This window comes from Pipistrellus kuhlii, unplaced genomic scaffold (genome assembly GCF_014108245.1).
Source record: "Pipistrellus kuhlii isolate mPipKuh1 unplaced genomic scaffold, mPipKuh1.p scaffold_m20_p_3, whole genome shotgun sequence".
In the NCBI taxonomy this organism is placed as follows: Eukaryota; Metazoa; Chordata; class Mammalia; order Chiroptera; family Vespertilionidae; genus Pipistrellus; species Pipistrellus kuhlii.
In genome coordinates, this window is record NW_023425529.1 from 136,199,035 (window position 1) to 136,271,123 (window position 72,089).

Genomic DNA, 72,089 nt, shown 5'->3' on the forward strand with positions numbered 1-72,089 from the left:
GTACAAATCAACTAGATTCAATGCCTCCATGAAACACAGTAGGTTATAAACCATCTCTTTTCATATTTACCTGTGTTTTTGAGATTACTAATATGGAGCTTCAGACAGAGTACAAACTACCTATGTATACATTTTATAAATAACAGAAAATTAGCTAGGTCTCAGGATTTTAATGCCTTTGGTTCACCTATTTTATATAATCCAAGCACATAAAGTGGTGGGACTCATCTCCATAGAGACATATATTATAGGGGATCAATAAACAGTCTTTTCTTCTCCTCAATTTGGCAAATACCTTGAGCACTGCTAACTCTTCTTATTGAGAAGGCTAAAAAGGACTAATTCCATTGTAACTCTGATATTTGGGACTAATGATCTGAATCCAAACCAGCAAACTCAGTGTACATTCCTGATAACCTATAATTAAGTCCCTCTCTCCTTCCCAGATACTGGTCTTGCAGAACCTGTTACTGTGAACAGTGCACTTCTCCGGAAGGAGTGTTATTAACGTTAACACCAGGCCAGACCATCAGATATGGCCTGAAGATCCCCAATACCTGGGGGCCTTCTTGCAAGACTCGCTAAAAGGACCGGAAGCATAATCCATGTTTGTGGGACGAAGACCACAGGGAGAGAGATATAAAGGAAAGCCCCATGTGTGTTCCTTCACTCAGATTTGGAACCCTGAATCCTCTGGTGTATTAAAAAGTGTCCCTCCTTTTTCTTAGAAGTGTCTTTGGTTTTCTTTGGTCTTCTGCAACAGCATAGCCTACTCCTCTTCAAATTAGCAAAGTCTTATGTCCATAACTAAATCACTTTTTCTTCAATTAACTTACTGTAAGTTTTTATCAAATACATAAACTCTCATTAGTCTTATTTGTAATTTCCATAGTTTATAATGATTTCTAAGTTTGGATAACTCTAAGAAGATCATTTGTGGATAAGATTTCATTGATGTTATAGACGAATCTTTAATCTGGCCATACCAGAAATCACCCTGTTAATCCTGAAAGATGTGAAACACAGAAATGATTATCTGAACTATAAAACAATCAACAAAACCAGGTATTTTCATTTTTATTTGTGAATGTTGGCTAATGTGGCTTGAATTACTCTAATTATTTAACAAAATCCTCATGTAGTAATCACAGTGTCAGGAAAATTCTGTGTGCTTTAAAAATACATAAAATCAATGCCAAACTTACCTTTTTTAAAGAATGATGTTGAAACCACCTTTCACTTGCAAGATGAGTGACAACAACAACAACAAACGCTTTCTTCAACTGTTTTGTTGTGTCATGAACAGAACAGAAAAGAAATTAGCATTGATGGCATTGATTCTCATTTGTACTAGAATCCCCTCTCGTGGTCTTCCTACATATTCATAGCATTGTAACAATTGATGATTTTTAAATTTCTCTAGAAATCAATCTAAATTATAAAGCTTGAATATCAGAATACCTAGTTGTCATCAATCTGACTTTACCCACAGGAACAAAGTGTTTTCATTACATTTCTATCTAGCGTTGATCTTGTTTCATGGTGAGAATCAAAATCCAAACATTCACACATTCCAAGTGGTTCACACTTCTGGGGAGATGTCCCTGGAGAGCCATTTGCTCTATTTTTAAGTCCCTGCAACTCCCATAAGCTTCAGAGAAGCAATGCTATACAGAAGGAACTGAAAAATAAGGGAGGTGACTCCTTAAAATAAAGATAAAGACTCATATGCCACCACTCTGCAGTGAGGAAGCCATCTCTTTCACATTCGCTATGCTGAGATGACAGCACATCAAGATTGCACCTAGCAGAATCTACCTACTCTAAATATGAAGGATACCAGAGCAGAAGATGGCAATAGTATCAAGAACTGAAGTGCATCTAGTCCCTACACTCTTCTGTGTTCTGCTTCAAGAAATGAGATTCATGTTTGAGGGGATAAAACTGGGAGAACTAAGATATGATTTCCATAATCAAAGAGGGATGGCAGTGAATCATGTCTAAACTCTCTGCTGAAAAAGTTTAGAAAGTTTCAATGTCAGAAACAAAGGACAAAACAAAGGCTAAAAAAATAAGCAGAACTGAAAAGCAACACCATCCAAACTAATATTTAGAGACCTGATTTAGGAAGGAAGGAAGGAAGGAAGGAAGGAAGGAAGGAAGGAAGGAAGGAAGGAAGGAAGGAAAGAAGGGAGGGGATGGAAGGAGAGGGGAGGGGAGGGAAGGGAGAAGGGGAGGGGAGGGGAACAAGAAAGGAAGGAAGGAAGGAAGGAAGGAAGGAAGGAAGGAAGGAAGGAAGGAAGGAAGGAAGGAAGGAAGGAAGGAAAGAAGGAAAAGTAACCTGTTAGAGGGAAATGCTTTTCTCTTCCTTGCTTCTTAAGCTTTTTTTCTGTGAGTAAAGAAATTAGTCTCTCCAGCTTTTCCCAGCTCTCTCATTCCAGACTTGGGTACAAGTGCATGTGTGTTTAGTAAACTTGGAGAAGAATTTGGGGACCTATCCTTGTGGGATGACTTGCCTCAGTATAGGGCTACTAACATGGAGTGTGGGGACCAAGTCTGCTCTGTTCTAGGTTAAAAATCAGCAAGCTCACTATAATAACAGACCTAAAGTTCCTCCATTTAACTTGAACTCTACCAGTGGAAAGGGGACATTTTTATTCTATATTGTTCTTTGTTCTGTTTTCAGTGCTTGTAATCCGTGTGGGGAAGAAGATTGCCTACTTATCAGAGATCATCCTGGAGATGCCTTAGCTTAGACACTCATTGTGCAAATAAAATATGACTCAGAAGCCATTCTTCCACACATGGGGCTACTTCCAAAAAAAACTCAGTTCTTTAGCTTGTTCAACATCTCTATTCTTCAACTTTCCTACTCCTTTATCACCAGTGAGTCTATGAATCTACAGCCATTTCTTTCTCTAGCTCCTCTACCCTCTTGCCTTACGTTTTCCTGCCCCTATCAAAACCTACTTCCATTTGCTTTATTCACAACATGCAAATGACTGATAACAGTTTATAGTGTGCTAGTTCATCAGAATCCATCCTTTCAGATCCCTCTGAGATATAACAGACCCAGAGGGCCTTAAAAACAAACATAATATCCTTGTAGGAATTACAGTGGTACCTGGGCAACCAGCAATAACTATTACACCTGAAAAAAGTTATGGATTTTATCCAATGTGTCTTTGTGATAGGAAAAATTTTGATGACTCAAAGTGGATTTTTACTAAAAAATAAATAAATAAATAAATAAATAATTGAGGAGAGAAACTAAATCAAAAATATCATCTTTTTCCTAGCCAACTTGTAGTCATTTTTAACACTGCTTTGAATGTTATCCTGTTGTTAAGATCTGATTTTATTTTCTTACATATGGCAAGGTTCGTCCCCATGGATGCCTCTCACAAAGGACACAGGGTTCTTCACCAATTTTCCACATGGTCTTTGCTTGTCTGCCTTCTATCTGACCCATTAGCTTGTGAGCTCCTCAATGATGAAAGCAGTGTTTGGTTGTGTTTGCATTTGTAGTCTGACACCCAGAAAGTTTCCATAAATGTTTGGGGAGTTGAATAGAATTTCACCAAGTGGTTAGAGCACAATGGAAAAGAGAAGGAGCTTCACGTGTCTTGGGGGGAAAAATTAATCTCTTTTGGGGGAAACCAGAGGTATCAGAGAAACTCTAGGAAGCAGAAAAAAAAAAAAAAAGGAGTAAAAAGAGAAGAAAAGTTAAAGAACACATGAGAAATAACTTCAGAGGCAGTCACATTTAGAAGAGTCAAAGGTGTTGAGCTACTCAGAACAGTGGGAATCCCCACCCTGATCCCTGACAGAATGGAGAATGGCGGGCCAACAGAACAGGCAGGCCAATCTGACCTGGGGGCAAACAGCGACAGCCATAGAGGCCCATCCTCCACTACCTAGGAAACTTGACTGTAAAATACTGCTCATTCTCTATGCTGACAGGCTACAGTATACATGAAATTTGAGGTCATTATGCTATTAATAAATGAAATAAGCCAGTTATAAAAATAAGAAAAAAGGCAAATACTGTATGATTCTACTTATCTGACATTTCTACATGAGTAATCAAATTCATAGAAACAAAAAGTAGAATGGTGGTTGCCAGAGAGCTGGGGGTGAGAAAAAAATGGGGAGTTGTTTCATGGATATAGAGTTTCAGTTCTACAAGACGAAAAAGTTCTAGAGATTGGTTGCACAACAGATGAATATACTTAACACTACTGAATTATATACTTAGACATAGTGACATAGTTAAGATGGTAAATTTTATGGTATGCACTTTTCTTTTTTTCTTTTTTTTAATATATTTTTATTGATTTTTTACAGAGAGGAAGGGAGAGAGATAGAGAGCTAGAAACGTCGATGAGAGAGAAACACCGACCAGCTGCCTCTTGCACAGCCCCTCCTAGGGAGGTGCCCAAAACCAAGGTACATGCCCCTGACCGGAATCGAACCTGAGACCTTTCAGTCCTCAGACCAACACTCTACCACTGAGCCAAACCAGTTTCGGCTGGTATGCACTTTTCATCACACAAAAAATAAAAATATTTTTTAATTTTAATTTTGTTATAAACCAACAATATTACAAATGATTTTTATTCACTTGGTTTCAAGATACAAAGAAGAAAGAAACCTTTCTATTATAGCCCACGTCAGATATTGGAATCAATTGACCATCTTAAATCTTCACAAAAGTAAAAAACATTTCTTTAAAAAACAAAAAGTCAAAAGTTCAATCTATAAACCAATATGCTTTCAGTTTATTTCACAGTTAAATCTTGAGTTTTGTTTTAAAAATACAAGTCAAAACTCTCTGATATCAAAAGTATTCAATATTTGCCCATTCATCCCAAAACTAGATAAGTTTGCATTCTTCTACATTTCTCTCAGATTTTGGGCTTAGATTATTTTTTGTCTTTTGCCCCCTTTCAAAAGTGCCTGAAACCTATTTTCTTATACCTATTCTATGAGGAAACACAAATGCACATTTGTTTGATTGGAAATATTTAGGGGTGAGCAGAAAAATTTGCATTTCTGCTGACGATTTCTATACTAAATTTGACCCATTGGGATTAGAAATCTCTGAGATATTAAACCTTGGAAAGAAGAATTTATAATGGAAAAGCTGAAAAAACTTAATTATAGCCAGTAGCACCACTTAAAAACTTTAAGCATACTCAAATGTGCTGTGTTATCATAAGATCTTAAAGAACAAAACAGAAAATGATGGAATTTAGGCTTCAGACATTATAGATATCACCAAAGAAGCAACTTCACCTCTGGGTCATTTGGGTTGGTCAATGTAACCACAGAGGAACATCTGCCATGCTATTCAGGGAGCTAAGAGAGATACCACACTCATTTAGACTCCTGAAGTCATTAAATCTGAAAATCACTTTAGTTAACTCCTCACACTTATCTCAGGACACCTGTCTTGTGTGTATTTGGGTCTAGGTTGGAGAGAATCAATTGAGTTTACCTTTTTTTTTTTTTTTTTTTCCAAGTAGAAGACATACATTGAAAGGTCTTTGTGTTTATTTGCAAGAAATACAATCCTCTTACAATATATCCCAGAGTTGCCCATAAAATAGATCATTTCATAATGAAATCTTTCTCATTTCTGGCTTTTCCCCTCTTTCGGAAGCAAAGCCATTCCCAGTGCCCCACTCTCAACACCCCTTCTGAGCTAAGAAATCTGATGGTCTACTCACAGGAGAGCATACAAGAACGTCTCTGGGCAGCTCACTTTCCTTCCTCTGCATGCCCAACCTGACAGGAGGCCTCTGCAAGAAGCATCCATTCCCACCTGAGTGTCCTTTCATGCTGGGTACTAGTTCTTACACCTGGCAATAAGAAAATAACATTGAAATTGCAATAATTCCCATATAAGAATAACCAGACAAATCCTAGTATCTAAGAGGTGATATCATTCTCTCAGCTTATCTAATTTCTGGAATCCAGTTCCTTCATTGCCTTTCCTGCAAGTCCTTTCTCACCTTGATGGACCTCATGACTATTGTAGCATTAGCTTCCTTTTGTATCCAAGATCACAGACTTCCCAAGTCAGCTTGATTTCCTCGCCTTCAAACACATGGTGTAATTCTACTTCTTGATCTGCCTTGCTGTTTTCCAAATGTAGTACAAACTCTCAAAAGCATTCAGAACTTAGTTTTCTGGAACCTGAATTTCTCCCTGACCACTTTGGACACACCCAAATATCTATTATTCCTAACTAGAGGCCCAGTGCACAAAATTCATGCACTCAGCGGAGGGGGGGGGGTCCCTCAGCCCAGTTTGCACCCTCTTGCAGTCTAAGAGCCTTCAGAGAATGTCTAAAGCCAGCAATCAGACATCCTTAATCCTTAGTGCTGCCCTGGAGGTGGAAGAGGCTCTGGCCACCACGGCTGTGCTCGCCAGCTGTGAACCCAGCTTCTGGCTGAGCGGCACCCGCCCCCCCCCCCTCCCCTGTGAGAGCACACTGACCACCAGGGAGCAGCTCCTGCATTGAGCATCTGCCCCCTGGTAGTCAGTGTGCATCATAGTGACCGGCCATACAGTAGATTTGCATATTAGCCTTTTATTATATAGGATTCCCTGCCTGACCCAACCTTTTCCTTCTCTCACCCACTCCATGGAGCAGCCCATCCTCTCTTGGATTTACTGGAATTTGGGAGGCTGAAGTTGCAGATAAGCCTTCCATGCTCCTAGTTTCAATTCAGAACCTCAAAATTGCGAAAGTAATAAGTTAAAAGTCCAGATTAAAGTATTTTCTTCATCACTCAGATGAATTTCCAGAGTCAGCTGGTATGAAATGATTAAAGTTGTAACCAGGAGCAATCTCCAGGCCATTTCTTGCTTGCCTGGGAAACCTTTTTAATGTTACAATTTCAGATTACTCTGTCCCTTAAGGCATCTTTCTTATACCTATTAGCTCATAAAGAACAGCACCAACAGAAATATCTACTTAGAATACAACTGGAAAATATAGGACATTTTAGAAAAGATGACTTCTGTCATGGGTGTCAAATACCATGTGCCTTCCATATTCTAGGTACTGGGATGTACAGTGTGTAAGCAGACAGGAGCCCTGCCCTCTAGGAGTCCATCCCCTCTTGCATGTCTGATGTTTTTATTCTTTAACTTTCTTTACTGGCCATAAGTGGGCCAGCTATGAAATTAGTTTGTGCTTGTAGCTACTAAGGCACTAATCTCTTCATTTACTTACATACAGTCTCTCCTTATACCAAGACTTTCAGGGGTTTTTTCTTTCTTTTCTTTTCTTTTTTTTTTTCAACTTTTAACATGCTTTTCCAAAATGAATTGCTTGCTTTAAGACAGTTTTGTTATCACGAAAGACCCGTTAGTGAGAGCACACTGTGAGACCCCCTGTGAGAGCACACTGGCCACCAGGGAGCAGCTCCTGCATTGAGCGTCCTCCTCACAGCTGTCAGTATGTGTTCAGCTAGCCAAAGATACTCTGTTGGCAGTGAATTCTATCTATAACTCTGAATATAAAATAGTTTAATGGGGTTTCAAATAGGTTTGCAAGGTCACCTTTCTTGAGGTGGGGGAAAGCATTGGTTTCCCTGTAAACCTAATCAAACAAACCATAACAAAAACATTTTGTGAATAGAAAACACAGTGACTCTCACTTTGCATTCTTTAGATGATCTGAATCAAATCTCACACAAGCAACCTTTCCTTAGTCTTTGAGTCTTCTTACCCTTCCCCACTCTTACCTTACCCAACCTCAGTCAGTACAAGTTACAGAAAGATACTTATTTTAGTGGTGGCCTAAAGAGTCTAGCAAAGGTAAGTGTGCTTAAAAAATACATATAATTGTTTTTAACTTAGAATAGAAGATATTTTTTATTTATTTTTTTAATATATTTTGACTTTTTATTTATTATTTATTTATTTATTTATTTATTTATTTTACAGAGAGGAAGGAAGAGGGAGAGAGAGCTAGAAACATAGATCAGCTGCCTCCTGCACACTCCCTACTAGGGATGTGCCCTCAACCAAGGTACATGCCCTTGACTGGAATCAAACCTGGGACCCTTGAGTCTGCTGGCCGACATTCTATCCACTGAGCTAAACTCGTCAGGGCTAGAAGAGATTTTTTAATTGCTTTCTCTAAGGATTGTTACATTGTTCTGTCTCTAATACAAAATATTTTACCAAAAAAAAATTTCTAAAGAATTAACTCTTTAAAAACAGAGAAAAAGTATTTCTTTCTCATGCTTTCAGGGTTCCAGGCAATAGCACATTCAGGCTAATGAAGATGGGGTTCATGTTTATTAAAAGCACTATACATTGCAGTGCACTCTACCATTATTGTTTTATTTGTAACATAATATAGCCCTACTAGGAAGTATTATTATCCTCCTTTTATAGATGAGGAAACTGAGGGTAAAAAAAAAATTCAGAATGTAATAAAATTAGTTTAAATTAGACCCCAATCATTAACATTTTCCTCTCCTCTTCTCTTTCCCTTCTCTATATGTTATTACTTCCTCCTTCAAACACACACACACACATACACACACACACACACACACCATATACAACATGCATTGTTACACAAATTGTTTATGTTATCCAACCTATCTAATAAAAGAGAAGCATGCAAATTGACTGTACCTCTGCTATGCCCACAGTCATGCCCACCAGCCAATCAGGAGGGGGTATGCAAATTGACCCAAACAAGATGGTGATTAATTTGCATATGGGGTGCAGAGCAAAGACTGAAGACAGCATAGAAGGAAGCCAAGCACTGCGGAAGGGAGCAAAGCTGCAGAGAAGCAAGCAAGCAGGGTGGTGGAAAAGGGAGGGAAGCAGACCACCACAGAAAGCCCTATTGTAGGAATCTTCCTGCAGTGGGCCTCTAGTATAACATAAAAGTCAAATTAACATATAAAGAAATCACTCTGTTGCATCAAAACTGGCTGACTCAAAGACAAACTTAGGGAAGATTTAGAAGTCAGTTTATTTTTAACTAACTTGAAAATCCTCACTCTGAACTACTAATCAGATTTCCAGCTGATTTTCAGTGATGGACTTCACAGATGCACTTCTGGGGTGGAATACAGGGAATGAAATGCCAATACATAGTTCTTTTCTGGTCCATATCAATCCAAGCAAAGTTTCCCTAGCCTCATAACTCCCATGAAGTTGGAGTTCCCCTCTCTTGGACTTAATGTCTTCCGTTTTCCCCACAGTGAGGACATGCTGCTGGTGGGATGACCGAGGCAGAGGTTCAAGGACTAAATACCTTCTGTCTTAGGCCTTTTGCCAAGAAAATTGAGTGTGAGAACTTGGTCTCCAACAGTTTCTTCTTATTGTGACATCTCTCCTGGGACTATTCGCCCCTAACTTCTTCATTTCTTTTCAGAATTTAGCTGAAAAGCACTTTCTTCCTGCATGTTTATCTCAATGTCTGTCTCTCACTTTGAGTATTTATTGCTTATCATTGTACGTCTTTATTGAATGTAATGTGTTTGGGGATATAGTTGGCATGAAAGATGCTTCACCAAATGAAGTTGTAAAGTATTATACATAAATACTTAATTCCTGGATTTATTTATTATCATCATTACTTATTTACCACTATGGGCACACAGGACACCTTTGAAGGAAATAAATCTGGTTGGTTGCTCTCCCAAATTTTATCAGGCTATCTCCCAAATTGTATCAAAATATCTTATGAGATATAAATTAATACCAATATATAATATTTATTGATGTTCTTCACATGACAAGCATACATTATAGTTTCCCAAATTTGTTCACCTATTACATCTCATTTAGTCTTTTTAATCTTCCCAGCTATTTAATACTAGGAGTTTTAGTCTCTATGGAACAGGTCAGGAAAGTGAAACACCAAGTTGATGAAAGTTTGAGTGATATACCAAAGGTCACATGAATAATGAGTTTCAGAGTTGGACTCAAACCTAGATCTCCTAAATGTAGGTACTAAGCATTTCTCTCTCCCATCACTGCCTACAGGAGCAGCAAAATGAAAGAAAATCAAGCAAAGGTCAGGTGAGGAACAAAGTAAGCTCTATCGTTTCCTTTTGAAAGTTCCGATAAAGGCACGTAGTTTAGTGAGTACTTATGTTTCCTATTCAGTTAAAATAACTCAGCTTTGCATTAATTCAGGGTCATTGGCACCCAAGTCTAAATTTGGTGTCCCCATACTAAATTCTTATTTGCAAACGTAGGCATGCTGGAAAGGGTAATTGCAATTAGCCTTAATTAGCATAATTAGTGAGTTCTTTTTTCTACATGCCCAAAAAATGCTAGATATGTGTACTACAATTATGCCAATAAGTGGAAAGAGCCCAAAATATATGGAATTGAGATCTTGACTAGAGAGGTGTGTGCCAGAAAATGTCCATGTAGAATACAGAAATTATATTGGTTCATTTGAATGGATATGCACACTTGAAAGTCTGATGGGCCTTGGGATTACAATCAAATACATTCATTCCATCCAATACATCTTCATTCCATCAAAAGAGGAAGAGAAATACAAAGAAATAGAGGCTAAAACTCCGTGTGGTTAAAACTTCCCAAACATGTCAATTTTAGAGGATTCTTAGAAGCATCATGTTGGGATGGCCAACTCATAGCCTCTTGAAATTACTTTTGTTTGTTCAGGAGAGTCTTTAGTATATCAAATCACTTCATCAAATTTTTTTTAATATTTATGATTTTACCACCTGTCTCAGGAAAATCCCCACCTTTTTTCAGGGGATCCTACACTAAATCCAGTCTCACACCCTCACTCCTTCCCATAAGGCTATAGGAATGTAAGCTCCAAATTCCCATGAGAAGTCTGCTTTATAAATCAGAATAGAAAATTTCAAAGTAATGCTTGTATTGCTGTGATCTATGCAAACAATCTTTGCTTATATACTTTTCAATCTATTTGATGTTGCAATGAAACTCCAGTTCTAGAATCTCTTCCTACAGGAGCTTTCACTGCAAACCCCAAAGTCTGTGGACATGCTTCTCGGCAAATAGAATAAATTAACTATTGAATCTTACACTGTCGGTCAACACAGCACATTAAGTTCCTAAAAAACACACTGCCTGGGAAGTTTAATTCCATTCGTAATAAAATAAATTAAATTGTCACCTTGAACTGAAAAAATAATTACTCTTTAACTAACAGACCAGATGCATCCATTTTGGACAAGAAAAACAAAGGAAAAAAAAAAAGACGTGTACAAAATGTAATTTCTCAGTTTATATAGAAACCATCAGAACAAAAAGAAATGAAAAATAAGAAATGTAATAAATCATGTACATGGGCAAACTGTAAATTTGTCCATGTTTTCTATTCACATCATTGATTTTAGTTCTGTAGTGAAAGAAAAGTTAGGAAACATGTGTGTTTAAAATTAAGCACTAAAATAATTAACTTACTCTTGATGTCAAGTAGATAAAAATTAAGTGATTTTGGTGAGAACATGTGATATATTAATCCACAAATCATTAATATAGTTAGTAATTTAATTTACTGAATTTACTTATATTCCAAAGAAAATGGTTTATAATATGAAGAAATATTTGTGGTGCTTTACAACAAAAGTTATTTAGACAAGCTTAATAAAATAGAAAAGTGGCAACTCAAGATTATAGTTAGCACGTAAGTTATACTAACTTTGAAAACTGAAACATTACTACAAATAATCAACAAATTTGTCTCTGAGTGTCCATTGAACCAAGAAAGAAAAGAAATGTGATAAAATGTTTTATATTCATTATCTCAAAGAGAAATACCAATTTCTTCAATGTATTTGTGGGCACTAAATCTATAATAACTGTTCTCAAGTAGAATCTTTACACAGAGTACTGTGAGTAAATGAACAGAATTTCTCAATAACAACAAAACAAAAGTGTTTAGTTGTCATTTATACTAATAAAACAGAAACATGCAAACTGACCATCACTCCACTAAGCCCACCAGCCAATCAGAGTGAGTATGCAAATTAACCCAACTAAGATGGTGCTACCACAGAACTGGAGCAAGCAGGAGTCTTGGGTTGCCCCTGCCTATGGAGGAAGCCAACCTTCCCATTTGCCCTGGCCTTTCCTGAACTCTGCTCAAGGCTACAAAGTTTCAATTATAGAAAATAAATAAATCCCAGATACCTGCTTCCAGCTGGCTCTGGCCTATGGGTCACCAGGGGGCATGGCTGGCCTGAAAACCACCACAGGCCACTCACCCAGGCCGCCCCCACACCCCAAGGAAACCCCCACCCTGATCCAGGACACCCTTCAGGGCAAACCAGCTATCCCCCACCCATGCACCAGGACTCTATCTTATCTAATAAAAGAGTAATGTGTAAATTGACCATCACTCCAATACACAAGATGGCTGCCCCCATGTGAACACAAGATGGCTGCCACAAGATGGCCAGCAAGAAAGGGCAGTTGGGAGAAACTAGGCCTCTAGGGGAGGGAAGTTGGGGGTGACCAGGCCTGCAGGGGAGGACAGTTAGGGGGGACCAGGCTGGCAGGAGAGGGCAGTTAGGGGGTGATCGGGTCAGCAGGGGAGGACAGTTGGGGGGACCAGGCCAGCAGGGGAGGACAGTTAGGGGGGATCAAGCTGGCAGGGGAGGGCAGTTAGGGGCAATCGGGCTGGCAAGGGAGCAATTAGGGTGTGATCAGGCTGGCAGGCAGAAGTGCTTAAGTGCCATCAGGAAGGCAGTCAGGTAAGCAGTTGGGAGCCAGTAGTCCTGGATTGTGAAAGGGATGTCCGACTGCCCATTTAGGCACGATCTTAGTAGGATTAGGCCTAAATGGGCAGTCAGGTATCTCTTGAGGGGTCCCAGATTGGAGAGGGTGCAGGTTGGGCTGAGGGACACCTCCCCTTGCACAAATTTCATGCACCGGGCCTCTAGTTTATAACTATAGTACTCTTTTTCAGATAGCTTTTACTTATAATTAATCTCAAAACTCAGGACTATTACATAAATATAAAATTTATTAAATGTAATTTATTAAGAACTATTGCAACATGATCAATGCATTAGCTTTTCTGGTCTAAGACTAGAAAAAGCATGTTCCTGAGACTGTAGTTTTTAAATATGTCTCTTCAGGCAAATTTAGCATAGGATCCAAAAAGGTGATTACTGAAATTTATAGCACCCTAAAATGGTTTAAGTGCCAAGATTCCATGTTGTCTACTGCAAGCATGAACAACAAGCGACCTTCAGAATTCTTATTTTCTTACACCTATTGAAAATTAGGTATCACTTATGAACTCCCTGTCCTTCAAAGAGTTAAGTCAAGTTGTCTTCCACAGTTCACTTCTGTGTGCACCCAGAACCCTCTATACATTTTCTGTAAACTTCTGATCTGTCTGCTTTTTCCTTTGCCACCTAAATTTGACCCTGCACTATCTTCCATGGAAAAGTCAATCATATTCATGATTTGTAAAGTTAGTAGGATGGTTCCATTGAGCATTACAGAAAAAAAGAACATCACTTCCAACAGAACCTTTGCCAGCTGACTGTCCTGGCTCCTGCTCCACTGCCCCTTAAGGGGACCACAATCCTGCAAATGCCCATGCCTGTCAGGGTCTACATTCACTGCTAGGATAGGAAGCAGCCCTGAAATTAGTATGGAATTCTTGGGAATAACATATCTGCTCTCTCCAACTGCTCCTGAGAATTCTCTACCTGAGGTATAGGTGAGAAGATCCATTTATTTGTTTATGCCTGAGACCTCTCCCTTAGCCCAACCTCACAAGTTATCTTCTTTCAGGGAAGAGTACAATGTGTTTCCTGAGCTTCTCCTCTCTTCACCCCCAAAGAGCTCATCACCCTGCTACTTATTTCCAGATATTAATTTATTGGATCCTCCTGAGAGGTACAAATCTACAACAAGATGGCTGCTTTAACCACATATGAAACTAACAATTCTTTCATCTCATGGAGTCCTACTTTTCATTTTTCCCTTATTTTTTTCCACATACAGACTGAGGCCTTTGAGGGGCAGGAGATAAATGTGAACTTACACGTGTCTTATTTGAGATCAGCCCCTCACAAGAGAAGCATGAGAGTGGGGAACCTGCTTTTCCTCCCCTTCCTGCTCCTTCTTATACAGTTAGCTAATTGGTAGAGGTGGAGGACTGGAACCTAAATTTTTTCTGCATCAACCCCAACTCTTAAGATCTAAACCGGTACTTTGGTATGTCACTTCTGTCCATTCTTATTCCCTCAGATTCACCTCCATCTTTTCCTCTTCCCAGATCAGTTTCACCAACTTTAAAAATTGGAGACAATACAAGGGCATTTAATGAGAACTTCTCTTTTAATCTGTGCTTCCAGTGATGTTTATCTATAAAGGGCTTTGTGCCAAGAAGATCCGATTTTCCAAGCCATGCCACATGGCATCTTATCTAATGGCTTGTTATAGGAGACTCTCAAATAGATATATGTATGTAGAAAACCTTATTTAATGTGTTGTGTAGTCAGGAGCTTGGTAAACAAGTCCCAGCAACTGCCATGAGGCTGATGCTGAGTACTGTCAGGCATTCTGCCAGAAATGCAAGGATCAGTGGTTTCTAGACCAAGTGTCTTAGTCAGCTTGGACTACTATAACAAATATAGTATGCCCTGGATGGGTAAACCACATAAAATTATTTATCACAGTCCTCAGGATTAGAAAATCCAAGATCAAGGTGCTGACAGATCTAGTGTCCAATGAGGACATGCTTCCTAGCTTGCAGATAACCATCTTCTCATTGTATCTTCACAAAGTAGGAAGTAAGAAAGAAGCTCTCATGTCTCTTCTTAGAAGAGTACAAATCCCATCCATGAGGGCTCTACTTTTATGAACTAATTGCTTCCCAGAAGCCCGAATTCCAAATATTATCACACTGGAATTAGGTTTCAACATATAAATTTTGGGAGGACACATTTAGTCTATAATACACGTACGACTTTTAGTGGGAGCCTAAAAATTTTCTTTTAAATGTCTTTATTTGCCTCTGAAGCCTACCAGCTCTTTTAGACTTCAATGACTTATTTTCCCAGTGGTTCTCAATCTTTAGTGTATAGGAGAATCCCCTAGAAGGCTTATTAAAATAAGATTTGCATCCTTGAGAAGACTAAGCATTCCTGGTGTTAGGCTGGAATTAGATATAGGGCAGCTGCTGTCAGTCAAGTCTCTGTTGCCTGGGTTATGATCTAAGCTGGGCAAGTCTCTGTTTGTTGCCTGGGTCCCGATCTGAGCTGGGCATGGGAAGCATAAAGCAGCCCTGGGGCAGGAGAACTCCCTCAGAAGGGGCGAGGGTTCAAGCCCCTGCAATGTTGGGGGGTGAGGGTCTGTGCCACACCTCTGTTGACCCCCAAGTTCTCTCCTGATGTCTCCTCTGCGACTATGCCTGTCTTAGGTTGTTCCTTCCCTGAGGAATCTTACCAGTCTCTGGCTAACCAACCATCCTCCGGGGCCAAGCAGGGTGATGTGAGGTTCAGGTCTGTCTCCTTGGTTGCCTATGCCCCTGTGGCCTCCATGCCCAGCACCTGCCTGCTGGGGGGCCCCAGCATTGATCACATATCTTGGGGAACCCAGGTTTCTTCTCCAGAGAGGGCTCAGCCACGCCACTGGGCAAGAGACAGATCCATGGTACTAGCCACCACAAGGCTTCAACCTCAGCATGAGCTGAAAACTCAGGCAACAGCTGTGGCAAAAATGGCAAGAGAAGCCAATATAGAATGCTCAAGTACCTTCCCAAGGGGCCTTTCACTCAGTGGAAGGGATTAAATTCTTTCATGTCCTTTTTAAAATTGGTGCCAAACATTCAAAAAATTAGTTTGTAAGTTTGTTTGGGATAATTGTACAATATGCTGTTGTAAAATATAAAAAATTATGATGACATTGTAGAATAATATCATGTAAAGATATTCTTTGCTCTAGGCCATGACAATTTCCAACTGGAAGAAATATTTAGTTACTTTGTTTTGCCCTGCTTAAGAGGCCAAAACCTTCATAACATTTAAAATATATCTATTAATTTTTATTTGATAAGGCTTTCCATGAAATTTCAAGAATATTAGATTTGTTTTAAAAAGATTTCCTTTTAAGAAGAGAGAATAAATTTATTGTATTATTCCTGGCCCTTGGATCTTTCCAAGAATATCTCTGTTAAGGCCTTGAAATTTTAACATGGAAAAAAACCAACATATATATGATTTAAAGATTGTAATATTCTTATAATTATCTTAAGATATCAAATTTTAACTTTTAGAGCTGGACAGTCAAATATTTAGCATTTTGTCATTTCAAAATATCTAAACTTTTAACTTTATTATTTATATAATTAAGCAAACTTCCCCCCCAAAAAATGTTTGTTTGTTTGTTTTAAATATATTTTATTGATTTTTTACACAGAGGAAGGGAGGGTCGATGAAAGAGAAACATCGACCAGCTGTCTCTTGCACACCCTCTACTGGGGATGTGCCCGCAAGGGTACATGCCCTTGACCGGAATCGAACCTGGGACCTTTCAGTTCGCAGACCAACTCTTTACCACTGAGCCAAACTGGTTTTGGCCAAAAAAATGTTTTGCTGCCAAATGAGAGTTTAGAGGAAGTTTGTAAATGTAAATGTAAATTACCACATTCCTCAGCACACTGAAAGAGTGGACTTCCATATTGGATCTCCACGTGTCTTCCTTCTCCAAATTCTGCTTGCTCTGGGGGAAGTTTCAGCAACAAATGTGGTCACACATTTTTTTCATGCTTAACAGATAAAGACAGATCTCAAATTTTTTCTCTTTTTCGCTTTCTGAAGTAATAATTAGCATCCAATTTGGCCAAGATCAGCATTTCCCTGAAAGTTCTTTTATAATTTTTAAAGAAAACTTTAAGTAATCTCATTGCAGGAGAGCAGATAACCTTGCCCTCTCCTGCCACTTTTGAATTTCTCCACACCAGAAGTGGTTTCAGCAGTGAAGTTTCATTTCTTATTACAGATTTTAAATTCCAAACACAAACTAGGATTTTAATTTGAACAAGAAACCACACTCTTTAAACATACAAACCAAAAGTCTATAATAAAGTTCATTTGATATTTATAACCTAATTCTTCCCCATTCGTCTGGCTAAAAAAGACATTTCCACCCTACTTACAGATCTCAACTCTGCAGCTGGCTTTTGTGTGCGGTGAACTTCCCTCACCTTTTTTTCGGTGAATTTTTCACAACTTTTCTCGGTATAATTTTTTTTCCTTCCTTCGCTCTTAGGCGAAAAATATCTTCAGAAGCCCCACGTGGGCACCAGATGTGGGATCCCCTTTCACGTTCCACGTGGTTCAGGATTCCAATTCAGGGTTTGGGTTCTGTAGAAGGGCCACACACAAATGAAATGAGACTAGAAGAAATTTAATTTGGAGCTATTGGGGGCCAGGTGGTAGTCCAACTCTAGTGGGAGAACTACACTCTGCTCTGGCCCTGCTGTTCCTTTTATTGAGGCTATGGTGAAACAGCCATAGCGCTTAGGCAGGAAATAATAGAAATATATGTAAGACAAACAGAGGAGGAGGCTGCTTCAACTAACAATGTCTCAATCAAACAGTGAGTGGTTAGAGCAATTAAGGTTGACCAGCCTTCCCGACTTCCTGTCCATATCTCTTTATTAGTGAACAGTGATTGGTTTTCAGCATCTGGCTTCCTGATTCATAGATTGATACTCAACCACTGAGCCACACTAGACAGGCAACCAGTAACTTTTTAAAGAGAAAATTTCTATGAAGCACAATTTTCAAAAATCCCAAAGAATTCCTTATCTCTCTGCAGTTTCTGTTTCTGGACTGTTTCATTTTCAATAGCAGCAAAATTTTTCAAAGGTTACTTCTACATAGCCACAATATGTGGACCATTTTTCCCCTCATTAACTGACTAACATCCAAATCTAGTGTCTGCGTTTATTAAATTAGCTGACCTAATAATAGATCTAGTCTGGGCGTACTCAAACAACTGAAAAATAACTGTATGAATTCAATCAATTTGAATAGTCATATTTTAGGTTTAGTCAAATAGTGTATAGTAAGCCAATAAATTGATCAACACATGTGGTCAGACTTGATCCTTTGTGTTAAATATGGCTTAAACTGTATCCTGAAAGAAATGCCACTGTGTCGCTATGAATCATTATCAGTGCTCCTCCTGAATCCCCTTTACTGGGATGATACACCCATCTCTCCAAGAGACCAACCAGCTACTTAATGGCAAATTTCATGCATTAAATTACATGATATTGTGAAGATAGGTGCTACCTGCAGGATTGGGTAAAGTCCTTAAACCAAGTTCTATCATGTGGTATTGTGTCCCCAATAAACATAATACATAGGTCCAGGTATCAAGTAATGGAAAACTTCCAATGGCTCACTTGAAAATTTTGTGATTCCCATTCCCACATATATGTATAGTCTCTGGGTCCTAATTGCAAGATAGGGAACATTTCTACCCAAAATGCACAATAAACTCCAACTAAACACAAAGCAATGGCTGCCATTAGTCACATTGGGGTTTTTGTGCCAGTAGTCCAAAAGGTACACAAAGTAGTTACCCTAACAGCCAGGAAAATCAATCCTGATCATCAAGAAGTAAGAACTAGCTGAAACCGATTTGGCTCAGTGGATAGAGCGTCATCCTGCTGACTGAAATGACCTGGATTCGATTCTGGTCAAGGGCATGTACCTTTGTTGTGGGCACATACCCAGTAAGGGGAGTACAAGAGGCAACTGATTGTTGATTCTCTCTCATCGAGGTTTCTAACTCTCTATCCCTCTCTCTTCCTCTCTGTAAAAAAATCAATAAAATATATTTTTTTTTAAAAAGAAGAAGTAAGAACTACCACCTAATAATGACATAGATAAATATATCCACCACATGTTGGGTCATCTCTTGACATACCCATGCCCATTTGTGACTATAAATAGGCAAGTACAGAAACCCCAGGTTCAAAAAGGCATGGTAACCAGAGACTTAGGTTCCTCAGAGATGAAGTTTTTTTCAGCCCAAAAAGTAAATCAGAAGTGCTAGTGAGGCTGAGGGAAATCAAATGAGTGATAGAGAAGGAAAATGATGAGTATCAATTAGAACCTTGGTGCCAATTGCAGTAATGTGGGCTGACGTTTACCCCACCAATCCTCCTCTTCTGTTTCCCCAGGAAGTGTGATCATGGGATCTGTATGGTTAGAGTGAATTTCATGTTAAATTTTTGACCTGAGCAGTGCAAGGGGTAAAATGTGATGAAAGCTATCTTGATGCCGCACCCAGATGCTCTTAATCAGACCAGATCACTCATTTTTTAGCTACTGTGAGTGTTGACTGCCTAGAGCAGTCGTTGGCAAACTCTTTAGTCAACAGAGCCAAATATCAACAGTACAATGATTTAAATTTCTTCTGAGAGCCAAATTTTTAAACTTAAACTTCTTCTAACATCACTTCTTCAAAATAGACTCACCCAGACCATGGTATTTTGTGGAAGAGCCACACTCAACGGGCCAAAGAGCCGCATGTGGCTTGCAAGCCATGGTTTGCCAACCAAGGGCCTAGCAGGCGTCCTCAAACTTTTTAAAGTGGGGGCCAGATCACAGTCCCTCAGAGAGCTGGAGGGCCGGACTATATGAACTACTAATTCCTACTGTAACACCTTGGCTGCGCTCACTGCCCAAAAAACCTGGCGGGCCAGATCAGACTCCTCTGCGGGCCGCATGTGGCCCGCGGGCCGTAGTTTGAAGACCCCTGGGGGTCCACAGCTAAACCCTTGGCAAGAAGACTGCCCTCTGCTATTCCCAGCTGCCTGCATCAATCTCCCCTACCCTCAATTCCTACACAGCCCACAGCCTATGACTGGTTGAAGACAGGGTAATAAATAGTGCCATGCTTGCCTCAAAGCCTGACAGATCCACCCCTGTGGATCAGACCAAGATTAAAATTTTATTTAAGACCACACCATTGCTCAGCTCTTTCTTCTTCATCTATCCTGCTTCACCCCCAATCTCACAAATTTTTCAGGAAAAAAACACTTCATCAATAAATCATGCACCCTATTGAAGGCTCTGCTCCTAGGGAACCAGAACTAAAAACATCTCAAATTTGATCATTTATGAGAATCAATAGCTACCCATGGACAGTTCCAATAAAAATACAGTGTGGCAAAAAACAAACAAACAAACAAACAAACAAAAAACCACAAACAAACAAAAGAATCAGGACAGTTTATTTTTTTAAAAACACTTTATTTTTTTATTTTTTTATTTTTAAATCAATTTTTATTGTTCATATTATTACAAAGGTTCCTCATTTCTTCCTCCCTCCACCAGGTTCCCACCCCACCCTCTGCCCTTTCCCCACCCCCATTGTCCTCATCCATAGGTTCACAGTTTATGTTCAGTCTCTTCCCGCATTCACCAAGGACAGTTTATTTTATCAAGTGTGAGGAATGCCCGGCTATTGGACCTTATAAGGCCCTTGAAATCATTTGATTTGGCCCTGCCAAGGCATTAGGGGCAAGTTAATTAAATGTTTGACCAAATATAGCATGCTAATTTTTAAGTTGATAATTTTGTATGGCTCAAGAATGATGTTATAAATATCCAAATAGCCCTAGGCAGAAAAAAGGTTCCCCACGCTTGGTATAAGAATCAATAGGATGGTTTATTTTCAATGTATATTCTTTGGCCTTACTTCCAGAAAAATAAATTTCATAGGTGTATGGTGAGCCCAGGGGTTGGCATTTTTAGCAAGGACTGAATATGGATTCAGTCCAATGGTCTACTGACCAGTTTTTGAGGTGGATCCTCTGCCAGGGGTCACCAACGGGTGGTCCGAGGACCACTGGTGGTCTGTGAAGTCCGCACACACTCGCTTTCCACAAAGAGAAGTTACACGTATCACAAACACACCAATATCATCAATCACTGCCCCTGAGAACATGTTTCTCTGAGTTACTTTCAGGCTTTTATATTCCAACACATAGCAAACCCCTAACCTCAGCTTTTCAATATGGCTTTCACTGTACTCATGTTTACAACTTCACAATGTTAATAAAACATGATAAGTGCAAAAGTCAAAATAAAGTAGAAGAGGTGTCATGTAAGTAATGGGCTGCACATTCTTAATTTAAATCATATATATTTATTCACTCACTTGGTAACTGAATACTAACCAAATGAATTTGTAATATATTCCAGTCTAGTTTTATTAGGATTTGTGCTGTATGTGTAATGTGAAAACAAAGAAAATATATTACTACATCAACTTATATTATTCATGCATATAAAGTTCTGTGTATCTGCCCACGTGGTTGAGAAGATGCATTAATAAGTCAATTACAATAATAAGAAAAGGTTATTTGAGTCAAATCAAAACAATAAATGGTCTAGAGAAAAATTGTAAAATATTTGTTTTACACTTTCCTCCAGTGACACATAAAACATTATCTCCTTCTCTAAGCGATTATGAACATTTCTACCCTGTCATATGGCATAAAGTGAAAATTTGTTTAAAATCATTTATGTCTGCAAAGTTACACCAGCCTACTTGTCTTTCAGAAAAAGTATATTTTTGATCATCTCAATTGTTAAAAGCTCACAGTCTTATTTGTAGTTATACTCAGACAGATGGAAATAGAGACGCTGTTTTAACCAACATTTAATTAACTATAATTTATCAAATTTGCTGCACTTTCCAGAAAAATAGCAGCACTTGCCAACAGCGTGCAAAACACTCCTGAAAATTAAGCTGCTCTCCACTATGTCCATCTGTCTCCTCTCCTCTAGGTAGGCAGTTGGATTTATTCATATACTTGTCCATGATCCCAGTTATTATCATATTATTTAATTTTGCTAAATATTATATAAATCTGTAAAATACAAGTTCTAACACAAGTGAACATTTCTTGAAGTTAAGATAATCTTCAAAGTATCTTGAGAATGTAAACTTGCTTTAAATATTGCTCTCAAAATATAAAAAGATATAAACAAAGAGAAAAATAAAACAACTAAGAGAATTATGTACTCTTTCAAATTGCTTCACAGGAGTTATTTTGTTGTTGTTGTTTCACTTTAAAGAATCCTAAACTGGAAATTGTCAAGGATTCCAAATGGGTGTGATGTATGCAAGAAATGTCAAGCATTCTAATGAATTCACGGTATGCAGATCTATGTATGGAATTATTTTATTTTTTAATAACTTTAATATTTTTTTACTTTAAGTATGTGTATTATTCCGTTGTCTGACAAGTGAATGACCAGTTCCAGTCACATCCCCATTAAAAGTATCTACCATGCCAGGTGATCCTGTTGATAGGAACAAGCAAAATGAGAAATCAGAGAATTTTTTTAAATCTTTCTATTAAAAAAAAAAAAAGAAAGAAAGAAACAGGCAATGGAAACTGAGGAGAAACTAAACAAATGGAACTACGTCAAAATAAAAAACTTCTGTACAGTTTATGTTGTTCATTAAGAGGAGAGATCAACCAAAGGACTTCTGTGCATGCATATAAGCATAACCAATGGACACAAACACCAGGGAGGAGGGGGAAGGTGAGGGCATGAGCAGAGAATGGTGGGGAGAAAGGGGTAAGGACACATATGTAATACCTTAATCAATAAAATAAATAAATAAATAAATAAATAAATAAATAAATAAATAAAATGCTTCTGCACAGCAAAAGAAACCATCAACAAAACAACAAGAAAGCCCACTGCATGGGAGAACATATTTGCCAATGCTATCTCTGATAAGGGTTCAATCTCCAAAATTTACAGGGAACTCATACAACTTAATAAAAGGAAGATAAACAATCCAGTCAAAAAATGGGCAAAGGACTTAGGACACTTTTCAAAAGAGGACATACAAAAGGCCAAGAGACATATAAAAACACTAGAGGCCCAGTGCACAAAATTCATGCATGGGGGTGTGTGTCCCTCACCCCAGCCTAAACCCTCTCCAATCTGGGACCCCTCAAGGTATATTTGACTGCCTGGACATCCCTTTCACAATCCAGGACTGCTAGCTCCCAGCTGCTCACCTGCCTGCCTTCCTGATTGCCCCTAACCGCTTCTGCCTGCCAGCCTGATCACTCCCTAACCACTCCCCTGACAGCCTGATTGATGCCTAACTATTCCCCTGCCAACCTGTTTGCCCCTAACTGCCCTCCCCTGCAGACCTGGTCCTCCCCAACTGCTATCCTCTGCAGGCCTGGGTTTCCCCCCAACTGACCTTCCCTACAGGCCCAGTTGCCCCCAAATTCCCTCCTCTGCTGGCCTGCCCCCCCCCCAAACTGCCCTCCCCTGCAGATTTGATCACCCACAACTGCCCTCCCCTGCTGACCATCTTGTGGTGGCCATCTTGTGTCAACATGGGGGCAGCCATCTTTGACCACATGAGGGAGTCATCTTGTGTGTTAGAGTGATGCTCAATTTGCATATTATTCTTTGATTAGATAGGATAGAGGCCTGGTGCACAGGTAGAAGCTAGCTGGTTTTCCCTGAAGGGTATTCTGGATAAAGGTGGGGGTCCCCTTGGGGTATGGGGTGGTCTGGAAGAGGGGCCTGTGGTGGTTTGCAGGCCAGCCATGCCTCCCAGCGACCCAAGCAGACGCCCTCATATCTGGGATTTATTTATCTTCTATAATCGAAACTTTGTAGCCTTGAGTGGAAGCCTAGGCCTGCCAAGGTGTGTGGAAAGCTTGGCTTCTTCCATTACCAAGGAAACCCAAGCCTCCTGCTCGCTCTGTGGCTGCTGCCATCTTGGTGGGTTAATTTGCATACTCACTCCTGATTGTTAGGTGGGTATGGCTTGTATATTACTTGCATATTTGGGTATTTGCATATTACTCTTTTACTACAATAGATAGTATGCTCTAAGTTATAATTAAGTGTCATCTCATACCTGTCAGAATAGCTATCATCAACAAATTAATAAACAACAGTGCTGACGAGGATATAGAGAAAAAGGAATCCTCATGCACTTCTGGTGGGAATGCAGACTATGTAGTCACTGTGGAAAACAGTATGGAGATTCCTCAAAAAAAATTAAAAATGGAACTCCCATTTGACCCAATAATCCCACTTCTAGGAATAAATCTCAAGAAATTAGAAAGAACATATGCAATCCTATGTTCATAGCAGCACAATTTATAAAACTAAAATTTGGAATCAGCCTAAGTGCTTATCAGCAGATGAGTGGATTAGAAAACAGTGCTACATCTACACACTGGGATACTATACTGCTATTTAAAAAAAGAAGGAAATTTTGCCATTTGCAGCAGCATAGGGGGACCTGGAGAGCATTATGCTAAGTGAAATAAGCCAGTTGGAGAAAGATAAATATCGCATGATCTCACTCATATTTGGGATATAATGAACAACATAAACTGATGAACAAAAGTAGATCCAGAGACAAAGAAACACTGAAGAGACTGTCCAACTTCAGAGGAAAGGCAGGGGGAAGGAGGGCTTAGAGAGCAACCAAAAAACTTGTATGCATGCATATTAGCATAACCAATGGACACAAACACTGGGATGGTGAGGGCTTGTCCTGGGGGGTGGGAGTGGCTGAGGAGGGATCAATTGGGGAAAATGGAGACATATGTAATACTTTAAACAATAAAAAATAAATTAAATAATAATTTTTTAAAAGGGAAACAAGTCAAAGTGTTTTTTTTAAAATATATTTTATTTATTTTTTACAGAGAGATAGAGAGTTAGAAACATCGATGAGAGAGAAACATCGATCAGCTGCTTCCTGCACACCCCCTACTGGGGATGTGCCTGCAACCAAGGTACATGCCCTTGACCGGAATCGAACTTGGGACCTTTCAATCTGCAGGATGACGCTCTATCCACTGAGCCAAACCGGTTTTGGCACAAAATGTTATTTTAAGGTAAGCCACCAAATTACATAAGGATAAAGCAAAAACTGTGCCTTAGTAAAAATGGATCTGATCAAAAAGATAAATTTCATGCTAAGATGCATTAATCTGAGATAGCTTCTTTTAAAAATGCTAACACAACCTTTAGGAGTCAAAGTTTGTGAGAAAAACTAAACATACCTCCTCTCTAAGAAGGTAGATTTTTGTTATTCAGTAAATAAACTTTACAAAGAATTAAAGCCTCCTTCTCTCTCTAGAGGTAATCACTTTCCTAAAGTTGAAATGTATCGATCTCTTCCATTATTTTCTATATATTACATTATTATATTACTAGAGGCCCAGTGCACAAAATTCATGCACAAGGGGGTGGGGGTGTCCCTCATCCCAGCCTGCACCATCTCCAATCTGAGATCCCTCAAGGGATGTCTGACTGCCCAACGGGAATGGGCCTAAATGGGCAGTCTGACATTCCTCTCACAGTCCAGGACTGCTGGCTCCCAACTGCTCACCTGCCTGCCTGCCTGCCTGATTTCCCCTAAGCACTTTTGCCTGTCAGCCTGATCACCCCCTAGCCACTCCCACGTGAGCCTGATCAATACCTAACTGCTCCCCTGCCAGCCTTATTGCCCCTAACTGCCCTCCTTTGCCACTTGGTCACCCCTAACTGCCCTCCCCTGCTGGCCTGGTCACCCCTAACTTCCCTCCCTTGCCAGCCTGGTTGCTCCTAACTGCCCTTTCCTACAGGCCTTGACCCACCCAACTGTCCTTTCCTGCAGGCCTGGTTGCTCCCAAGTGCCCTCCCCTGCAGGCCTGTTCCCTCTCCATCTGCCCTCCTCTGCTGGCCCAGTCACCTTTAATTGCCTTCTCCTGCAGACCTGATCACACACAACTGCCCTCCCCTACAGACCTGGTCACCCCAACTGCCCTCCTCTGCATGCCTAATTGCCCACAACTGCCATCCCATGCTGGCCATCTTGTGGTGGCCATCTTGTGTCAACATGGAGGCAGCCATCTTTGACCACATGGGGGTGGCAATCTTTGACCACATGGGGGCAGCCATCTAGTGTGTTAGAGTGATGGTCAATTTGCATATTACCCTTTTATTAGATAGGATACAGCCAGAAGTGAGTAAGGTATTGGCAGATAGATATGCCCATCTACCTGCCAGTGATACTTTACTTGGAGCAACTAGAGCTTTATAGCCTTGGATTTATGTACTAGTACTTTATTGGTAGAAGCATATTAATCTATAATCAATCAGTACTATTTAGTAATAAATATTTTATGTATTTTTTTCCATAAATAAGCCACATGTAAAAGTTTGATATATATAATAAAAGAGAAAAATCCCAGATACAATAAGCACTGTTAGAATATTGGGAAGATTTTCCTGTTTTCTATTTTTTATAATTAATAAGAACTGGTGTTAAATTTATATATTAAGATTCAAGTATAAGTTTGAGTTGATGTAACCTAAAATATAGGTAGATTGTCTCTCTCTAAAAGTCAGAGCTATACTATCTAACACTAAATCTTGGAAAATATTTCTGTGAACATTTGACCCTAGTGTCCTACCTCTGAAACAGTACTTGTTATTACTCTTAGTTCACTGAAGTCAATGATTACAATAAGACTTTATTGAACAACAGTTCTTTGGAATCTTTTCACTGAAAGAAGGTATTCCCCAGTTGTTATCATTGGCAGGTAGATAGGAAAATTATTTTTAGAGCTTTCTTCCTCTGTTTTGCCCTAATGTGAAGTTTGTTCTCCTAAAGAATTTAAGAATTTTAAATTTTAATACTTCTAAAGGGAGTTTACTCAGAAAAGAAGATAACTTTGGACTCAGTACTCAAGACTTTTAAATATTTAAAGCCAACTTCATAATGATGGAAGCCTCTTTTTCTGCAGGATGTTGCATGTCTGATGTGCTCAAAACATGGCAGTCATAAAGCATCCTGAAATGGAAAAGCAGAAAATGTGCTGAACCTGAATCTTGGATGATATCATAAAGCTAATGAATCAATCAGCACTGGAACCATCATACCTCTTAGCTTCTTAACTACATAAATAGTAAAAATTCTTGGTGTTTAAGTCATTTTGAGTTTAGGTGGTCTGTTATTTGCTACCAATAGCACTCTCACTAAAGTAAGTAAAATATGATAGGCACTGTTCAAACCCTACAGACATGAAGAGAAATAGATAAAAATTTTAACTTGAATTGCTCTTAATCTAGTGGGAGAGATCAAACTTATAAGAAGTTAATTGTCTGGTGAAACAGTAAAAACCGGTGGAAGTATGTGTGTGGGCATTGTGGTGGCAGAGAAGTGTGAGTGAACACTTGAGTCAGTGAACACGGCTATGGAACAAATGAATGAATATGTGGACCATAAACGGCTTAGATGTCCATAAACGGCTTCTTGGAGTTAACAGCATTAAATTCATATTTATGCCTTGGGAGGAATTGTTCATCTCATCCATTATTTTCCAAAAGACTTAAAATTTGTAAATTAATTTCAAGGGAAAATTACCAAAGAAAATAATGAGGCTATTTTCTTCTTTAATTGAAATTACCTGTTCAATCAAACAGGCCACAAAGGTATATGGATTCATTGTTGTAACATAAGGAATAAGTAATTTGCCCTAACCTGTTTGCCTCAGTGGATAGAGCATTGGCCTGCTTAATCAAGGGTCCCAGGTTTGATTCTGATCAAGGACATGTACCTTGGTTGTGGGCACATACCCAGTAGGGAGTGTGCAGGAGGCAGCTGATTGGTGTTTCTTTCTCATTGATGTTTCTAACTCTCTATCCCTCTCCCTTCTTCTCTGTAAAAAACTCAATAAAATATATATTTTTTAAAAAGAATAAGTAATTAATAAAAAGACTGTCCAGATAAACACTCAATTGATAATAGGGAATGTGATCTTCCATAGAAGGTGTTGAGATAATCACCTTTCCTTCAGAAAGGCTTCTGCTATTTTCCAATCAGTTTCACATAGAGAATCTTACTTAATTCTCACAGTACTGTATTTTCCGGCGTATAAGACGACCCCCTAATTTTACAGTTAAAACATAAGTTTAGGCCTATATTCACTGTATAAGACTACCCCCACTTCCGAGGCAACACCAGTTCTTTTTTTAATAGACCGCCTCTCTGACTCTGGCCAATCTGAGCAGACTTTTTACTAGAACACAGTGTAGCTTCGCTACAGAACAAGTATAATTTGCAAGCATTAAAAAGCCTGCTTGGATTGGCTGAGTTAGAGAGGTGTTCTATTAAAAAAAGAACTGGTGTTGCCTCGGAAGTGGGGGGTAGCCTTATACAGCGAATATAGGCCTAAACCTATGTTTTAACTGTAAAATTAGGGGGTCGTCTTATACGCCGGAAAATATGGTAATTCCTTTAGTATCTAGATTCAATCCCATTTTGCAGATAAGGAACAAAGAGGTCAAAAAGCAAAGCTTTTGTTAGTCAGAATTTGAACCCAAATCTCCGAATTCCAAGGAAAATGCCTGATTGACTACCCCACTCCTGGATACACCATTCACTCTCTCTCACAACCTGCTGAAAAGGCATCAAGGCACACAGTGGGTGAAGGATCCAAGTCAGGACCATTCACAGCCCAGAGGAGTGTTGGCAGATGTCCCATGGAATATGCTAGAACATTCTGTCAGCCCCTTGAGGGCACCAGAGCATCAGACGACCAAAATGACGGGTTATACAAAGATCCTGACCTATTACAAAAGACCCAACTTTTCCTTTTGTTTTGTTCCTTCTGAGCAGCTGGCATCTCTCAGCGAACTGTCAGTATTATATTTAAGACAGAGTACATCATTAAAATAAAGCTAGGGGCTAATAATTATGTCTTGTTCAGGTGTTTTATGACTAAAGATTCTGACTTTCCTCCAAGGTTTCCAACTCACTCTTTTCCAAATTGCTTCTCTAAGGGCATTTGTTACATTGTGGACGTGTCCCCAACAATTAAACAGCAGTTTAATTCTCTCCCTCTCTCTAGATTTTTTTTTTTGAGGTAGTGTCCCAAAGCCTGAGCCACTTCCTCTTTCAAGATGGTATTTATTGAGTTCTCAACTGGCTGTGCCAGTGTGACTGCACACAGAGGTTAATCAAAGTGGAAAGCGTAGCTCCCAGCCTTCATGTTGCTCGCACTCCACAACTTCATCTATTTATCAGATACACTCCAATCTCCTCCCTGCTCTGCCTCTATCTTAACCTTTGTTCAACAGTTAGTAAGATACTCAACAAATTTCATTATCAGTAGGAAAAGAACCAGTATTAAACCAGTATTTGAACTCGAAGCCTCTGTTACTTTGGCTCTGATTCCTGGAGATCCTATGAATGAGTGATGTCCACAAGGTCCTGTCCTCAACAGCCCTGCTCAGCTCTTATAGGCTCATGCCTGTGGCTTCTTTTATGGAGTTAATTCATCTCATATCTGGTCTTCCTCTCTTTCTGCTGCCTTCTCTTTTCCCCAGCATTATTGTCTTTTCCAAATGAGCCTGCCTTCTCATGATGTGCCCAACGTCGGACAGTTTCAGTTTTGTCATTTTTACCTGCATCCTTATTTTACCTATAAAGTGGATTTGATAGCCATTCCCACACTTCGAAAGTATCATAAAGATCAAATGAGATCAAGTATGTAACTCTTTGTAACTCATAAAGAAGTTAGTACTCTAGAATTGGCAAGAGCATTTTCATGAAGATTGCCTCTTCAGAAGCTGGTAAGTCCTGGTACTTTGTGGTGGAGGGGAGTAGCTCTTTGTGCATTTACATTTAAAATGGAAGCCCTCTTGGACCATCTCCCCCCATGAGTTGGTATGGAGGGTGGCAGAGCAAATAGACCTAGATGGGACAGTTCCCCTGTGTAAAGCAGCAGGAGCATTGGTTTATTTATTTGGGAGAGAGAGAGATCAATTTGTTGTTCCACTTAAATATGCACTTATTCATTGATTGTGGTATGTCCTCTCACCAAGGATTGAACTCACAACCTTGGCATATTGGGAAAATGTTCTGTCCAACTGAACTATCTGGCCAGGACTGCACTAGATTTATCTTAAGGACCCCTAAGCTGCTCTTCTCACATCCCCAAAAGAAACTCAGAACCAGCCTTCTTACACACATATACTGAAAGCAGGATCTACATAAGTATTCTTCCACAACTTATCAATTTACTTTTAAATTCCTTAGCTTTCTTACTGTTTGGGATTCAGAGGCAGCATTTTGATGCAAACGTTCTAATTACTGCTACTGAGATTCTCTTAGGTTATGTCTATTCAGTTCAATCTATTGTAGTTGGATATTTAGTAACAAGTAGCTGAACTACTTTGACTGTATAGTTTTTAATCACTTTCCCATGGGCTGAGGAACCAGAGATGACTAAAAATTGAATTGATCCAGCCCTCCCAGGACTTGAAGTCTGCTAGAATTCTCAGTCTCTTCCACCCAAGAGACATTTCTCTCCACTAAACTGACTTGCTTGGTTTTCAGGTTCAATAAGGTTTGCCAAACTTCAGTTCAACTAGCTATAAAGGAATTGTTATGGAATATTTTAATGCAAACAATAAGAGTCATCCCTTTGAGTAGATTGGTTGGTGCTTCAACATGGTATGAAGCTGCCCATTATTTACACAAGCTCCAGGGCCTCCCTGGTGGTGTAGACAAGGCCAGCTACCACCTGTGCCCTGCCCGTGCCACCTAGTATAAACTACACAACAATTTGCAGATGACTGCTACTTGTGCTGGACTTGGAGGTGCCCAGGAGAGGTCAAGCTATGAACCAAGTTTGGCTGCTGCTAGTGCCAGGCCTGGGCCATTTAGCAAGAAGTACAGAGCATGCTGTGGTCAAATGCTGCTTGTTTGAGAGATTTTAGGACAGTCCAAAGCATGAGCCATTTGTAGGGAAAAGACAATTTTTTTCACAATGGTCTTTTCCTTGCTGTAAAAGTAATGCGCTTATTATGAACATTTAAACTGTTCAAAAGGACAGAAAAGAAACAGAGACTGTGGTGTTTTCCATCCTCAAGCTGCCCATGGCTAACAGGTCCCTGGGCACCTGTGTCTCTGAGCTTCTCTCACACACAGGACATCCACACCCATCACACCCTCACACAAACTCTCTCTCTCACACACACACACACACAAACACACACACACACACACACACACACACACACACATACACACACACCACATATCACATCCACCTCAAATGGGCTGAAGACACAGAGTACTACACTACCCAGAGGTAAGGAGCATGGATTTTCATGGGCTCCTCAATGACTGAACAACTAAATTCTGAGTAATGTGATAGCCATAAAAATGTTAAGCTCCAATCCAAGGGCAGTATCTCACTCAGAGTAAAACATTTACACTACAGTATAGGTACCAATACTTATGGTAACAGAAGAGGATTCCCCTGTTGATACCTTCTTCTCAGTGGGCATCAGCATTCTGGGGACACAGGAGGCATCTTATGCCCAGGCCTCTATTAGTGGACACCACTTGCAGAAATAGCATTGCTAGGAGCTATGAGACCAGCTGGCCACATACAATATCCCCAGAAATAGGAACATTATTGAAGCATGTCAGATCAGGATAGCAGGAATATGCTAGATACATTTGTGAGTAAAACTACAGAACACCAGACACTCCCTGAGGACTCCTAGGATTGCTAGAAAGAAATTTGTCATAAGTTGTAGGTCCCTCAGAAGGCACCTGAACAGGTCTTGAAAAACTTAACTGCTTTATAGCTGTTATCCTGACTCTTGGGATTCTAATGTAGGAAATGATGGGAGACATGAACAATACAAATAAAGTAATCCTGGCAGGGAAGATAAGACCTGGAATCTGAGCTGACCAAGACCTTGACATCAGCAGGCTGCAGAAAAGATAGCTTCCACTGCTCATTGCAGCTGATACCAGATAGCATAAAGAGACAGCCAACCCCAAAGATTCAAAAACAAGGACTGCAATCAGTCTAGGGTATACAGACATTATCCTGAAGCAAATCATAAGATACTCAGTGACAGAATACAACTGCTCAAATAAACCATCCTTATTCCAAAGTCTCCACTGGCAGAGTTCTACTATGTGGACTGCACATATTTTTAAATAATACATGCCAAAAAGTTATATATAGGTGCCAATACTTATGGTACCTATACTGTATACACATAGACATTTCTGCCTTGCTTTTTAAAACAACAAAGGAATGCAAATTGTAATACAGGGTGATTAGTAAGAGTAACCCCAGCTATATAAAATTTTGGTTGACTAGGGAAAATGCATGTAATTAGGAAACAGTGGAAGAGACAAGAACTGCTTAGGATACAGAATCACAAAACCAGGCCTCATCTCTATTCCACATAAAATGACTTTGCCAGGTGATAAAACATAATTTGCTGAAATATGTCTGCAAATGTTTACATTTTTGTAATCTGATTTTCTCAAAATTATATCCATTACCTATTATTGCTCCTGGCATATTTTTACTTTTAGGTCTATGAAACAATAGTTTGCTTCCCTTTTTTAAATAATTCAGCTCAAGGTATTTGTCTTGATGTTTTCTTGAGAGGTTCAGAATAGCAATTTTGCATTTAAAATTTTTTTAAAACTAACTCATTTTGAAGAAAAAAAAACTGTTAGAATGAACTAGAAGTTCAGAGTAATATGGGGTATATCTGATTAGGGAGTAGGGGGAATCCCTTTACCCTGATAAAGTCTGCACAAGCAAAGTCATGGCATCTTCTTCTTCTGTTATTTGTTGTCTGCAAGATCATCAGACTCACCTTGGTGTGACTTGGCCTCAATGACCTCAGAGAGCCTCTTCTGTTATGGACTAACCTTTGGTTTCAAATAAATGTTGTTTTCTGGAGACTTTTACTGCTTTTCTGGCCATCATCCCAGAAGTATTGATCAGCTTGGTGCCATTGCCCTATTTCTGCCTCAGAATGTCACCAGAGTGATCTAAAAATCCAAATTTCATCAGCCGGTGCTGCTTACAGCCCTTTGGTTATTCTCTATCATCTCCCAGGAAAAAATGCTCAATGTCCTTAGAAGGGCTGAGAGTATCTTCATGATCTGGGCACTGCCAGCTTCCATTTTCCATGAGCAAATTGGGGGCCAGTCTGGGAAAAGAGTTCCCTCAGAGTCACCACTGACTGATGATGGATCCATTTCCAGAAAGACTCCTGTCACATGGGACTAGACGGAGTTTTGTAATCTGAATTTCCTCTCCCAGAACGTTTGCATTATCTCTAATAAAAACTGAAAGTTTTCATTTTCAGTTTTACTTAGAAAAAAAAAATAGGCATCACATGCTATTTCAATCTAAGTAATTATTTGAAAACTGTACTTAGAGTTGAGGCCAGGTCTCTAATGATGGTGCTCAGAAAGCCATTCCCACCCATTTAAAACTCACTGAAGTTACTTTTACTTTCTTCACTGATAAACATTAATATTGCATGTGTTTGTTTAATCCCAACACAGCTAGTCTCTTTTCATTGTTTTCTATGAGGCAGCATTTCTTAGGTCATGACTATCACACTGACTGAAATGTCACTGCCTTTAAAGAACCTGCTCAACATTCACTCCCCACCCCCCAGCCCCCACCTGGCTCCTGAAGAGCTCTAGATTGTGCTTTTCACTTTGGGAAGTTATCAGACACTCAGCCGGAAAAGGACTGAGACATCTCTCATCTTTACTGCCTCCTTCTCCCATTGTTCTAGCTGTTATCTCTCCAAACTCTGGCTTCTGGCTCTGATCATTCCCAGCCTCACAGTAAAACAGAGTTCAGGGCCAGCCATACACGAATACTGGATTCCCTGGCCCCTTTGCACCCAAGGTTATGCACCTTGTCCTTCAGGTGGCTGCTGCTCCCCTGGCAATTGAGCTGCTGCTATGTGCCCTTGAGTCCCTTGATGTGGCCAGGACCTGGAAACCCTCTGCAAATGACTCAGCTCGAGCACAGAAAAGTCCTTTAGCTCTGCAGACTTTGCCCCAGAGTGCCCCCATCCTGCACTAACACCTTCTTGGGAATGTGAATATTATTCCAGGCTCAGCTCACCAATGGGGGTAATTTGCTCCCATTTTTCCCTGTTCACAGATAGACACTGAGTGGCCAGATTATTATGATCTCTGAATGAATAATAATCTGGCCACTCAGTGTATATGTGTGTGTAATGTATTACACACTAGAGGTCCTGTGCACGAAATTCGTGCACTGGGGGGGTTGGGCGGGAGGGTTGTCCCTCAGCCCAACCTGCACCCTCTCCAATCTGGGACCCCACAGGGACCAGGCCTAAACAGCTGTCAAACATTCCTTTCACAGTCCGAGACTGCTGGCTCCCAACTGCTTACCTGCCTACCTGATTGCCCCTAACCGCTTCTGCCTGCCAACCTGATTACCCCCTAACCACTCCCCTGCCAGTCTGATTGATGCCTAGCAGTTCCCCTGTCCCCTCGATTGTCTCAACTGCCCTCCCCTGACAGCCCAGTCACCCCCAAATGCCCTCCCCTACATATTCCCTCTTTATTAGACAGGGTTTTTTCTGTAACATATTGGACAGTGTACCTGCCATGGTCTTGACAAACAAGGAAACATGTAAACCCAAACTAAAAGTGTCATAAAATAAACTTAAACAGGAATTTCATGAGACCTTGGAAAGGTGATATCATGTGGTTGTTTCTTCCTTTTTTCTTTCTTTGTTCTTTCTTTTCTCCTTTTATTTCTTTTCTGTCCTCTCTTTCTCTTAACTTCTCCAGTGGTAGAATCGTCAGTATTTGAATCTGTCTTGCTTCCAGAAGACGAAGAAGAGGGAAGCACACTATCATCTGAAGAAAAAGATGATCTGTGTTGGGATCCATGGTGTTTCTGGTTTTGCTCTTTTCCTGGTTTGTTTGTCATTTCTGCAAACCCTGGCATCTTTAGGAGTTGTGTGTGGGCACTCCTTATTCATGTCTATAAAACCTCCCTGCCTTGGTGAAAACTGTAGGGGAAAAGGCCTTCCTGGGTGAGCTCAAGCCCTGCCCAAGGTGCTGAGGAACCAGGGTGGTGAATACCCACCACCGCCCTTGCAGAGCCAGCCTCCAGACCTTGGGGTACTCTCCAGTAATGTAACTGCAATGTCCACGTTTGCCTTCAGAAATTAGTTATGTTATTTCCCATGTGAAACCCTACCTCAGACATTTCCTTTGTGGTTTCTAAAGATTTTTAAAAAAACCTATTTACCTCCCTAACCCAGTCAGAAGTTTCTACCCAATGGGAGAGGTTTGCTGGGCAACATTGTCCAGATATCATCCCCCATCTCCAATCACTCAGCTGGGGGCAAGAGAAGTTCCAAGGCTATAGGTGTGTGTGTGTGTGGGATCACTCCATGGGGGCACAGACCCTTTGAGGCTAACACCCTAGGCTGTTGCTGGGACAGGATAGCTTTGGGGGGCACAGCAGCCTCCCAGGCCTACACCCCCAGCTGCAGATGGGAGCTGATCTCTGAGAGGTGGGGGAGGGGGAATAGGCAGCATGGGCTCCTACCAGGCCCACAGCCCAGGCTCAAGCCACGGCTAGGGCGGGGGGGGGGGGGGGGGGGGGGGAGGGAGGTCGTGCTGCCTCCCAGGCCATTGCTTGAGTCTTGGCTGGGAAGAGATCTTGCTTTGGGGTATGCACCACTTCCCAGGCCAACAGCCTGGGCCACATGCTGCCTGCTCTCAATGGCAGCCCTCCCTGGGACTGGGGGACTCTGGCTGGCCTGAGAGGACTGGACACCACCATTTTGTGTCTATGGGTGCTGCCATTTTGTCATGGAGTGATGGTTAATTTGCATATTACTCTTTTATTATATAAGAGAGGTCCAATGCATGAATTTGTGCATGGATGGGGTCCCACGAGTCTGGCCAGAGGGAGGGGACATGGGCAGTTGGCCGGCCTGACTGCTGGCCGAACTCCTGGTTGAGGGGACAATTTGCATATTAGCCTTTTATTATATAGGATATACACTGATTGGCCAGATTATTATGTGTTCAGAGATCATAGTAATTTGGCCACTCAGTGTATATCATTTTGATTTTTAGTCAAAAAATTTTTATTTTGAAATAATTTTAATATAATTATTTGGTAATGCCATTAAAATAATAAAACCAATGTATCGTTGGATAAAACACTTTCAAAATATTGAATAATTTTATTATTTAGCACCCCTCTTCAGTCTCAGAAGTGACCCAGTTTGGACATTCAATTACATGGTTGCTCTACTTGCCATTGTATGATAAAAAGAACAGAGACCCAAATCCATATGAAGAGTGGTGTCCATCTTTATCCCTATATCACAGAGTCACTGCATTATGAACCAATACTCCTTAATGACACCCCACTCCAACCCAACACTCAGCCACAGCAAATAAATTGCATGGTGCACAAATGGAGGTCATTTTTTCTCATCTGCGCTAAGGTCACCCAGAGTGTGAATGGGACCAAGGATGCCCCAAATAGCTGGAACTTCTCTTCTTCTACCTACTAAACCAGATTACTTGTTTTTCTCGGTACAATGAATGTAAATTTGCAATCCTACTATGCAAGTAGCCTCTTCCAAATCTATATGATAAAAGCCTAAGTGACCATCATGGTGGAATGACCAGAACAACTGGTTACTATGATGTACACTGATCACCAGGGGGCACATGCTCAATGCAGGAGCTGCCCCCTGGTGGTCAGTGTGCTCCCACAGGGGGAGCGTTGCTCAGTCAGAAGTTAGGCTTATAACTGGCAAGTGCAGCGGCAATGGTGGGAACCTCTCCAACCTCCACTGCAGGCAGGCAATAAGAAGCAAGGGCTCCCAGATTGCAAGAGCCTGGACTGTGAGAGGAATCGGGGCATAAGCTGGCAGGCAGATATCCCCCAAGCACTGCTGGACTGCGAGAGGGACCAGGCCAGGCTGAGGGACTCCACCTTCCAGTGCACAAATTTCATGCACCAGGCCTCGTGTGTGTGTGTGTGTGTGTGTGTGTGTGTGTGTGTGTGCGCGCGCGCGCGTGTAAAATACTTCAGAAGCTTCTTCTTCCAAAAAGGTTTAACCAGCAAGCTCTTCTGGGTAGTACTGGATTTGAACCAGATAATTTCTCTCAGTCATTGCTCAGCAAAGTTAGACTTCTCAAGGCCTGTGGGTATAAAATAGAAGAAGAAGAAAGGGAAGGAACTCCCATGATATTAAATATGGCAGAAAAGTGTTAAAGGGAGAGGTAAGAGAAACTGCATTTACATTTTCTTAGTGTTTTTGCTGTTGAATATTAACAAAGGCTTTCTTTTCAACTATAATATGTGACACATGTGAAGCTGGGCATTGAGAAGACAATAGGAAATGTTTCCAAATGCTGAACAATGAGAGTTTTCCTGTGCGGGGCCCAGGGCCCAGATACCTTCAGGGATTACTCCGTGCGCTGTGTTGGTTTTGCGTTGGAACACAAAAGAATCCGTGCACAGAGAGTCCATGGGAGTTTAGAAACTTCAGATCTTACATATCACTGTCTCAAGTGTAAAATTATCCTGCCCTATGCCGGATCTCTCCCTCATGCTCATGCTCTGATGACTCTGTGGGAAATCGAAGAGACACGTGGTAATCTGTTTGGGGAATAAAGGAGAGGTGTTGGAAAAACAGAAGACATACTCCCTGGGAAACTATTTGAGTTCCACTAAGCAGAAAAATGTACAAACTCACTCCTAATTCGCTCTGAAGTGGTGCATTTCAATTCTCTTATAAAATACACAAACACAGAATCGGAATGCATGTCCCAGCAAGAGCTCTTTTTTAGTTCTTTACCCAACCACTGTGTGCTACAAAACACACAGTTCCTGCCTGCTGATCTTTTTTTTTTTTTTCCAAAAGAAAAAGTATTGTTGTGCTTTATCCTCCAAACTAAAATAGCGTAAGAATTTAAAACAAAACAAACAAATAACCTTTGCCAATTCGACCTTTCTTTCCACACCTGGCTGAATTCATCTCCATCTTCACCACCATCTAAGCTAGGAATCTCCACCCACTCCCTGCCTCCTCCCTGACAGGCTTTTCTTCTATTCCTATGGACACTCCTGAGTGAGGATCTTATCTGGGGGGGTCTTGGTCTTTTTTATTTTCTGGCTGCTTGTCCTTTATTTTCCACTTGGTGCCAGGTGTCAGGAAGGATCACCTATGGCTTGAGTAGTAAAGAGCAGGGTGTTTTGCTGTTTTGATATAAAAGAACCCAACTGCTTCTGCTTGCTGCAACCGGCCTAGTTTTGTTTGTGTGTTTGTTTGTTGTTTGTTTTTGGAGGGTGGGAGGGCATCAAAAGAGCCTAGCGTCCCTGGAAGTCTGGTGGCTGGTCGTGGCCACTCAGGATCTGGGCGAGGCTGGCTTTGTGAGGCTGGTTGCTAGGCTGCTTCCCGGTAGCTTCCCCAGCCAGGTCACAGGTGCTGGATGCCTGGGGAGATTGAGTACTCTGAGACCCCCAGCACTGTGGCCCATGAACATGAGAGTGGACTTCCTAAAGAAAGAAGCCCTCCCACCAGTGACCCAGGTCAATATCAGCGTTGGAGAGACTGGGGTGGTGGGGAATGACCCCTCCAGGGTACTGGCACTGCCACAGGAGCCGTTCCTGGAAGTGGGACCAGGTAGTAGCCACTGGAGAGGACGCCATGCCCTGGCTAGTGGACTGGTAGGAACCTCAGCAGTGACCTCCTCGGGGTCGGTGTGCAATCTGGGCTGGCAGGGACCACGGCGCTTGGCCACAGACCCCATTTGCACAGAAGACTGCTGTGGGAGGCTGCTACACAACCAAGACTCGCAAGGTGTCTGGCTCTCTGTAGTCGCCATCCTATTCATCCCTTAGCCTCTCCCCAGGACAACCTTCCCTCTCTCATCCTCTCTGTAAACTGCCCTGGAGTGTTATAGAAGACCGAAAAATCCCAAGCAACACTTAGAGAAATGAAGTACACAGTTATATTACTCCAGTGGTCTCAGAGGAGTTGTGAGAAAACCAATATGGTGGAAGCTCTTCTTTTATCCCCTTTGGTTTCTTTGTTCCCCAAATATAGAGGGGACTTCTGGACCTTTCCGTGGGCTTTGCAAAAAGCCCCATGAGTTGGGATGGGAGCCTTGAGACCATATCTCAGGGCCTGGCCTGGCGCCAGTGCTGATAATCTCCTCCGGGGTTGTGTATTGTTCATGGTCTGTGGCCTCTGTAAAATGTGAGCATTTAGGTAACAGGTCTTGCAAGACCAGATTGTAGAGAAAGAGCCAGTGACTTAATTATAGGTTATCAAGAATGTATATTAGGTTACTGGCACAGATTCAGATTTCTAGCACTCCCCACCAAACACACACACACACACACACACACACACACACACACACACACACACATCAGGGTTACATTGGAATTAGCTTGTTAGCCTTCTCAGGAGCAATCTTCCTCTGTTTTTCTCCTTGGCTCTGGCCATCTTCCTGGGCCAACACAGCGCACACCATGGATGCATTGAGTGGCCTCCATGACCCTCCCCTAATTCCCTGTGCTATTTGTTTCCTGCCCTACACCTTCCCTATATCTTTGGAAACATCTTCTGCCACCATGACATCAAATTATGAGTAGTTATTCAAACACCTTCCCACTTCTCATTGTTTGCACTGCATTTTTCTTTCTAGGGCATTCTCCACCTCACTCAGCCCCAAATAGAGACTTTTTGACATGTGTCAAACACAAGGCCCGCGGGCCAAATCCGTCCCGCCAGGCCTTGCAATGTGGCCCGCACCGCGCTGTCATCACTGCACTCCGCTGCGTTTCCATCACAATGACAGTTTATGACTGTTCAGTAAACCATTCGGCCTGACATTTAGGCTGGATTTTAGATTTTGGCCCCTTCTCTGATTGAGTTCGACACCCCTATTCTAGGGCATTCTCCACCTCACTCAGCCCCAAATAGAGACTTTTTGACATCTTATCCATAAGGCAAACTCAGCTCCAAGAAACCTCCCTCGTGATTCTTTATTTTCCTGATTGAAATTACTGTCTCCCTTTCTCATGCCTCCATACTCTGTGCACCTCCCAGTCAACACTTACCACTTTCTACCCTGTATTGCAGATTATTGGGTTTACTTGTCTTTCCCATTATATGCTAGCTGCTTTAATGCAGGGATGTATGTGGGGTGGAATGCTTAGGCATCTGCTGGGCAAGACCAACTTTACTATCGTTGTCAAGTAAATAATAAAACAAACTGTTCTTCATCATCAGAGAGGTACAAATTACATTTTTAAAAGGCGTCATATCTTTATTAAAGTTATTGTTATATCTTTAATTAATAATGTGCTTAAAGTCCTAACTTTTTTATTATTCATTGTTTTTTACAAAGAGGAAGGGAAAGGGATAAAGAATTAGAAACATCGATCAGCTGCCTCCTGCACACCTCCTACTGGGGATGTGCCCACAACCAAGGTACATGCCCTTGACCAGAATCGAACCTGGGACCCTTGAGTGTGCAGGCCGATGCTCTATCCACTGAGCCAAACCGGATAGGGCAAATGTCCTAACTTTTAAAATTATGCATCTTTATATTGATGCTAAAGATTTGAAGTTAGAAAACTTAAAGATTAAATCAGAACAACCAGATGTTGATATCTTTTATTACAGGAAATTGTAGGAAGAAGCTGTAGTGCTCTGGTAAGACAAGGCGCTTGGAGTCAAAAGGTTTCAGTTCAAGTCTTGCCTCCTCCACTTAATGAGTTGCCTGATCTTAGACAATTCCTAAATATCATAGAGCCTCAGTTTTCTTGCCTGCAAATTAGGGGGAAATACCTACCTACTTCTTAAAAGTGAAGTGAATCAAATAATACATGTGATGATAATTTGTGAATTAAAGAGTTATGCAGAGCAGATAAAGCTAATAAAATAGAATATTGCTCCTGTTTTAAGAGGCTGCCTGTAACCCTTGTAAAGATCACAGTCCTATCTAGGTGGCTTGCATTCTGCATTGTTATTACATGCTGGCTGGTAACTCTTATATTATAAAACACAATTTATGCAGGCCAAGAGCATGTCATATCACAATTGCCAGATATAAATTGATTGATTGACTGATTGATTAATCTGTTTCTCCCAGCCTTTCCAATGTCACAAAGGCTATCCCAAGAATACCTAACATGTAACTTAATTTTTGCCTCTACAAAGACACATAAGCCCTCTTAACTCAGGAATTCTACAAATCTTATGTAATAGCACCATCACATTGAAGGAAAGAGATTAAGCGTAGGTAATAATAGTGGATACTACTTAGAAACAATTTAGTTTGGGCAGTTTTGATAGTGTAGAATTATTGTCAGATAACTGACAGTTTAATAACCCTTTGAGTACCAAAGATTTTAAATACTTTTTATTAGTTTAAATGGTTTCCCAACTTCCCTATGTTGATGAACAGAGTACATAGGCTTCCTGCTGGTTTTCCAATCTGCCTATGGACAAAAGCCTCCCACCTTTACATGTATCAGGGGTCTCCCTTGCCTGGGATAAAATGCTCCACCTTCTTTAGGAATGAAAATGCTCTCACTCGCCCTAACCAGTTTGGCTCAGTGGATAGAGCATCAGCCTATGGACTGAAGGGTCCCAGGTTCGATTCCAGTCAGGGGCATGTACCTTGGTTGCGGGCACATCCTCAGTAGGGAGTGTGCAGGAGGCAGCTGATCAATGTTTCTCTCTCATTGATGATTCTAACTATCCCTCTCCTTCCCTCTCTGTAAAAAATCAATAAAATATATTAAAATAAAAAAAAGAAATTCTCTCACTCCTCCTGACCTCAGGTCCTTTGTGGAGTCATCTCTGGTGCCCCCCTGAAAAGTGATTTCCTCCTCTGTGTTTCAAGTAATTTTTTTCCTAACACAAATCAGCCTTAGCACTTATCTTGCAATGTTGTATTTTTTTCTATACACATCTTGTCTCCAAATTTCATGGAGATAGAGTTTGAGAATATTTTTATCTCTTTTACATAATAGTACCAGAAATTAGCATATTGTGTATACACAGAAAATATTTATAAATGTTTATTAAATGAATAACTGTGCTATTGCTAATGAAAATCAACTATTGTACTATTACATTCAAGTGATATTATTGATATTTATGTCCTGTCTTGCTTCTGTATTGAGTTTACATAGAATGATATTCATTTCCATTCAGTGGATTTTTTTCTCTCCTTTACTGTGAATATCTTTTTGTCCCACATAAATTAGGTTTACTCTCTGTAGATATAATCATTGCCCCTATTCTTTCTTTTAATCTTCACTGTTTCTATTATCTGCTACTTCTTTACTGTCCCTCATTTTATTTAATACTAGAGGCCTTGTGCACAAAATTCATGCATGGGGTAGGAGGGAAAGTATTCCTCAGTCCCGCCTGCACCCTCTCCAATCTGGGATCTCTCTCACAATCTAGGACTGCTGGCTCCCAACCACTTGCCTGACTGCCTGCCTGATTGCCACTAACTGCTTCTGCCTGCTAGCCTAATCACCCATTAATCACTCCTCTGCCAGCCTGATTAATGTTTATCTGCTCCCTTGCCAGACTAATTGCCCCTAACTGCCCTCCCCTGCTGGCCTGATTACTCCTAACTGCCTTCCCTGCTGACCTGGTTGCCTCTAACTGCCCTCCCCTACAGGCCTGGTCACCCCCAACTGCCCTCCCCTGCTGGCTCAGTCACCCTAACTTCCCTTCCTTGCCAGCCTGGTCACCCCTAACTGCCCTCTCATGACAGCCCAATTGTCCTTAACTGCTCTCCCCTGCAAGTCTGGTCACCCCTAACTGGCCTTCCTTGACCTCCTGTGCAGGTCTGGTCCCCCCAACTGCTCTCCGGTGTAGGCCTTGTCCCCACCAACTGCCCTCCCCTGTTGGTCCGGTCACTCCTAACTTCCCTCCCTTGCCAGCCTGGTCACCCCCAACTGCCCTCCCCTGCCAGCCATCTTGTGGCAGCTATTTTGTCTCCACCTGGGGGAAGCCAACTCTGACCACATGGGGGCAGCCATCATTTTGCATATTACCTCTTTATTAGATAGATGTTTCTTGTTCTCTCTGTTCCTACAAATTCTTGAAAATTTTTGGCTTAAAGTATTATTCTTTGGTTTTGTACCTATCTTGTGCCAATGGAAACACATCTTCCTATCGTCAGGATTCTGACATAACTAATTATAATAAAAAAAATCCTAGAAGTCTCCCTTTTTTTTCTATTCCCCCTGCATCCACCTTTGTTTTGTTTCTACCTATTCACACTTGAATTATTATCACAACAGCCTCCTAACATCTCAGCCCACATCCAGTTACTTTCTAGTCTAAACAGAACTACATATCACTACTAGATTAGTCTTTCTAAAACACCTTATTAATCCTATGGACAAGAGTCTTTAACTCCCCTTTGTCTACTATTCAAGATTCTCATATCCTGTTTCTCATTTTATTCCCTAGTTTTCCATTCAAAACATTTAGTAGGTTCCTGTAGTAATTGGCTTCAAAGACATTTGTCTCAATACCCACACTGATATTCACACTCTTGTGTCCCTTCATTTGCCCCTGAATTGGCCCTGTGACTTGCTTTTTACCAATAGACTGTGATGAAAGTCAGTCTCCAGGATTTGGAGGCCAATTTAAAAGAAGTCTTGTACTTCATTCTTAGGAAGCCTGTTTCTTTACCATAGCCTTCTCTCCTATGTTCCATGTAAAGGGGGGGGTGGGGGGGGAGAAAGATCCTTTTTGTCTTGTTTTTCCAAATGTAATGCCAGAACTCAAGGAAAAAGCAATCCAAGTCACCATCCAATTTCCTGTGTAGTAATTATTGTTACACAGATCACACCTAGAAAGTCACTTTCACTTCTCTAAGCATCCATTTCCTCATCTAGTTGCATTTCAAATTGTAAACTGTCTTTCAGATTGTTGATCCATAAAATTAGCTTTTCCAGTTTGATCTTCTCCATGTTCAGATCTTAACTAGTTCAATTTTCATTCCTCTCTTCAGACTTCTGCTTCCAGTCAAGATGGAGTAACAGAGACCAGTTATACATTTCTGTTTAAAATGACCAAAAAATAGAAAAAAACACATGAAAAAAAAGTTTTCAAGACACTGGACATCAGATAATGGAAGACAATAATCCTGTAAAATGAAAAACAAATGAAGTGAGTCTGATGATTGCCCCAGGTTACTGCCTTGACAGTTTCCAAGCCACAGCAGAGGGAGGAGGAACTCAGGCATAGCCTAGTGAAAAACCTGAGGTGAAGAGATGGAGCTGAGAATCCAGGGAGACCAAGGAGGCTGGAAATAGGGTGATAACATAAAAGAGAGGAGAGAGCAGCACAAGAAAGAACCTTCAGAGATTTGCATATATTCAACAGATACTGATCATCATACGCATACGAGGGAACTAAAATAAAGTCAATTATCTACCTATATAAGTATCAATTTCAGGTAAATTAAATTAAATAAACTCAAGAATCAAAACTTTAAAACTTTTAAAAGAATATAGAGAACATTTCTATCATATCAAGGTAGAGAATTTTTCTTAAACAAGACATAACAGCCGAAACCGGTTTGGCTCAATGGATAGAGCATCGGCTTGGGGACTGAAAGGTCCCGGGTTCGATTCCGGTCAAGGGCACACGTACCTTGGTTGCGGGCATATCCCCAGTAGGGGGTGTGCAAGAGGCAGCTGATCGATGACTCTCTCTCATTGATGTTCCTAACTCTCTATCTCTCTCCCTTCCTCTCTGTATAAAATCAATAAAATATATTTAAAAAAAAAAAAAAAAGACATAACAAACCACTGGCCATAAAGGAAAAAATTAATAAATGTGTGTTCACTAAACCTTCTGGAACAAAAAAGGCAATATATAAAATTTTATATATATATATATATATATATATATATATATATATATATGTATAATGATATTGACACAAGCCAGACATTTACAATCCATACAATCAACATGAAATTTTCGCTCAGAATTTCATACTTATAAAATCTTACATATAATAAAATCTTACATATGCATTTCTCAAAGGACAATAATCCAGTCACACACAAAAAAAGGGTAGATTATATTTTAATAAGCAATTTATTTAGAAAAGAAACAACAAATTCACATATATATAGGTGTCCCAAAAACTGTATATATACACTTTGAATAATTATAAAGGCAAAGTTTCAAAATTGAGTTATCAGCTGTTAAAGTGTGTATACATTTTTATGGAATACCCTGTATTTAATATATGTTGTATGTATAAAAGATATTGAATATATACTTATATTCAAATTTCTTAGGAGAGTGAAACCACAATAAATTACCATTTCTCACCCACCTTACAGATGCGGAGCCATTCATTCATTCTCCACAGATTGATTGGAACATTACAAAGTACAATGTCCTATTAGGTACATAGAAACATTTTAAAAGAAAATAAATAAGTAAATGACAATTACCATTTCTTTTATTTTCTCTACTAAAATGAGAACTTAAAGAGGTTAGTCACTAATTATTATTATTATTGTATCTTCAACACATAGTTGAGTCCTTGGCATTAAACAGAAAAGTATTTGATGACAAGAAGATGCTCAACTCCTACTTTGAAATTTTCACAGTGAGGATGACAGGCAAGAAAGCAGCCAATCCTAATACCTCCCAGGGGTATCTGAGAGTGTCACAGAGGAGCTAGATTTTTAGGGATGTATAGTTTTCCAGCACTTTAGTTAGACTCTATAAAGAGTCAAGATTTGAAATGGTTTTCCCTGACACAGCTTTTTTTTCAAGTCAGCACAGAACATTTACCAAACTAAGCGTGTGCGCACACACACACACCTCAAATAACTAATTCCCTGATAGTAAATAACTTCAGCTTCAATGCCAAGATGAGGAGGAGGAAAAGGAGGGTGAGAAGGGAGAAGAATCAAAGCCATCTACACCCACACAACTTTCCATGATATTAATGTGGCTTTATAATTGGCTGTTTACTAGCATAACTTTATTATTTCACTGTCTCTCATTGACATTATTTTACTACTTCAGAAAACTTGCCCAAGAAGAAAGTTGCAAATAACTTTGTTAGTTCCAGGAATTTCCTGAAAATCCCACTTAAGTGAGCATGAAAATGTTCATCTTTACTGTCCAATGACTATTTACTCTCTGAAATTCTTCAAAACTCTCAACTCCACCTACCTTAAACTATTGCATCATAATCTTTACCCAGTTCCAGTGAACATCCTCCTCTCACATTCCTCTATCTCTCAACTCCTCCAACTTCTACTACCCTCCAAATTTTAAAGACTTGCTTTAAACCAAACTTTCATTCATCATTTCCACATGTGTCAAACACAAGGTCCGCGGGCCAAATCCGTCCCGCCAGGCCTTGCAATGTGGCCCGCACCGCGCTGTCATCACTGCACTCCGCTGCGTTTCCATCACAATGACAGTTTATGACTGTTCAGTAAACCATTCGGCCCGCGATTTAGGCTGGATTTTAGATTTTGGCCCCTTCTCTGATTGAGTTCGACACCCCTAGTTTAGACTCTGGAGAAGCTAGTGCCCTCCCTTACTGCAATACAAATAAACTCAATAAACTCAATTTTGTCTTATCAAGAGATCATTTTGCTGACATTTTCAGAGACCCAGCATTCTATACTCCTCTTTTTCCTCCTTCTTGTCATCAATATTGCTAACATGAATTGAGCCCTAAATATATGTCAAGCACTTGTTAAATAATTTAGAAAATTGGTAATCACTTATCTTACACAAATAAGGTCTGGACATGTGCAGGAGGCAACCAATCCATGTTTCTCTCTCTCTTCCTCCTTCTCTTTCCTCCATCCCACTCTCTCTAAAAATCATCGGAAAAATATCCTTGGGTGAGGATTAAAAAAAAAAAAAAAGAATTCCAATAAGGGAAGTAAATGTTCCTCTTCTTTGGAATATCAAAGGGAGGTGACTTTTGCACAGAGATACTAGTTGATGCAATAAAGAAGGTGCTAGAAACATGAAAAAAATAAAAGTAGGGAGTATTTAAGGAGGAGAAATGCTAGTGTTTGCCCTTCACCTCCAAATAGAGAAGAATTGATATACCCTTGGCAAACTGAGAGAAGGAAATGGGGTGACTGATCTCCACCACTAAAATAACATCAACAATATGTAGTATTACAATTTCACTTTGGCACCACCACACTTTCAACTTTGTGGCACCACCAGTAAAAAATCATTTGCAAGCAGCACATCTGAACAACCTGGCCTTTGCTTTAATTCACTTTTCCTGCGAAGAGCCAAGAAGAAAGGTAGCCTTGCATAAAGAGGATGGATGCCCAAGCACTCCATCGGAAGAGGCCACATACTAAATTAGTCATGTTCCAGCTAGAATTTGCAATTCTTTGAGAGATGCTCAAGACAGTATGAAAAATTTAGAGGTAACAGAGAAAGGAGAGAGGTTGTGAAGCAGAAAGCTACAGAGGGTACTTTAAATGTGAAGGATGCATTGTAGTTTCTCACACATGAACAAAAGAGTTTACCTTGCCCAAAAAGCAATAAATAAGGACTGCATTCCCACAGTTGTTCCTTGTAAAGTTGTGCTCATGCTGGAACACAGGAATTTCAGATTTGATAGCCATTATCAGTTATTAGTATATATATAAAAGTCATCCATCTTAAATTTAGCATTGATTCATCAAAGCCAGCATGCAAGAAGGGTATCCATCCAAAATGACAAGCTCTGCCTAAGGGGATCCAAGCACTGTTGCTTAGATGAGTTTGAAAAAAAGTTGTTATTGTTGTTGTTGTTGTTGTTGTTGTTGTTTTAATGTATATTTTCCTCTGTTTCTGTTATTACCCAACTGGTCTTATTTCTTAGTTCCTAGGGCCTCCACTTTTAACTGTTGATTTCACCATTGACTTTCTTCATTAATGTGGTCACATATGGTCTTTCATATTGTTTCTTAATCTCAAAAATTAAATAAAATTTCGGATCCATCATAAATAAAAGTAATAGAAGGTTTTTTAAAGAACGAATAACTTCTCTAGAAGAACTCTTGGTTTTTAATGTGTATTTTTTTTAAAGGAATTGGGAAATAAATGCTCTAACTAAAATGATAAGAAACTCATCAAATTAATGTAATATTTCTTAACAGTCGTAAGAAATACTTTGTCCTTCTTTCCAGAGCTATTCTGTCATACCTCACTCCTGATCCCAACCACATCTCTTCCTACTGATACCGCAATTTCCTTTCTCACGACAGGAAATGGCTTGCCAATGACCATAGAAGAGGAGACAAACGGCAAGTTTCATACATTGGAAATAATAAAACCTCCACCCTCAGTTACAAATGTAGGTACCAATTGTCACCCTGGATGGTCTTGTGTATCTATCAGATGAATGAGAGCTGTCTCCTCATCCTCTTGAAGCCAATCACTGCACAGCTCTTCCAACACATTATTCCTCTCTGACTCAACGATTTAGTCCCATTTCTTCTCAATTCTTCAAAGAAAATGTCCTGCCCCAAACGTCATGTTGCCAATCTTCTGTGTTCAACCAGCAGCTAAAAATTCGTTTTTAGAAAGCTGTTAATTGGTAGCGCCTCCCTTCCCCCAACTGACGGACAGAGAATGACGAAAACTCCACCTGCAGTCCGAACATTCCTGAGCACCCAACCAGGCACCTTATATGGACTGTACATTGAACCACCAATCAGCACCTGCCAAATACCGAAAGCCCCCCCATTCCTAAGTCCCTATGTGCCTTACATGAAACCACCAATCAGCGTGTGTGTCTTAAGTGCTGAGTGCCCCTAAGCCCCGTCCCTTCTTTTTCCTCCCCTCAAAAGGCGTATTCACCCAGCACATGTGCTCTTTCTCCTTGGAAGGCAGCCCGGCAGCGGTATTCTCCACCAATAAAGCCTGTGTCCTGGCATCCCCATCTCCGGCACCTCTGTTTTATCTTTCATTAATAATGACTGATAATACAATCCTGAAATACAATCCATGTCCACTCTCAGGAGCTCAATTGTTCCTTGGTTAGGAAAGACATCTCTCTCATATCACCAATTAATATTTTATGGGCTAGTTCTTTATACTGCCTCCATCCCAATCAATTTATGTTCCGAACTCTCTCCCCTCCCCCCTCCTCTGCTTGGGGTTGGGGAGAACAATGAGGTGGAGGTGGGGGGCTTCCTCACTCCTCCCAGTAGGATGGCAAATTGCTCCTAATGTAGCTCATCTCTTCCAAACACTGAAGGCAGCCACTTGTGACCACTTAAGAACAACTCTCAAAACTCACTGTCTGATGCTGTTCCAGGGAATAGGGATCCCATTAACTTATGAGGTTTTTAAACAATGAAAATGAAATGACGTTAAAATAAATTTTGACCTGTTCATTAAAAACAAACAACAAAATGCACTATCTGAATGAAAAAAGGAACTGAGTCTTGAATGGCTTTGAGCTTTCTTGTTTCCTATGCACCACTGTGCTCCATCTTCCTATGATACTGTCCATTCCCTGCCAACTCCAAAGTCTAGCTTGGTCTCTTCTTTCTGTTCCCAACATAAACTTTATAACTTCAGGGAGAACTTTGCTAACCCTTGAATATACACTCTAAGTTAGCACCCTGTGTTGTACATTCCTATAGCACCCCTACTTCTACTTTTAGAAGAGCCAGCACAACTTACCTGCTTCTGTAACACACACCATCACTTACGTTGTCTCCCACAACAGACTGGAAAGACCACTAAAGCTGGCTCACTGTTGCTCTGCCAGTGGAAAGAAAATGTTTATCAAATGAATAAATAAAGGCAAGAATCATATTTGATCCTTTTTTATATCTGCCTTAACATCAAACAGAATAACTTACATATAATATTAGCATTCAATAAAATGCTTAAGGATTAAATGTGGGAAGAAGAAGCCTGAAGATGTCAGCTGAATTCAGCACTACCCAAATCAGCTGGGGAAATCCTTCCTAGAGTGGCTGTTGCCTGATCTCTCAGTGGGCCTCTTGCCTTGCTTCTTGGCTCAGATAAAAGCTAGAAAGTACAGCATTATGAGAGAGAGAGAGAGAGAGAGAGAGAGAGAGAGAGAGAGAGAGAGAATTGAGCATTATGCTGTGGAGATTAAACTGCCACACTCAAAAGTAATATTCTCTTTTCCTTTCGGCTCTTACTGTTATACCACCCCCCACACACCAAGAGGGAAAGAAGCACACCCATAAAAAAAAAGTCACCCTTGTTTTGTTTTGGTGTCTATAAGATGTATGTTATTTAAATTCCCACCCATGAATATGCAGCTAAGATTAACTAATAAGAAATATAAAAGCAAGAAACTAAGTGTTGGGTTTTTTTGTTTATTTTTTAAGTACATCCATTGAAATTAGGGTCATATGTAAAAAAATTTTTGTTGTTTAATTTTTTTTTTCTGAGCCACGTCCAAAACTCCAGAGGGCATATTAAATAATGAAACTATAAACCACTGGGATTTGGTGTTGGTTAGTGTGTTGGCACCATACATAGCTCCCTGTGTGGTTTAAAAAAATGAAGGAATTTTTTTCCTCTTCCTTTATCTAGTAGACTCCAAAATTAAAATGGTTTTCTTTTCTTTGTGGAATAATACAAGTAAACCAAATTATACTCTAATATTTCCACTCAATGACTTGGAAAGTCATGAAAATGCTTGTTTGGGGAGTTGCCTACACAGGAACAAAGAAAATACCACATCAGGAGGATTTTTTTAAAAAAGGTAAAACAAAGAATTCCAAGGATTGTCACAATTTGATCTGCATAAATAAAAGATAATGGCTTCAGTGAGCTGGCCAACCTTTCTGTGGAGTGAGCGGTCTGTGGAGAGCCATGTCTGAGAGGGCTGCAGGTCATTATGGCAGGATAAAGCCTATTTCTCACTTATATTAAAGAATTTTGCCTGTTAAGGGCCTGATTCGGATCTCAGCACAGGGATGCACACCTAGTTAAGTCAATTGCTACATATGCATTCTCTCCCTAATACACACACGGAGTTTATCATTCACAGCTCAACCATTACGCCTAATGTTCTTTTCTTGATTTAAAGAAGATAACAGTTAGGTAGATCAGAAATATTCAAATTAAGGAGATTGGATCATAAGATTTGTTCTTGATGTGGAATTTTTTTCTAATTTTGTATAGAAGGCACTAATTTTGTCCCCCTTAATCAGAACTTGTGACATGAAAAGGGGAAGATGAAACTGTTTCCACTTTTGTTTTATATCTTTGATTCACTTTATTATCAGATTCCAGGAAAGATAGAGTGCTCCAAGACAGCAACTAGAAATCTAGGCAATGAAAACTTTGCATTCTAAAAGAAAAATAAAATCCAGACAATATAATATACAAAGCCAGACCTCTAAGAATGAATAAATATGAAATAAGAAGCAAGGGAAGCCGTGGCAACTTGAGTCTGGAGAGGAACTATGGCTATAGTTTATTAAAGACTTTATTAGGCTAGACCTTATAAGACCTTATAGGTTTCAGGTTTAGAAAGTCAATGTGTCACTACACCCAGGCACAATCAGGCCCTATGGAATTTATTTGCATCAACAATAATCAAATACATATATATATATATATATATATATATATATATATATATATATATTTGAACAGTAATTTCCAAATAAAAGGTCAGTGGATTAACTTATAAGACAATGGTAAATGACACAATAGGAAGTTCTGGACAGCTAATTAAGGCTCTGGTCCTGATCTGTCCAGTTTCTACCTCTGACACTCTTTGTCGAGTCACTTGGCTTCACTTCTCAATTTTCCTAATCATAATCTGAGAGGTATTAAAAGCTAACTCAAATTAATGGGAAAATAGTTCAATAGCTAACTAGACAAAAGACAATAATAGAAGCCAGTAGTCATGTGCCATCTAACCATGCGAATAGAATCTAAGAAATGCATCACTAGGTCATTTTGGCATTGTGTAAACATCATACTTAAATAAACCTAGATGGCATAACTTACTAAACACTACACATCTAGGCTACTAGTATATGGTATAGCCTATTGTTCCTAGGCTATAAACCTGTCAGCATGTTATTGTATTTAATACTTTAGTCAATTGAAACATGGTGGTAAATATTTGTATATTCAAACATATCTAAACATAGGAAGGGTACAGTAAAAATATGGTATACAAGATTTATTAGAATTAGTCATCTGTATAAGGCAATGAGTGGAGCTTGCAGAACTAGAATCTGCTCTGGGTTAGTCAGTGAGTGAGTGGTTAGTGAATGTGAAGGCCTAGAATATTACTCTACACTATTGTAAATTCTATAAAGACTGTACATTTAGGTTATACTAACTTCATAAAACAACAGGAGATTAAACCAAGCACAGGATAAAATGATGCAATCAAGGGATGCAATCAACACAAGGTGTATGAGGCTGCTGCTGGTGTAACATGGCATACAGCAAATCTTATTTTTACAAGTAAAAGGAGTATACTCTAAAATAATAATGAATAGTACATAGTTGGAGAAACCATGCCATCTTGAAGGGGAGAGTGACTGTGATTGAAAGCCCAGACTTACTTTCAACCAGGAAGACCTTGGATACCTCTTGGGACCCTACAACCACAACTACAAATCCACACAGAACATGGTAATCACAGCAGAATAGAAATAACAGTGGGACCTGTAGAGGTAGCTGGCGGGAAATGATGGCCCTGGGATTCTGGTGGCTCCAGTTGAAGGATATGGAATGAATCCACACAGTCACAGGTGCTTTTAGTGTGGGAGTCAGATTGCAGCCCAGAGTAGCAAATTAGAAGGTTAGCCACAGGTTGCTCTACTGAGAGTAAGGTGACCCTGAAGCAGAGGCTGTAGGGTGGATGGTCAAAGTCAGGGCCAGATGGAGGCTGTTGTCGAGATCAACAGACTGCAGCACCTGTAGAATGGAAGAGGGAATCCTGACTGTAGCAAGGGTTCAGAGCAGCAGAGCCATCAGGACTAAGTGACCAGGTGAACAGAGACTTTCTCCAAAGCAAACCAAGGCCTATCCTGTTTCCACAAATCCAATGTCCTCCTACATCCGGGAACTATACTGCATAGGGGAATGAGAAGAGACAGCCTGAAAGGCTAAGCCCTCATCCAGAAACGGTGCAGATAATTCATAAGAAACTATATTGCCCTGCAGAGATGGGGATAGTTTGAATGCCCAAGTTTCAGCCTTCCCCTCAAAAATTCCTCCCCTTAGTAGACCTGACACTACTCAGCAAAGAAAAAAAATAAAAAAGAAAATTTTGGGGACACATCTCAGTTTCCTGGGTAATGCAGTTTTATCCTTCTCTTGAATATATTTCCCTTTTCCATGTGCCTCAGAAATTGTTCATCCTGAACTTGGACTGTAAGAATCATAACAGAATGGGAGTCCAGCCCACAGCAGGAGCCTCAGATGATTAAACTAAAAACAAGAATCAGAATGCCATCTACTGGCATGGGAAGGAGCAAAACTGCTCTTAGTTTTAGTGGGAAAAAGATACAAAAGGAAAACCATGTTGTATTACTTTGTCATGAAACAGTGATAACAACCAGAGAATGAAGAGTTAAATATAAGTAGTTTTAAAGTAATTGATTGCAAATAAATAAATTCTCTCTTAACTAGTAAATTTTTCACTTTTATATGTCAATTCTGTATTTTCTACTCAAGGCTCCATCTAGACACAAAAGAGATAGATGACACAAAAAAGTTGTATTTGTTTTACTGATTTAGCAAACTGTTTTCAAAACAACCTAATCTTGCTCTTGATTCAATCTTTTTTAAATGTGTTAATAAATTGGTTTGCCTATGTAGAGAAAATGATAGAACATAGGATTTGGCTGTCTTCATTTTCTATATATTGGAGATATATTGGATTTTCTTGCATATTTTTATAGAATGCAAACCAGGGACTGATGTATTATATTTGTCAATATTTGATTGCCACTTTATGATCATTTATATAAATTTTCCTCAGTTGGCTGATGTTCATTCAAATTTTTAAACTTTTTCAACAGAATCATTTATTTCTAATCATTTAGTTGTTATTTGAAAAATCTTAACAAAAGGTCGAAAGACATGTGGAAACATGCTGTAAGTCACTAATCATCTGAGAGATGCAAATTAAAACAACAATGAGATACCATCTCACACCTGTCAGAATGACTATCATCAACAAATCAACAAATGAAAAGTGCTTGCAAGGATGTGGAGAAAAAAGAACCCTCATGTACTGCTTGTGGGAAATCCCATTTGACCCAATAATCCCACTTCTAGGACTATATCCCAAGAAACCGGAAACACCAATCAGAGCAGATATATGCATTCCTATATTCATAGCAGCACAATTTATAATATCTAAGATTTGGAAGCAGCCTAAGTGCCCATCAGCAGAGTGGATTAGAAAACTATGGAACATCTACACAGTGGAATACTATGATGCTATAAAAAAAAGGAAGAACTCTTACCATTCACAACAGCATGGATGGAACTGGAGAGCATTATGGTAAGCAAAATAAGCCAGTTGAAGAAAGATAAATATTACATTATCTCACTCATATCTATAATAATAAAGGCATAATATGCTAATTAGATTGGACAGCCAAATGACCTTCCAGACATCCTTCTGGATGGCCTTCCAGATGACCTTCTGGACAAAGCCAGGGCTGCGAGGGCTCAGCCCCTTGCATGAATTTTGTGCATCAGGCCTCTAGCATGGGATATAATGAACAACATAAACTGATAAACAAAAATAGATACAGAGACAAGGTAACACTGAACAAACAGACCATCCAACCTCAGAGAGAAAGCAGGGGAGGAAGGGGGGTTAGAGATCAACCAAAGGACTTGTATGTATGATATTAGCATAACCAATGGACACAGACACTGGGTCTGTGGGGGCTTGTCCTGAGGGGTGTGAGTGAATGAGGGTGTCAATTGGGGACAAAGGAAACATATGTAATATTTTAAACAATAAAAAACATTTTATTCAAACCATAATATTTTATTAGGTTCTTGATTAAGATTCATTAAAATGTCCACAAGGTCAAGGTTCATTTTATTACCCACAAATATTCAATTGTACCAGCACTATTTGTTGAAAAGATTTTCCTTTACCCAATTAAATTCCCTTGGAACATTTGTTGAAAACCAACTGGCTATATAGATGTGGGTTTGTTTCTGGGCTCTAAATTCTGTTTCATTAAAATATTTGCTTATTTATATGCCAATTCTAAATTCTCTTGATTAATCATTACAGCAATTCTTGATATCAATGAGTGTATGCCATCCAGATTTTTCATTTTTAAGTTGTTTTGTCTACTTAGACCCTTTCCATATAAATTTTAAAATTAGCTTGTCAATTTTTACCCCAAAAATGCTGATGGCCTGGCCCAATGTGAATTAGTTAAGCTCAGTTAGTTAAGCATCACCCCATACACCAAAAGGACACTGTTTTGATTTCCAATGAAGAAACATGCCCAGTTTGTGGGTTCAGTCTCCAGTGGGGGAAGTACAGGAGGCAGCTGATCAGTATTTCTCTCTCCCATGGATGTTCCTCTCTCCCCCTCACACTCCCTCTCTCAATATAATCAATAAAAACATAAAAAATTGCTGAAATTCTAATTAGGATTGTGTTGAATTCATATATCAATTGAGGAAAATATATGTCTTAATTAGGTGCCCAGTGCACAAATTCATGCCCCTTGAAAAAAATTATGGGCCACGAGGCTGTAGTGGACAAAGGTGCAGGTCTTAGCCCATCATCCGCTCCTCCACCTGTCTCTTCCCACCACAGCCCCCCATCCCTGTCTGCTGGTAGCCCTGCTACCACCACCACTGCTCCCACACACTGACACAGAGCAATTGGGGCCAGCTCCAGCAGTGTGTGCTAGCGGGGCTGGCGCCGTCAGCGGAAGCTTCTGTCCTGATCACCCTTCAGGAACAGAGAGAGGTGGAGAAGCCCTGAAGGTATAAGTGGTGGCTTCGGTGCCAGCAGCAGGTACAACCGGTCCAATGCCTGCAGCAGGTGCAAGGTCCAGGTGGGACCGTGGTGCTTGTGAGCAGAGAATTTTCAGTAACCACCAGAGACTCACCCAATGACAGCAAATAGTGTCCCACCTTGGTCTGACACCCCCGCTAACCTGCTCCACCATTCTACCAGAGCTGATGCCCACTATGTTCTGCATATACACCCTGTGGTCAGCACATGTCATAGTGACCAGTTGTTTGGTTGTCCACCATTCGGTCTATTTGCATATTAGGGTATATATATATACCATATTAGGGTATATATATATACCATGTTCTGATCCATGAACACAATTCATCTTTCCATTTATTTAAGACTAGAGGTCCAGGCCCAGTGTATAAAATTTATACATACTGGGGAAGGGGGGAGTCCCCTCAGCCCAACCTGCAACCTCTCCAATCTGGGGATGCCCTTAGGGGATGTCCTACTGATGGCTTAGGCCCACTCCCCATGGTTCTCTGCTCTCTGCGGACCAGCCTGCTTGACACTGCTTCAGGCCTCGGTGTCTGCTCTCTGTGCAGGGGCCTGCTTGCCCCTTGCCACTGCAAAGGCATCTGCTTGTTTTTTCCTATACAGGCTTTCACCACTCTATGGTCTGTGTCCAAGAGTTATGCATATACTACCTAATAAAAAAGTAATATGCTAATTAATCATCACTCCACTACAACCACAAGCTATGCCCACCAGCCAATCAGAGTGAGTATGCAAATAAACTAACCAAGATGTCTACAGCTACAGAGAGCAGGAAGGAGGCTTGGGTTTCCCTGGCAATGAAGGAAGCCAAGCTTTCCACCTGCCCTTGCTGGCCTAGGCCTCTACTCAAGGCTACAAAATTTCAATTATAAAAGGTAAACAAATCCAAACAGAAATGGCTGCTAGCCATGAGGCGAGCCGAAGGCTTGGGTCCACTCCAGGCTACAAAGTTTCAATTGTAGAAGGTAAATAAATTCCAGATACTAGGGCCTCCGCTTGGGTCATCAGGGGGTGTGGCTGGCCTGCAAACCACCACAGGCCCCTCACTCAGGCCACCCCATGCCCCAAGGGAACCCCCATCCTGATCTGGGACACCCTTCAGAGCAAACCAGCTAGCCCCAACTTGTTCACTAGGACTCTATCCTATCTAATAAAAGAGTAATATGCAGATTGATCATCATTCCCTCACACAAGATGGCTGCCCCCATGTGGTCAAAGATCCTGCCACCATGTGGACACAAGAAAGCTACCACAAGATGGCCAGCAGGGGAGGACAGTTGAGAGGGACCAGACCTGTAGGGGAGGGTGGTTAGGGTTGACCAGGCAAGCAGAGGAGGGAAGTTGGGGGCAAATAGGCTGGCAAGGGAGCAGTAAGACATCAATCAGACTGGCGTGGGAGTGGTTAGGGGGTGATCAGGCTGGCAGGCAGAAGTGGTTAGGGGCAATCAGTAAGGCAGGCAGGTGAGCAGTTGAGAGTCAGCAGTCTTGGATTGTGAGAGGGATGTCCGGCTGCCCAGTTAAACCCAATCCCAGTGGGTCTAAACAGTCAGTCGAACATCCCTCGAGGGGTTCCAAATTGGAAAGGGTTCAGGCTTGGCTGAGGGACACTCCACTCCCATGCACAAATTTTGTGCACTGGGCCTCTAGTATGCATATAAGTTCCCAGGTTAATCATTCCCCTCCCATTCACTCCCACCCCTGCCTTCCGTCTGAGAAGGCAGGGGTGGGAGTGTTCCATGCTTCTGTGTTCCTAAATCTATTTTATTCATCAGCTTATTTTGTTCATTGCACATATGATTGAGATTATGTGATATTTATCTTTCTCTGACTGGTTTATTTCACTTAGCATAGTACTCTCCAGGTCCATCCCTGCTGTTGCAAATAGTAAGAGTTCTTTCTCTTTTACAGCAGCATAGTTTTCCATTGTATGGATGTAGCACAGCTTTTTTTATTCACTCATCTGCTCTTGGGCACTTGGACTGTTTCCAAATCTTAGCTATTGTAAATTATGCTGCTATGAACGTAGGGATGCATATATTCTTTCTGATTAGTGTTTCTGGTTTCTTAGGATATATTCCTAGAAGTGGGATCAGTGGGTCAAATGGGAGCTCAATTTTTAATTTTTGAGATAACTTCATACTGTTTTCTACAGTGGCTGTATCAGTTTGCATTTCCACTAGCAGTCCATTAGGGTTCCCTTTTCTCCACATCCCCACCAGCACTTGTCATTTGTTGATTTGTTGATGATAGTCATTCTGACAAATGTGAAGTGATACCTCACTGTCATTTTAATTTGCATCTCTCAGATGATTAATGACTTTGAGCATTTTTTTATATGCCTCTTGAACTTCTATCTGTTCACTTTGGAGGAGAACCTATTTAAGACCTTTGCTCATTTTTTAATTGGATTGTTTGTCTTCTTTTTGTTAAGTTGTATGAGTTCCTTATATCTTTTAGAAGTTAACCTATTATTGGATGTATCATTGGAAAATATGTTCTCCCATGAAGTAGTCCAGAAGAGCATCAAATGATACTGTAATTTGTTAAATGCCTTACCTTGCAAGGCACAAGAGCTCATTTGGCCCATTTCTCTCCATCCTAACAGGAAAGTTTTAAACAGTCCCAAAAGATGGTAATACTTGACACAAATATTCAAATCTTCAGAAGAGATACCCATAATCTCCTTAAAAACATCTTTTTCAGCCAACTCTAAGGGAAATCAATTAAGGATCAATGAACCCATTACTTTTAGTTTTCTCTCAGTTTTCTCTTGGCTCTCAGATCCTTGCATCTCTCTCTAAGTCCTTCCCATGAAAGCTGTCCCAGCCTTGGCAGTCTGCCTGCTCTGAGTGACTCTTTTCAGGATGTCCCAAAGAAGGGCAGGATTGTGAGGTGCCCCAAAAGAACCACCTTCCAGCTTCACCCGGGCCTGACCATTCAGTAAGCATCTGCTAAGTGAGTGTCTAACTGAAGGCATCTCAGGCATAAACTAACTTCACTGAAAAGCTTGCCTTTAGAATCCCAAATAGTTTAGGCTAAGTAGATGAGATATTGTCTCAAGAATCAGAGACTACTTCAGAGGTCATTGTGAGAATTAAGTAGACTTCTGCAGGTAAGCACCTAATAGGCAGTATCTAGCAGGGAGGAGACCATCAATACAAAGAACCTGGTTCACAGTCACTCAGCTCATGCAGAGAAAAAGCTGGGTTAGAACTCATATCCCAGCTCCTAGGTCAGCACTCCACACTCCAGAATGTTGCCATGGAATTTCAGGAATTAAATAAAGACCTTCGGGATTATCTGATGCAAAATGAACACATTTCAATGGAAAATGAAATGTGAGGAAAATAAAACAGGAAAGAGCAAACCTGCTATGTACAAGACTTTCATGCTAAATGCTCTCTCACTTGTTTTCTCAGTTCCCAGCCACATCCCTGATGTGAGCATTTTCAGCTTTATTTTATGAGAAGAAAACTGAGGATCAGAAGTTAAGTGGTGCATTGAGGCAGAGAATCGTGGTCTTCTGACTCCAAGTTCAGTGTTATTTCCTTCCCATAGCAATACCAAGGTTTAGATAGAAGCATGCGATGTGCAATATGAGTATGTCAGGCTACACAGAGGACACACAGAGTGACTGAGCCTGGGAAGACAAGGAAGGTCCTTTGGAAAGGACAGCACTAAGGCAGGTTTGTCTGCTTTACAGTAGAGTAAGCTAAAACATGAAATGCAGCAGCCTGGCCCAGCCAATGTAGCTCAGTGGTTGAGCATAGGCTTAGGAACCAGGAGGTCATGGTTCAATTCCCAGTCAGGGCACATGCTGGGGTTGCAAGCTTGATCCCCAGTGTGGAGCCTGCAGAAGGCAGCAAATAAATGATTTTCTCTCATAATTGATGTTTCTATCTCTCTCCCCTTCTCTGAAATGAATGAAAATATATATATTTTTTAAAAGAAATGCAGCAGCCTGGCAGGTCTCTCATATAGGTAACTGCATCTTTCCAATTGCTCAGCCCAAAGAACTTGATTCCTCTCTTTTCACCACCTGCAATCATTGTGCTACTTAATTATTATGGCTCTCCCTCCACTAGGGGTGTCGAACTCAATCAGAGAAGGGGCCAAAATCTAAAATCCAGCCTAAATCTCGGGCCGAATGGTTTACTAAACAGTCATAAACTGTCATTGTGATGGAAACACAGCGGAGTGCAGTGATGACAGCGCGGTGCGGGCCACATTGCAAGGCCTGGCAGGACGGATTTGGCCCGCGGGCCTTGTGTTTGACACATGTGCGAGTCCAAACTATATTCAGACTCAAAACCTCTGGTACCACCACCTTCTCCAAGTCACCACCTTTCCCCTGGGTTACTGTGGTAACCTCCAACTGATATCCTTGGATCTCCAGCTGGTCTGCCTTTGACTCCTTCAGTCTTTTCTCCAGTTATCAACCAAAATAAATTCTCCCTCAACATTTTGTTATGTGAATTCTCAAACCTACAGCAAAGGAAAATTTTATTACAATGAATCCAAATATTCACATCCTTGATTCTACCACAAAAATTGGTTTATATTTGCTTTATCATGTTATCTATCACTCTAGAGATTCTTTGAAAATGTAAGTCAGATTATGTTGCTCTTTTCTTCAACAACCTCCAAAAAGCTTCCTCTCAGAATAGAAGTTAAACCCTTATAAAGACCAATGAGGCCTAAAATGATTTACACCATCTCACCTTCTCTGTCTTTATATCCCACTGCTTCCTGCCTCCTCCCCTCCAACACACACACACACACACACACACACACACACACACACACACTCCTCACTCCTCTCCATCCACACTGATGTCCTTGTTTATCTTAAGATACACCAGGCTTTGTACTAGCTGTTCCCTCGGCCTGGAATTCTCTTCCTACAGATTTCTATGTGACTCATTCCCTTACTTCTGTCATGGCTTTATTTAAGCATCATATTATAATAAGGCCTTGCCTGCCCATTCTATTTAAAATTGCAAATGCAATCCACCGTTTACATTACTTTTCTCCTTTCCCTGCTTTTTATTTTCTCCATAGTCTTCATTACCATGGCACTTTTTATTTTAGTAATTAGTCTTATCTATTGTCTGTCTCTCCCCATTAACATGTGTTATTGTTTGCAACATACAAAACATTACATTAGGCATTTTATATGTGTTGGCCTCATTTAAGCACAATGGCTCTCTCAAATAAAGATTCTTAGCCTCTTCTAATAATAAGGAAACAGCCCTGGCCAGGTGGCTCAGTTGGTTGGAGTATCACCCTGTACATCAAAAGGTTTCAGGTTTGATTCCGGTCAGGGCACATACCCAGGTTGCAGGTTAGAGCCTGGGTTGGGACACATATTGGAGGTAAGATGTTTCTCTCATATCAGTCTCTCTCTCTCTCTCTCTTTCTCTCTCTCTGTCTCTCTCTTTTCCCTTTCTCTCTTTCTAAAAGAAGCAATAAAAAATATCTTCAAGTGAGAATTAAATAATAACAATAATAATCATAGAACAGACTCAAGGAAACAGAAAACTAGCTCAAGACTGCCAACTAAAACTTAGGTCTGTCATATGCAAAGTTCATTATTATTTACTGTCTGGTTCTACATCAAATAGCAGTGAATTCTGAGAACAGTGCCTGGAGTCCAGTAGCTTATTGGTCAAATATTGGCTTAGTTTTAACCTGAATGTTAGTTCGTGCACAAGACTTCCCCTCCCCACTGCAACCTCTTCTTAGTTCCCTCTATTGTATGACAGAGTTTGTATCTGTGTCTGGGCACTATATATACCATAAATTTCTGAAATTAAGAACCATGGCTTATTTCTACAACTAAGAGATCAATGCTTTGAAGATAATGGGCATACACATAAGTGCCGGGAGCCAATTCCAGCATGTCATAATTGCAAGAGTTCCATCGAAAGGTTGATGCAACTTGGGGACTCAACAAGGGCTGAGTCACATATGCTATCGCTTGCTGGGAATGGCTAAAGGCATTTCCCCAAACCTGAAAAGGATGCTGCTGCCAGATAGCTCAGGGCATCTTAATCTACATGTTTTTGCCTCCTCCTGGCCAAAACACCTGAACAGCCGGAGATAATTCCCCAATCTGACAATGGATTCTGTATCTAACCCTACCCTTTGATGTGTATATCCCCATCTTGCCTTAGGACAAATTGTGTTAATAAAAAGCAAGGGGTCCTGAGACAAGGAGAACTTAGTTCCTTTAGCTAAGTCTTTCTCTGACTCCCCAATATCCCTTTCAAAATTATGTTTCATCTCTGGACTCTATTAATTTACAAACAGCTCCTTCTCCAGATTGTTGAACCCTTCTTGATGCTGGATCAAGACCCCTGGGGTTAAATGGTGCTCGAGAAAAGGACAGAAATCTGTAAAAGAAGTTTTTGCCTGAGTGGATAAAACAGCACCAGTGATGGTGGTAAGATTAACTTTGGATAAAGCCCATATCAGCTTCAGAAGCCCTCAGATCCATAAGTGTGTGGGTGATACTTTTCGTTTAAGTCAGATATCTGTGTCTGGGTACTATGTATACCATAAATTCTTTTTTAAAAAATATATTTTATTGCTTTTTTACAGAGAGGAAGGGAAAAAGATAGTTAGAAACATTGATGAGAGAGAGTCATCAATCAGCTGCCTCTTGCACACCCCCTACTGGGGATATGCCCGCAACCAAGGTACATGCCCTTGACCGGAATCGAACCCGGGACCCTTCAGTCCCCAAGCCAACGCTCTATCCATTGAGCCAAACCAGTTTTGGCATACCATAAATTCTTGAAATTAGGAACCATAGCTTATTCCTACAATTAAGAGACCAATGCTTTGAAGATAGTGGGCATATACACAAGCATTTTTAAAAACTAGTAGTTAGATTTACTGTCTTCCCTCTAACTAAAATTAGTAAGAATAGGTTTTTACTATGACATATCAATTAGATTACTAGTTGATGCATATATCAGGATGGGGAAAAATTAGACAGGCTGCCAATCAAATAGCTTCATAAATATCACATAGGATATACCACAAACAATCTTATGGACCATGTATAAGAAAATAATTTTCATTATTAATTATTATAACTACTAGAGGCCCATTGCATGATATTCATGCCTTCCTTCCTGTGGCTTCACTCCTAGCCACCCAGGAGCCAGCAAGTCCCTGCTCCCTGGCTGCCTGCTAGTCAGCAAGTCCTCACTCCTGTAGCTCCTTCCACCGCCCCCCTTCCCCTTATAGCAGGTGTCACACCCCTCCAGGCCACTCTGTGCCTGCATATGCAAATTAACCTCCATCTTTGTTGGGTTAATTTGCATATTCACTCTGATTGTGGGTATAGTGGAGTGATGGTTAATTTGCATGTTTCTCTTTTATTAGGTAAGATGGTGGCTCATATTAACTAGCATTTATTGACTATTTGCAAAACGTCAGAACTGGTACAGGTGTATTTACAAATATCAGCTCACTTAGCCCCAGACCTAAAATTCATTATGTACAATTGTTATCACTCATTTAAGGAATGAGCATATTAAGATGTAGAGACATTGAGCAAATTTCCTGGGGTCATCCAAAGTACTGGAGCAGGGAATGAACAGGCTTGAAGGAGCACAGGGTTCTACAGATCTAGCATTTTAGCATTATTTTGATTAATTGAATTTTTTTGGGTGGGAGAGTCTCATTTTTGTTTGATTTATTTAATTTTTATTTTATCAGGCTGGTGTTTTAGACTTTCCTAGATTGCTTCAATTGTAGGATCTACATCATTATCAGAGAGCCTGTGGACCTTTGTTGAAGTGGAGTGAGTTGATTTCTTGATTGCTCTGCACTATTCTATCACTTACAGTAATATCATAATTACAGAAGTTAAAGTACAATAAAATGGGAGGTTTTAACCCATATTTTATGAGTCACAAATGGGCTCTAAAAAGCTGCCATTTTATTATTTCCTTTAGAAATACTTAATAGGTAATGTCAGTAGTAAAGTTTAATGCCTAACCTGCACTTAATATTCCCTGCCTCCAGAATTATCAACCCTCTTTAATGGAAGAATAATGAAAGGAGGTTTGTAATATATACACGTGTCCACACAATTTTGTATCATCTAGGTTAACTTATTGTAAAGGAGAAGGAATTAAGGAGCTGCCATCTACTGTATAGATTGGGCAACAAGAAAATGTAAGAAAAGAACCAAAATGAGGACATTATCCAGAAAATTGAAATTGTATGTGGCTGAACATACAGCATATGCTACCTGGAAGGAATGGCCTTAAATTGTAGACACAGCATGAAATAGCCATTGCAGAGTTGGTTATTTTCGCATTAACTCATATAATCCGACCTCCTCCGACATAGTTCAACACCTAAAAATTTTTCATTTCTCTCTAATAAACTAAAGATCTCTTCTCCTTGGTTCAACTAGATTTCCAATAACTATCCTTACTAGAAGCTGCTGATAAACTGAATTCCTTTCAGCTCTTGCCTAGCTGCTGGTTTATATCCATTTTATGGAAAACAAGGATATATCTTTCTATGTAGGCATCAATGGAAGTAGTTTGTCACCTTATAATTCAGTTTACAACAAAACCTATTTTCCAATACCACCAAACCAAGCCATAGACTTGTTTAGACACTATCAGAGTCTCTCCATGAGGAGTCAACCCACACTGTTGTTGCTCAAGGGTATACGAGAAGGCTCCAGAACTTCTAAAAGTCTGGGAGATGTAAATTATACATAAATGTATATACCACTAACACCGAAATTTGTTAAGACCTACCATTTTATCCAGTGCAGTTATGTTAATAAACACTTGCTTAAAATCAATGTGTATTCTTTAAACATTTGATGTAGATCTCTATTACTTCAAACTTACTGTATTTTCAAATTACTATATCTTTATTAAATATTTTTATTGAATATAACAATAATTAAGACAAGTGCAATGATGTTCCTACTATTGCTGATAAATTTGTCTTACTCTGAATCTATCAATTTTTGCATTATATGTTTAAAACATTTTGTTAGAGAAATATGATTTTAGAGCTGCTATAGCTTCCTGATAATTTCATTATTTTATTATTATCCTCTACATTTATCATGATGTTTTTTATCTGAAAGCCTACTTTGTCTGATAATATATCTATATCTCCTTCATTTTGGTTAACTTTCCTGGCATTTGTGTTTTTCTACCCTTTAAACCATTCTATACCTTTATACTCCAGATGTAAGCTAAAATATTGAAATCGAATCTGATAATCCCTAACTTTAACTAGCATATTTAATTATTTTTCTTTACCATATTGTGATATAATTGGACTTACTATATTTTTATATATATTTGTTTCATTTTTAATGCTTTCTTAAATGTTTTTTATTTGTTTAACTTATTTTTGCATGCTTTTTTGTCACTTTGTATTGAACCTCCCTTGTCTATTACTTCAGAGTCTCTTGTATTACTTGTCTCTTATTCTGGCCACTGTTAAAGTGACTATTTCTATGTGGACTCCCACCATCCCCACACCAGTGTGAACTGCCAGCACCTTGCTCAGCCCCAAAGTACATGCTCACTTACCTGCAGCCTCTGGGGATGCCGCCCAGGCAGGCATAATTGAACATTCTATGGAGACTAGGGAAGAGGCACCAGTGGATGAATGCTTTTCTGAGTTTCTTTGGTGTATTTGTTTTGTTTTGTTTTGTTTTGTTTTGTTTTTGTAGGACAGCCATCATGTGTATTTCATATAGCCTCTCAGTTGTGTCTCTAATGTGGGGTTAAGCAATCAATTGCCTGTATCAGTGAAAAAGAAATAGAAGAGAAGAGCAGGAGGAGGTTTCTATTAGAGATTTTGATTTAATACAGTTCAAAAAGCACTGGCAGTGGACAGATGATAGCAAGTCATGAGCCTCCATAGCTTTATAAAATAGAGACAATAATGACCTCACAAGATTTTTGTAAGAACTAAATATGTAATATAGATAACCTCTCTCTATTTTTAAAGTGCTTCTCTAATTTTAAAATGTTATTTTATCATAGAGTGCTATTTATTATTGGCAGTAGGCTTGAGGGTAATAAATGATTTTTATGATTTTTTTTCTAAAGATGATTGTAATACTGGGCTAAAGCTAAATATTATTTATATGCTAACAACAGTGGACTTGCTATTGAGATTATCCCACTTACCAACTTATTTCACAAATATTTATTAAGTATAATGCTGCCATTATTGTTTCCACTTGGGAAGAAATTAATTTCTGGCTCCATCCTGTACTATGTGACATGGACAAATTATTAATCATCTCTTGGCCTCAGTTTTATTTTCTCTTCTTTTAATTTCTCTTCCTTCTTTTATTTTCTCTTCTTTCAACAGGGAACACTCTACCCACTGAGCCCTACTCAGTTTGGCTCAGTGGATAGAGTATTGACTTGCAGGCTAAAAGATTCTGTGTTTGATTCTGGTCAAAGACACTGACCTCAGTTATAGGTGGAGGCAACCAATTAATGTATATCTCTCACATCTCTGTTTCATCCACTCCCTTCCACTATCTTAAAAAGTATCCATAGGTGATGATTAGCAAAAAACAAAATGTGTAGTAAGTAAACATTTAAATCATAAATAGGAAAAACTTTTGGTTTAAGCTCATTTAACCTTTTTTACCTTATTTTGGCAAAAAAGGCTGTTAACAAGAGTAAGAGCTGCTGGCAGGAGTGTACAACTGACATTTTCCTGAAAGATGGCCTATGAATGAGACGCAGACTATCAAATCCACATATTGGGTGATGAAGGACAGCACACATGTGATTGAGTGATTTGCACAACTTTACTCGGCCACTCCGGGAGAGCATGCTTTATAATTAGTGCCAGTAGGACTAGACACCTACCTGTCTGCTCCAAAGGCATCAAATGCACACAATTTACCTCCCATCCCAGCATTTCATCAAGAAAGAGCAGCAGACACCTCTGTGCTTGAAAAGTACAACAGAACGACTCCCTGTTGACCCCTGTCCAAGTTTTGAGCTGATGTAAAATTTCCATTTTCTAGTTTTATCTTATTTTTTTAATGGCTGAGATATGTTATCTAGATCTTTGTACTGCTCATGGTAATGTAGTCTCTAAACACAAGTCAAAATTCATTCTACGATCCCAAAAGAGCCTATAACTACTTTAAAGAATTTCTCTCCACCAATTCATTTTTCAAGGGAATCCAGCTGTCAGGCCTGAGTTATCTTGGATGGTTTAGATAGAAAATTTTATGCACACGTTTGTTTTTATATATACTCATAGGTGTTCACACATATTTTTCACCTCCTTCAAAATTTAGAAGGAATAAAAACACGAGCCCTGAGTAAATCATACAAGATCTACTGTCTGTCTGGCGCATCCTTTGTTCAGACAAGTCTCCTTTTCATGTTTCCCTCCTTGACTGGTCTATTTTATTCCATTTGAAGAGGCCAGTGTATGTCTCTTCAGTTGTCACTCACTAAAGACCTTGAGGTCTTATATAAGGGCTAGGGATCTGAAAGCCAGCTCTCTTTCAGGAACTCAGAAACACCAAACCGTAATAAACTCCAGAGGGAAGCAACTGGAAGGTTTCATTCCAATTTCTCTGAGGAAGACAGTGAAGGAAACTTGTTCACAAATAAGTCAATGCACACAGAACATTCCTTATGCTTTCTAGGTAGGTTTCTACGGGATTACAAGATGACAGAATTGCAGCAGTCAAACTACTTACCAGTAAACTCAGTCAGCCTGAAACTGAACACACAATTCAGTGGTGCCGTGTGGTCTCTGTGGCAACTATACTGTGCAATATCAATCACATTCCTTTATAAGTTTAATTTTTAAATGGAGCAATCAATTTGCATGGTAAAAAATATATATATATATCACCATGATTAGCATTTCCTGTTTGTCCTGACATTTTTATTATTCCAACCATAAACCAGTTTATATGTAAATTGCCACATGCTCTTAAGTTAAACTCATAGAATCCTACCTGTGAAGGCCTCATCATTTTGCTGTAACTATGTGTAAAAACCCATTACACAAACAGTTCCAAGAAAAAGAGACAGTATGTTGCATAAAAGAAGCAAACAAACTTTGTGCCCAATTCAAATGAATTCATGAATAATATTATGTGCTTGGCTTTAGTAATGTTATAACAAGGACCATGTCTTTTGTTTTAAATGAAGGGCATCAGCCAAAACCAGTTTGGCTCAGTGGCCTGAGGACCAAAAGGTCTCAGGTTTGATTCTGGTCAAAGGCATGTACATTGGTTGCGGACATATCCCCGGTGGGGGGTGTGCAGGAGGCAGCTGGTCGATGTATCTCTCTCATCGATGTTTCTAGCTCTCTATTTCTCTCCCTTCCTCTCTGTGAAAAATCAATAAAATATATTAAAAATAAATAAATAAATAAATAAATAAAGGGCATCAGGTAATTAAACATTATTTTTATCAGAAAATTTAGAGATTAAGCACATACTATTAATATATGGGTTGGGTATAGACATATCTTCCACTCTATAACCATCCCAGCTTCTAAACACATGCACACATGCACACACATGTGCCGACAGGTGCAAGGCATGAAAAGACACCTAGATATTTATCACAGGTCATGTTCATGTGAAATAAAATAATTTAGTTCAAATGTATCCACCTTCCAAAACTGTCATAAGAGTTTTGTTTATAAACGACTGTTTTACAGAAAAATCCATAATAACCATATTTTAAGTCATTTAATCATCTATTTATTATACTTTATTCCATTATACAGCATTCTAAACTACATTAAAATAGATTGAATAGGGCAATAGAACAAATTGCATAACATTAATTTTTTATATATTTAAGAGATCTGTGGGAGAGTGGCTATTTAAATGAGTCAGGAGGGTGAAGTAAGCAATGGTATTTGAAGAAACAGTTACAAGATCCCAGGACTGGGCTGCTTCCAAAATTATTCATTCATTTATTCATTAAATATTTTTTTTTAATATATTTTATTGATTTTTTTACAGAGAGGAAGAGAGAGGGATAGAGAGTTAGAAACATCGATGAGAGAGAATCATCGATCAGCTGCCTCCTGCACACCCCCCACTGGGGATGTGCCCGCAACCAAGGTACATGCCCTTGACCGGAATCGAACCCGGGACCTTTCAGTCTACAGGCAGACGCTCTACCATTGAGCCAAACCGGTTTCGGCATTTATTCATTAAATATTTCTTAACACCTCCTAAATACCAGGACCTCTTCTAGACAGAGGGGATATGGAGGTTACTATAGACAGAATGATTTTGTCCCCTTTCCCAATATATCCATGTTAAAACCTAACCCCCAGTGTGATGGTATTAGGAGGTAAGGACTTTGGGAAGTGATTAGGTCATGAGGGTGGAGCCCTAATGCATGGGATTAATGCCCTTAATAAAAGTGACCCCATAGAGCTCCCTCACCCCTTTCCGTATGTGAGGACACAGTGAGAAGACAGCCATCTATGAACCTCTATGAACCAGGTTCTCACTAGACACTCAGTCTGACTGTCACCTTGACCTTGGACTTTCCAGCCTCCAAAACTGTGAAAAATAAACTTCTGTTGGCTAAGCTACTTAGTCCATGGTATTTTTGTTTTAACAGTCCAAACAAACTAAGACAGAGGTGAATAAGACCAACATTGAGTTTACATTGTGCTGGTAACGAAAGGAAATAATCACATTAGAATGTAGTCATATAGTGCTTCATACTGGTGGGTGCTATGAATAAAACAGAACAGAGAAATATGGTGTTTTTAAGCATTGTTTCACTTATACTCTTAAAGCATCATCCTGACTACTATGTAAAGAATAAACTATAGTCCTAGCTTGTTTGGCTCAGTGGGTAAAGCATCAGCCTATAGACGAAAAAGGCTCCAGGTTTGAATCAGGTTAAGGGCACATGCTCAAGTTGTGGGCTCAATCCCTAGTAGGGGGCGTGCAGGAGGCAGCCAATCAATGTTTCTCTCTCATCACTGATGTTTCTATCTCTCTCCCCTCTCCCTTCCTATCTGAAATCAATAAAAATACATTTTTTTAAAAAGAAGAAGAAACTATAATAAGACAAATATGGAAGCATGGGGACTCATCAGGATGCTATTGTCTTAAACAAGATATGAAATAAGGACAACTCGAATTAGAGTGCTACTGATGAAAGTGATAAGAAAGGGTCACATGTGGAACCTACTCTGAAGGTAGAGACAACAGGATTTTCTGATTTAGAGTGGAAGAAAAAGAGAGGCATCAATGATGATTTCAAGGTTTGGAGACTGAGAAATATTGGATGCAAGAGAAATCATTGACAAAAATGAGGGACACTAAGGGAAGAGGAAGTATGAAAGGAGGGATCAATAATTCTATTGGTTATACTAAATTCTAGAAGCCTATTAAACATCTGTGTGAAGATGTTGAGAATATACAAGTCTGAGGCTCAAGGTGGAAAAACAAATGTTGATTTGACAGTAAAATAGAAATCAAGTTTTCAGGTTAATAGAAATAAGTGAACATCCAAGAAAATTTAAGTGTACTAGATAAAAAGCTGTTCCTAAATTATTAACTAAAATTTCTGTTGGTAGTGCATTCCACAGTAAAATTGCTTAACATGAAATGAACCTAAAGCAGTCTTATTTTTGTGCAAAAACTTAAAATTTAAAGTTATCAAGATGGCATTACAAAATTTACAAAAGCATCCATTTAAAAAAAAAAAGAGGGATAGTAGGATAATATCATGTAAGGAAAATATTCTGTAAGTAAATTACATCTAGAAAATTTTTACTGTAGAAAATTAATTTTCATTGGCAATGCTAACAGCAAGACACCCATGAAAATCACACAGGGTGTCAAAATAAGCCAAAGGAAAATCGTTTGGGCAAAAATAAAAAGGATCCCAAGTCAATTTTATAGAAAAGATTCCTTTATTAACTTTTGGTCAAGAATATATTTGTATATTTTCAGAAAACTACTCCAAGACCATGGAGATTCCTGCAACAGAGGGGAGTTGTCAGGTCTGCTCCAACCATGAAGACAAGAGGAAAAACAATCCAGAGATGGAAGATGCTGATGACACCTGGCCACGCTAGCAGTCAGCAGCTGTACATTGCTGCAGGTTGCCCAGGACCAAACCAGAGAGGGTCGGACCTGCTTTGCCACCATCTGTCCATCATCCATATATCATTGCTAACATGAACACATAAGGCACTATTTGACATTGAAACTGGGTCTAAGAACTGTTGGACATAGAAATTTAGACTCAAACATTTTTCTAGTCTGCAGTTGCAAGATTTTTTAAAGAAAAGAAATGGGGAAAATTTTGTTATAGAGATAAAGAACCATTGAACAGACTCTCAAACTATAGTGGGAATGCAAGGGAGGTTGGGGAGGGAGCTGTAAGAGATCAACTGAAGGACTTGTATGCATGCATATAAACATAACCAATGGATACAAGATATAAGGGTGAGGGGAGAGCAGGTGAAGGCATATGCAGGGGGGTAGAGGAGACTGGGGGGATATCAAGGGGGGGAGGCATATGTACTACTATTTGTAATGCTTCAAACAATAAAAAAATAAGAAAAACAAATGTTGGCATTATCAGTATACAGATGGTATTAAAGCCTCAGGAATGTATGTGTTATCTAGGAAATGAAAACTCTAAGGAAAGAGAACAGATCCTGGGACTGAGTTCTGGAGCATTCAAGTATGTGGAGATTGGAAATGAGGGGTGATCTTGGAAATGAGACTAGAATAAATAGCATATGAAAAATAAAAATATCCATGAGTACACAGCCAAATGTAGTCAGTATTTCCAGAAGCAGGGAGAAAACCAATAGACTGAAATTCTGCTGACAGACTAAGTGAATGAGCACTGAGAATCATCCAGTGGACTTGGCAGTGAGGCAGTCCTTAGTGTTCTTGATGAAAGTAATGTTAAAAGAGTATATTTAAATGCAAAAGTTTGATTTGAGAAAATTTAAGAAATAATGTAAGAAGAACAGTGAAGAAAGCAAATATAGACAACTCAAGGAAGTTTTCTGTAAAAGGGAAATGAGAGATGAAAGGGTAACTACAGATGAAGGGG